Here is a 72,089-nt window from a genome sequence, read left to right on the forward strand (position 1 = left end):
TGGTACAAGTTATTTCATGCATAATACCGTATGGACAAATTCATAAACTTCGGGAAAGCATACTTAGAAATTGCCTAGTCTTCTGGCGATTAAAGCCCAAATTGCATTTTTTAGGCCACTTTCATGTCATTAAATATTTGTTGCAAGGGTTCATTAATACACTGAGAGTTATCAGTATCGATAAAAGCAAATTGAAGCTTTAACCACATGTTAAAGTTTCATAATACAAGATTGACTATCTCGACATCAAAATCAAAAGACAGCTTGATTTGTCAAAATTTAATGGTCCGTTACAATACCATAAGGACCAATTACTCTAGTTAAACATACATGAGTCATCGTGGGTCATCTGAAAAATTGTCTATAGTTTTTTCATTAAAATCTTATAACGACTTATGGAACGACTAGTTTACAAAATTGAAAAGTAGATAATTTGCATAGAATTTAACATTGTGTATACCGGCTACAAAGATCCTTCCATTTGATGCACTTACACTTATGTAAGTTCAAACAAAACTTTTTTCCCAGTTCTTTCTTTTGTTCTTGCACATGAACTCGTCTATGAAAGTTCTCAGAAACGAAAATTCAGATGTAAATAACCCCACATGCTTGTGAGTAAGTTAATGTCATTCATGAATGTTTTAAAGGTCCGAAACAGACGGCATCATGCACACGGTGTCGTCTGATACGATAGGTGTCCCCTCATCAAAAGACATGACATCTTGCAACACCTCTCCGTGGACAAAAAGAAGAATATTGGATTCGACAATTGGGAACTGCGATACCATATGGTTGCAATGACAAAATTGATGGTATAGGTATTCCATCTAGTCCTTCCTGTAGCTCGGTGAATGTAATGAACATTTTCAACTCTACTACTCGACGTTGACGCAGTCATGGTCATCGTCATTGTACATCACCTACTCTCCATGATGTCCTATTAATGACCTGCTGCTATTTATACAAAAACCGTTAGGTATTCATCACATTCGCACGAAGCTTTATTCGTGACCCCTTTCAAAACTTCATTCTCTGTACAACTTATGTTTGGAACACTGTTACAACCCCCCATTAAAAAACTGAATGGGTCTATGAACACTAATGCTACATCAAAAACCCAAAAGTTGCAAAACACCTGTCCTACCTCCATGACAAATATGTGTTTGTCCCCGCAGATAAAGCCCCAAGCAACATCGTTTTTGTGGGTAAATCACAGTACATAAACAAAGGTATGTTCTATGTTCCTTTGGAATTTCAACCAAAGATGAAGAACTGGATCTTCCTTCACTGTATGGATACCTAAACTACACAAGTGTCCTTACAAACAACGTTATATTGCTGGCTCTGCCAAGTGCTCCATGAAACCTCTTTCTAAATTATTATCATCAATCTATCAGCAATCAAAGCTTCAAAGTTATTATGAAACTACCTATTCTAGTGGTGGAGTGAACTAGATGTGGATACTACAAAATTCCAAAGATCTTTTAGAGTACATACAATCTAAAACTCTTTCATCTTACAATAGTATTAAAACTTTTGACTGTTCTACACTTTACACAAGTATTCCCCATTCCAAACTAAAAGACAAATTGAAAGATAAAACTGAGAATGGAAATGGGGAATGTGTCAAAGAGACAACAACCCAAACAAAGAGCAGAAAACAGCCGAAGGCCACCAAAGGGTCCTCAACACCGCGAGAAAATCCCGCACCCGGAGGATGTTTCATGAAAAAGAATGGCTTACGTATATACAAGTTTCTTGTCTTAGGGAGGGATAAATCGTACTTAGTAAAAAAAACACTCTAACTTATACAAAATATTCTCTGGAACTGACATAAACCCGCTGCATTTGTATGCACCTGTCCTAAGTCAGGAGCCTGTTGTTCAGTGGTTGTTGTTTGTTGGTGTGAATCAGAAGTGTCTTTTATATAGTTTAGGCCGTTTGTTTTCCTGTTTGAATTGTTTTACACTAGTCATTTTGGGGCCCTTTATAGCTTGCTGTTCGGTGTGAGCCAAGGCTCCGTGTTGAAGGCCGTACTTTGACCTATAATTGTTTACTTTTTACACATTGTGACTTGGATGGAGAGTTGTCTCATTAGCACTCATACCACACCTTCTTATTTATATTATCAAGATGCTTGATTTCTTGATTGACAACATATTTGTTACGTTTGGAGGACGTGTTTTTTTCAACAAACAATCGGCGTTCCCGTTGGAACCAACTGTGCTCCTCTTCTTGCCGACTTGGTTCCTTTATTCATTTGAGGCTGACTTCATACAAGAACTTCTTAGGAAGACAGAAAAGAAATTGGCAGTATACTGTAACTTCACTTCCCGCCATATAGATGATGTTCTCTCACTAAATAATTCAAAATTTGGTGACTATGTTGAACGCATCTATCCCATCGAACTTGAGATAAAGGATACAACAGATACAGTTAAATCTGCCTCATATCTTGACTTACATCTAGAAATTAACAATGTGGTTCGGTTGAAAACAAAACGACAAAAGAGATGATTTAAGCTTCCCAATTGTGAACTTTCTGAAGGACGCCTCCGGGTGCGGGAATTTCTCGCTGCATTGAAGACCTGTTGGTGACCTTCTGCTGTTGTCTGTTCTATGGTCGGGTTGTTGTCTCTTTGACACATTCCCCATTTCCATTCTCAATTTTATTTCCATTTCTATGTAGTAACATTCCAGCAGCGCCTGCATACGGAGTAAATATCTCCCAGTTGATACGATATTCCAGAGCTTGTGTTTCCTTTGATAGAGGGTTTCTGCTCACAAGGAAGCTATTAAACCAAGAGTTCCAAGTGGTGAAGTTGAAATCATCCCTTCGTAAATTTTACGGACGCCATCACGAGTTGGTTGGCCGTAATGGAATATCTGTTTCACAGATGACGAAGGTCATGTTCCAATTCACGTAACTACAATCTCGTCCCTTTCCTGCGGATGTGACCTACCGAATTAGACATATCACCGGGTTTGTACTTACATGAGCCACACGACGGGTGCCACATGGGAGCAGGATCTGCTTACCCTTCCGGAGCACCTGAGATTACCCCCAGTTTTTGGTGGGGTTCATGTGGCTCAGTCTTTGGTTTTCTATGTTGTTTTGTATACTGTTGTTTGTCTCTTAGTCTTTTTCTTTTTTAGCCATGGCGTTGTCAGTTTATTTTCGATTTATGAGTTTGAATGTCCCTTTGGTATCCTTCGCCTCTCTTTTAGAATGGAGCTCCAGAACGGAATGTATAGCAATGTATTGGATTAAAAAATATCAATTACAAATATCACTTTATAAGTTTGGTATGTCCTAAGCATAGTGCTCCTCTCTCTGGAAATATGACTTCTTTCATTTTCAGCGGTTCAATAAACTGGAGTCATAAATGTAAAAAAAACTTTCGTACGTCATTTATGAAATTGTATGGAAATATGAATATGTATCTCTATACCTTTGTAATTTGGTTTGTGAGAATAAAGATGTACTTAGTCTTTTGTACATAAATGAATTTGCTTGAGATCTCTTATAATCATGTCTTGCGCTCATTTGTTTTTTGCTTTGAAAATGTATGAAATATAATAGAAGTAGGCAACCAACAATCTACCAGAATGAGTCCGCAGAACTATACCATTTTTTTATATCATACATGCCAAAATGACATAAAAATAAAGTTAAATACCGTTTATGAGACCTAAAACACACTCAAGCTCTATATCATAATTAACAAACTTCAGAATTGCGTTTTCTAATGAGTATGCACTCTCAACAACATTTATTGTTTTATTGAAATTAAATCATTCGTATAATTTTTTTAAGCGTTTTGCAGTGAAAGTGCAACAGTAATTGAATGCAACATTTGAAATTATTACTTTTTACATAGCACATTAAAATTTATCATTTCTATATTTCAATCGAATTTGGCAACCTGTTTCTGTCTGGTCGTCAGAGTTGTTACCAAATAACAAATTGGTGTTTCATATATTTTATTATTTGTTGATTCTAAGAATAAATATGGGACATTAAAACTCCTCCGGTTGTGCAGGTAGACCCATGCTTAGGAACAATCGTTAATATGTCTTGTGGGGTCAATGGTAGACTCGCATCAATAGAAAATTACCTGTCCTACCTGACAAACATTTGTTTCCGCTTGCATTCCAAGTTCCATGCCCTATTTAACTTAATTGTTCTAAAATTGAATACGCATTACCTTAACGGTTGAATGGGGTATAGAAATGTGGTCATCAGGGCTTCGTCTGAAAACAAGAGGACGTTGCGATACTTATAAAAACGCATCCATGTTCAGTTGGCATGAGAATGTTATATCAGATGTCTCGTATAGTGATAGTAATACGCTTTTTATACATAAAAGAAAACTTGCAACAACTCTTTCAAGAGTCCGGAGGTGGCCTGTTCAGGCAAAATGACTGCACCTCTGTAACATACACTCCTTTTTCATTGGCAGTCGAAATTTCTCACTCATTGTCACAATCCACCATCTTTGCAGATTCTACATATAAAGTAAACCATAATCAATAATTCTCATATAATTTGAATATTTGAAAATATTCAAATGTGATTAGTCCACTAGAATTTTTTCCCTTGGTTTACATATTAAAACAATGCGTCGTAACCTATGTAAACACTATGTCGATTTCACTGTGATATATTCATACGCCATATACATACGAATGAAATCCTAGGGTCCCAAGGAATTTGAAAGTGAAAGAAAACAATATAAAGTGTTTTGATAGAGAATTATAAGGATAAAATTTCGTAAATTGTGATGAACATGGAAGAGAGAGGAAGTTATCTGCAATCCGTGATTATAGCATACATTTAGTTTTTGTTTAATACACAAATATTCCGTAACAACCACTCTTTGTGTCGAACTTGGGAATTGTTGGCAAAGGGGAGACAAATCTGAAGTAGGACCTAGGAATAGTATACAAAATTATGTCCCATGTAGAACTAACTAGTTTGGTGAAATGAAAATCTGTTAAAGGGTCAATAATTTAATAATGACTTTTATAGAAAACAAATGACAAAGAGAAGTTATTTTGAATGTAATGAGCACTGGAATTATTGAATAAATTAGTTTAACACAACAGCCATACCTAAAATAAAGTATAACTAAATGAAATGATCTTATTTCCATACCTGAAATATAATAAGGAATATATATATATATATATATATATATATATCATCTATATCAAACAGTACTTTGTTGTGACGTTTATGGCAAAAGAGACAAACTCCGATCATGAAAAGGCAAACATTTAATATACATTTAAATACACTAGATTATTCTTTTTAATTCTTATTTTTCAAATTCTGCTGGGCATGTTTTGGGTTCTGTTTTGGACTCTGATTTGCCTCTGTCTCACCCATTACAGTGTGCTTTGGCAATTTTGTGGTTTAAACTTTATGGTTTTAAATGTTTTCTGAAGTCAATTCTTTAGCATTTCAGTTTTCAAGAAATATCTATGGCATGAACCTGTCTGCCGTGGCATTCGACGACTTGATGAGCAGTTGACTGTGCGGCCTTAAACATGTCTCGCAAATGACGTTGCGTAGTCAAATTTTATTGACGTGGCGATGTAACTTCATATTGATCTGGTCATGGGTGGTCGACAACAAATCCCGTCTGGCTGTACCGTTGTTGTAAGGACAGAAAGAGGAGTTTCTGACGTTAAATTATCTAGCAACAGCACGTTCACGTATTCCTGCCTCTAATATTCTTATGGCCTGATTCAAATTTTCATTGCTCATTTATGGGTTTCAAATATCGCTTTAAGAAATTCATGCGACTTCAATAAACCGGTATGTTCAATAACTTATATAAGTCAGGTATTGATTTTTTCTAAACAGAAAGAAGTAACGGTTAGTATGAATAGTAGTTATATGAGGATCAATCATAATTTGGAAAAATAAAAATCACCAAAATGTGTGTTGCGTTTTTAAAGTCCGTCAGTATAAATTATTATGTTTGCTGTTCGTTAAACAAAACTCCAATGACATATTTGGAACGAAATAATATATAAAAGAAATATCACTTTATTCCTATTCATAACCTTAACTTTTGTTGAAATTCAAAGTTCTCGAAGATGATCAAATATTAAATAAAATACAGCAGAATAAAGAAAAATTCCCCAAAATAGACTTCATAATGTTTACAACAGCAAACAAACAAACAATAACTTTATCAAAGCAAAGAAAAGTTGGAAAAGAAATTAGCAAAGAAAACGTATACTTGCAAACTTTATTTTAAACCACTGCTATGCATAAAATGAAGGGACGAAAAACACCATAGCTGACAATAACAAGGAGAATACATCTATCAAAAAAATGATTATTTATTGGCGTCAAATACTTAGATCTTGTAGTTCGTTTTGACGTACTTTTGAATTGGCACGTTCAGATCACTATTTCGGATAATTGGTTTACATCTAAAGTCTAGTTTAGATTAGTTAATAAATATAATTTTAGGACTCTGAACCGCGATGGTACTCGATGGTTTGACGCTGAAGTGTGTTTTTGATCACGCTGAAGTGCGATGGTCTACACAAGCTACATTTTCAATGCTTTTCATATCGATGTAGAAATCAATTTGTATGTTAGAAGCAGTTTTCCAGGTTTAAAGTTGATAAGTGGCTTACAAACTTTAAATACTACAAGAAACGGGGAGGATTGGTGGATAGGGGATAAAAGAAGTTACCCTACAGTAGCGAGTTGTTTTCGAAATCTACAAATGTCCTTTTTACGCTCGATGGGGCATGACATTCTCTAAATACATTGGTATGACAGAACTTTCCGTATTATAATATTACGGTAAACGGGGAACTCATGAGAGGAACAAAGTAAAGATAAAATGTTAATGCATAATTATGTCCACATGTCGAAAATCAAAGGGGACGATCTCTCATTTGGTATGCAACTGTAATTAAGGATAGACATAGACAGTAATGAATGTAAATTTATATACAATGTACTATTAAAAAATCTACATGGACGTCTCAATATAATCTGTAGATTTTTAACTCTTTTTGTATAGACCATCGCACATCAGCGAACGGACCATCGCACTTCGGCGTGGACCATCGCACCTCAGCATGACAACCGCACTTCAGCGTCCCCATCGCACCTCCGAGTCCTACATATATAAAGAGAGAAGATAGTGTGGAATGTAAATGTGCAATATTTTGCTATATTTCTTTACTAAGAATAAATAAACTGATTGCATAACTATTTCTTGTATTTAGCAATGGATGGTTTGCTGGATTTATCAAGTCCAGGTATATCACGATGTTCGGCTTTTCAGGATGAAAAGTTAAATGCGAAGCATGCGTACGGTGGAGATTCTTTAAAAAAAATTTCAATTGATATGAAACTAAACGACCAAATACCAACGTGAAATTAAAGGATGTACATAAAATCCCAGTTTTCCCTAGTAGTAGTTCAATGTCCCTATTTCAGCGTTCTATGCCTTTATCTTGATTTTAGAACTCACAAGGTCCTCAGCCTCTGGAAGCGAGTTATATTGCTCAATATGCGTTATTTATCAATAAATCCAAAGATACGTACAAATGACATAATAAATGAACCTAAGAATGAATTTTATGTGAGAGATTTTATTTCCAAACAAATTTTACATTTAGTGATGATGAAAATAGATACATAGTCGTAAAACCACAGAAAATACAGACATTATACAGTATTAAATTGATATGTTTACGCAAGAGAAACAATCATTTTTTTAAACCTCTATTGATAATCTCTCTAGAAGATTGCTTTCTCATTTTTTTCCCTATTATGACGTAATGACTAGAATATATAATATACAAGATTCAAATCATGCAATCGAGCGTAACATACAATGCTTAGTCCTACACAAAAGTCAACTAGTATAAAGTTACATTGCACGTCAATAAATTCATAACAATTATTAAAAATTCATATGTTTTTTCATGATTTCTATCATCACATTCTAACATAAAACTATATTACTCATCACTATATGTTTCAATACACATTAGTGAATGCATATTTTTTCCAATATGGAATGACTTGTTTAGCTCTGTTTGGTTGATTAATTTTAGTTGGTCGACGTGCAATACAACTTATTGGGTTTGAGTTGAATCATTTAGAAATTGTTATAAGACTAAATAATGCGGGACATTCTAATAAAATACATATCAAAGTTTTCATTTTTCATCTACTGGCATAAGAAATTCCATTCCTGTACTGTATCTTATTTTTTAATGAAAGTGTTACATTATAACACGTAAACTCCTTTATTGTTTACATTCATGAAGTTCCATTGTATCCGGAGTGTAAAATAATTCGTCCACAATCAATTTTGATACAGAAGAAATTATTAACTTTACTCTCCTTTTAAATCACTTCGTATGAAGGTTTTTTAAAACATACTTTTAACTTCAAATGTGCTCAACACTAGGTCAGTACATCGAATTGAAGAAAATTTCTTTTATTTTTTTTCATTCTAGTGCTTCAGGGAAATCGAGTTTTTTTTATGTATTGGGGTTGTAATGCCAAAAAAACAAGTACTTATTATATCTAGAATCACATTTCTATGTCGCATTAAACGTGCGAAAACTTTTTTTTAAAATTATTTAACAAAGATTACACCTGGTAAAAGCTTATTTAGACAATGAATTTTGTAGTTTTAAATGTTATTTACTTTCTCTAGTGACATGGCTGTACAAAGTAATTTTTATAGTCTTGAAACAAACCATGGATACATCTTTAATTTTTTTTATTGTTTTTGGACGATAAAGAAAATTTGATAACAAACCAAAAATTATTTTTCAAACATATAGGCTATAAAAATAACAAAATTCTATTAAAACTTTAAGTTTAATGACAGTTACATTTTTTTCGTATACGTCATTTAGAATATTCATTGTGCTTTCACAAATATTTGAAGTGTTCATTCATGAACGATATAAAAATATTTCGGATACAAACAACCCTGATTGAATTCATTGCTGTGTCTTATGCTTTAGGTGATCATTTGTGTATTATACTATGTACATGTAGAAAAATTGTTAAAAATAATAGCAAAAAGAAAATAATTGTAAAACAACATTTTTTCCTTTAAAAATAAAAATCTATCATGTATATTCCTGATCCAATGTAATAAGAAACTATTTCTCCCTATTGTATATTACTCCGATATGTAGAACTTGAGTATCTGTAGTCCTAGTGAACTTTAACCTGTGAAAATAAAACAAATAAGACTAACTTATGATTTAGCAAATAATATAATGGTAAAAAAAAATGTTCCCAAGCAAAATACCAAATGCATGTTTACATAAAAATTAGCAGATGTAGTATGACTGTCAGTAAGACAACTGTCCATAGATCTAGACAAAAAAAAAAGACGTGAACAACCATTATTACGGTCTTCAACAAGGGGCGAAACCCATACCGTATTGTAAACTATAGTGACACAGGTATGACAAATTTAAAAGAGTTCAAAAGAGAAAACCAAGTGCCTGATTTATATTACAACAATGAACGAAACCAAATATGGCAACCAACGACAATCGCTGGACTACAGCTAAGCCATTTCAAAATTATAGTAGATTTTTTTATCTCGACGTCACACAACGCAGCTGTAAGCAAGTTGCGTTGTAATACATGTCATAGTGTCTTTCTTTAGACTAAGATAGTGTCAAAGAGATTACGAGTAGACGAAATTAGAAAAGAGCGAAGCGAGCTAGAAACTTCAAAAACACTAAAACAATACAAGGTCAAGACAATTCAAAACAGACAAATATGCACAAACATCACGAAAACATTCAAAAGGAATCCGTAATCATGAATTCTTATGTAATTCAAACACCCTCTCAATTATCGTCTGCGGAAGTTTTCTGCGTTTTGAAGCGTTAATCATTGCTGACTTTACAAACATTTTAATCGAAGGTTATTGCATACTTGAACATGTGTTATGGGCAGGGAAATCATATCAAACATTATTACTTTCACTACTGGTGGACTATCACCCGCCAGTTAGATATTGCTTCGTTATTGACAGGATTTAACTGTCAAAAGTGTAACATTGTGTGTGTACATTTCAAGTTCTTACAATTATGTAAGTCTGCTAAAACAGAGGTTAAAACTACTGACGACTAATTTGACAGACGGTTTGGTTGTAATGCTGTAGGCTCTTTAACGTTATATATTTTAAGCTTCCCAGACTTTCGGTCTCTAGAGTATCTGATTTATTAAGCACACGTAAATCATGTGAACACTTTTTCAATATTGCTTTACAAATGAATTAAATGCATTGACACTTGCTATAAAGATGTCAACACGACCCATTATAGCCAATTAAAATATCAAATGTACTATCACGATGAGACTAGAATAATCGAATATAATATGCCAATACAAAAAGTTAATATTTGCAAATATAGATCTAGGATTACCAATCACTATCCCCAAAAACGATAATGAATTGAATTTCATTTCACCGCTAAGTTCTCTGTTCTATTTAAATAAATTAAATGATGTGATATGATTGCCAATAAGACAACAATCATCCTTCAGAGATCAAATGACGTAGATGTTAGCAACTATAGGTACCCTGCCTTCAACAATGAGCAAAACCACATTCCTGTCCCGTACATACTCTTTTCAATTTAATCTTTTTAAAAATAATAGTATTATACATTCTTTTAGACAAAACTATAATGATATAAAGTTATTAGTGCATACAATGAGGGGTTTATCAAATGTGCAAAAAGGAGTTAAAAGACTACAGACTATATAAACAAATGTGACCATACTAAGTGCTATTAGCTGTTAATAAGGAACGATCATGGTATCATTCTGTCTACTTGTGCTGATGTGGAAGAGGGATAAAAAGTAGATTTTCATCTTATAACTACTTCAACATATGTCCTATTTTGAAAGTTAAATTTGTTTTTTTGATATTTATTTTAGTTAACTTTGTTGCTGGTATAAACAGTCTGAATAAAGAACAATATTTTCATCCATATATTTCCCCCATTAAAGCAGCTTTTAGCATTTAACACGTTCATTATGATGAAAATCTACTTCTTGAAAATATCTACCTTATAATCCGTAGAGGTCTTATTGACCTATATAGAAGAAAAGGAACCAGTAAAAAGTTTGTCGTACACACTTCTTATTCGATCTGACTTATGACCCATTCCTCTATAGTTAGTTATATTTTCAAGCCAAACAAAATAAGACTGATGCCGTGCATTATCAGCATTACCAATATTGAAATGTTGTCATTAATTTGTTTCATTTCTTATGGTTTAGAAGCCGACTTATTGATAAGAATTGTTTTAAGACGAGATTTGATGGAGTGCCAGAGGTATATTGTAATATCATATTTGACCATCTTAAAAAAAACATAATTTAAAGGCAAAGGCCCCTTGTCTATAATTCATGACTGTTTGTCGACCTTTACTAACTTTTAGGTTGCTGACTCATTGACGTATACCCCACATCTCCTTTCACTCGCAGAATTTCAAATAGTATGATGAAGCCGTCCAATAATGTGAATATATCAATTTAGCAGTATGATGAATTATAATCATTTATGATGAAAATTAAGCCGGTATGACGTCCATTGATTTTATATCATATTTAACAAAATACAATGAGTATTATTTACTTTAAATGCAATAAAAGTACCAGCTCCATATGATGAATGAATTATTTGGATATATGGCGACATAAGTAGATGGAGATGATGTTAAGATAAGAATCATTGTTATTGTAGCTATAAATGGTTTATATGTAGTTGCATTGATTGTATAAGGTCGGGATATGTACCGACAATTATCACTCGGTTGGACTTATTTCATGGATTAAGCTTTTAGTTGATTAAAAATCTAAGGTATAAAATGACGTCAAACATATATGACCGGAGAGAAAAATCTTAATGTAGTTATTTTTTCTATTATTTTGATTAAACTGTGGTAGTATGCGGTAATCAATATTATTTTATCATTTAATTTGATACACACATGAAAGATTTTTAGTCCTTTGCAATAACATAACTAATTAACTACATCTTCGTGCATCTGTACTTTACTGAGTAAGTTTCGTTTCTATCAGATTCGAAACTATGCAGTATTTCACTGTATAAAATGATTGGTTATAATGCGTCTTGCGAAAAATATAATTTACTTATTATTTTTTTCTTTATATTAACATGTTAATTGCGATAAAAAAAAAACTTGTGCTATCAAAAATATATAAAAAGTTATATGTCATATTCAAGTTAACCTTGCAAAGATAAAAATTAAAATGAAAAAGCATAATGAGTGTTGAGAACAGAGAGATCATTTTCCTATCACATATGTATAAAGAGAAAATTGATGAATATAGTTAAACTGCATTTAGATTAATGAACGACAATATTTATATACCTCGTCTCCAACATGGGTATGGAATGTAACTGCTTCCGTTTCGTCGGAGACACAATCGTAAATGTCTGTTTCTCTTGTCAACAGTTCCGGTGTTGTCTTCGTTGTCAGTTTCTTCTTCAATCGATTCCTTCTCTAGTACGTATTTGTTAATTTTGCCTTCCTTTTCCAACTGAAATTAAGAAACAATATGAATAAATTATTTTAAAAAAAAACACTATAATAAATTCATGCATTTTGTCTGCTTGAAGCTTATTTAAAAGAAATAATAAAAAGGAATAAAGGGAATGCCTATAATCCGGTACAGTACAAACCCACTACAATGGGCAAATTTTGATAAAAAGAACTGAAAATTAAGCTTGTGTGGCCTAATTGCGATTTTCTAAGTAGGCGGAATCGCATATGTTGAACGATTTCTAAAAAGTGCATTATTTCATTAGTATAATGACTTTGATTTGAATAAACAACAATCAGTCTAGCGGTATCACAAACAGTCATATATTGATAAAATCTTTGTTTAATTTAATGGCAATATCCTTTGCATAAGATACTACCAAAATTAATGTTCAGATACCATGCTCGTCGACTTTAATTGTCCCTTTTGGTACTTTCTGCCTCTTTTTCATACCTTCATCTTGCCAATTTACAACAGCGACACTATAGTTTTAAAAACATCAAGAAGGTTTGTTTACCGTAAGTATTTACAAGCTGTTAAACGTGTACAATGAAAGAGATAGGTTATTTGAGTATATTTTTGTACCAGTTTTTTTCTGCTAAATTTTCAGAAGTGGATCACTCTTACGTGGACTTAAACTGAAAATTAGTAGTAACATGTTTTGAAATAATCTTTTGAAATTCCTTATATTAAAAAAAACCCCATTATTTACAAAGAAATATTACGCAACCAATTTCATTCAATCTTAATACAATTTTATCAACAATATAACTTAAATTTCATTTAAAAGCGATAAAAACGGTAACTGAATACAGAAGGTTGAAAGGGAAACAATTTTGATGCAAAAGAACGCCGTTGTAACGAGTTTTTCAAGTTACACTAAGGGCCGTTTTACATAAATCAGAGTTAGCATATCTTTTTTTCCACTCGGTAAATGTTTTGCATATTCACAAGATCATATTAATGACTTTAATTCCAAAAAGTTCATCATTCAAGTACAAATCAATTTTTATAGTTATTTCTATTAATTCATTCAAAGTAAAATATTCAGTATTTAATTCACTTCATTTTGCAAATGATACACCTTTCTTTTCAACTTAACAGAATTAGTGAAAAAGTTGGTTGAACTTTATATTAACAGCACATTGATAGTGCATTTTAGCAGCGGAAAATTTACAGATTTTCCCCACAATAAGGGAAAAATTTTCAAAGAAATATCGTATCTAATTTATAAAAAAAAATCAAAATATAATATTAAGTGTTGTTTCCATTGCTGTCTTCGTGTTTATTTTTTATCATCGCAAAAACACAGATTTTTTTTTGACAATCTATATTATTTAACATTAACCAAACCCTTTTTGAATAGATAATTTTCAAATATGTACGTGTGTATATGTTGCGAAAAAACCGTCACGTATGATCTAGAAAAATTACAAATTTTCTGTTAAATGGTCCGGGTTACAGGGCCCTTTTGGTTTTTGCCTTTCTAAATTGACTTCTTTTACTTAAAAATAACTTCTATCTGACGACAAACCAAAATAACAAAATTTCAAATCCCCATAAAATAAAAACTAAACAAATTAAAGAACAGATAAATCATGTCTACTTTATGTAAAAATCATTGAACGTCGCCAACTCATGTTTTCTACACCTCTGGGGACAATGTCGTATCCGTTTTCATGAATCAAACAAATTTAATCATGTTTAGAATATCGTGACCAGAAAAGCTAAGATATTTTGCCAATCGATTTTGTCATAACTAATGTCTTAAAAATGTCAAATGTGTTTTTTCAAGACATGCGATAGATTTGCGAATTGACATCTTGAACGACATATTAATCATCTATCTAACATCTCTAATTCAATTCCACATCTATTGTTTAAGTAAAAGTTCAATATAAATACGTTTAAAGAGGAAGGCAATGACTAACATCTCAGTTTTACTAACATCTCTCAAGTGAGATGTATAATAATTCATGCCTCATATATATTTTGTTATACGAAAACGGGTTCTTTTATTGGTTCCAATCAAATATTTATTTACAGGATTGTTACCACACTTATACAACAGACACCAAAAAAACATTCATCAACATTTATATATTATATATACATAAATTGTTGATATATGAAAGATGCAAACAGTTCATGTGCAGCGAGTTAAAGTACATGCCAGTATATATCAGTTAATAAAAGTACATGTACATCGAGTTAATAAAAGTACATGTACATCGAGTTAATAAAAGTACATGTACATCGAGTTAAAATTTAAAAAAAACAGTTAGAGATAAGGTTCAATGACGAAAATTTACACATGGCATCAACCGCCATAAAACTGAGTTTTTAAAGTCAAAAATCAAATACCTTGTACTTGTAAAATCTCATTAAAGATAAAAGGCACATACTTGTTTAAATACGCCAGACAAGCGTTTAGTTACATGGGTTTCATCGGTTGCGCTCGAATCCAAAAAGTTGCAATATAAACCATTTAATTCCAAAACGGGTTAAAATACACAAACAGAATTTTTGGGTAAAATAGACAAAATAGAAATAAGGAGATAAAGTATGATTGCCAATGAGACAACTATCCACCAAAGTTCAAATGGAGAAGATGTAAGCAATTATAGGCAACCTTACGGCCCTTAACAATGAACAAAAAAAAACATACCATATACTGTTTTTTACTCTTTGGTCGGGTTGTTGTCTCTTTGACACATTCCCCGTTTCCATTCTCTATTCTTATGTGCGAAATATTTGCAAAAGTAACTTGTAAAAGTGTATATCACTAACACGGTGAGCTACACATTGATAGGAAAGCAACACTTGACTTTTTTTCATTTCTGAAGTCTTCGGAATGCAACGTTTGACTTTTTCATTTCTAATGTCTTAGGAATGCAACGTTTGACTATTTCATTTCTAATGTCTTAGGAATGTAACGTTTGACTTTTTCAGTTTTAATGTCTTAGGAATGCAGCATTTGACATTTGTCATATCTTATGTCTTTGGAGTAATATTTTTTTTTCATTTTTAATGTATTAGGAATGCAACATTTGCCTTTATCCATTTCTAATGTCTTAGGACTGCGACATTTGACTTTGTCATATCTTATGTCTTAGGAATGTAACACTTGGCCTGTGTAATAAATAATTAAGTAATGTCTTAGGAATGCAACACTTGAATTATGTCATAAATAAAGTCTTAGTAATGCAACACCTGACTTTTGTCATATCGAATGTCTTAGGAATGCAACACTTGACTTTTGTCATCAATAATGTATTAGACATGCACCCCAAGGGTGACTGGGGAATAGAAATATGGTCACTACAGGTATTCTTACGACCAACAGTAAAACCCTTGCCAAGTGGGGCGTCCGTTTGGCTGTGCGGGATGTACAAGTACGCAGCCACGTCCTGTCAGAATATAAACGTTAAATCCGACGACTCGCGTAGAGAGTGCCACGCTCTCTGCACGTTAAGAACCCTTGCAACAACTCTTTGATGGGTCCGTAGGTGGCCTGTTGCAAGGCAAAATTTCATTTCTGTTCCTTTTCAATTTTACCCTTGTTTTCCAGTGGCAGTCTAAATTTCCCCGACCTTCACCCCGGACGTCCTCTACTACAGGACCTACTTATTGTATGTATTGTTAATTTGTTCTCGACCTTAACATGCATGAAATATTTGCCACTGGACGTTAAGCAACCAACAATCAATCAATCAATTTTATGCATGCAACACTTGAACTTTGTCATTTCTCATGCCTTAGTAATACAACATTTGATTTTTTTTTCATTTCAAATGTCTAATGAATGCATCAAATGACTTTCTTCAAATCGAATGTCTTAGGAATGCAACATTGGCTTCTGTCGTATCTAACGTTTTAGGAATGCAACAATTGACACAAATGAATACAAGTAGAATCTAGATTTTGAGTAAATACGTCGATAGAATAGCAACCCAACAGCTCATCAAACCAAGACATGTAGAGATCAGCAACCTGTCTATTGCATTACATGACTCGTCCTGAGTATAAACATTTGCCACGTGACGTTAAACAAATAACAATAAATCAACATTTTACGAGTAACTATCTGGACTTTGTATATACTTTACCATAGTATATAACTATATGCCGATATTTATACAATTTAGAAAAGTATGTTTTTTTAATTTATCATGTTTAACTGGAAATAAGTAGTTGGTATCTGTAGTTCTTCATACTTGTATAGTATAATTATCATGCCTTATGTTTTCGAAACTTAAAAACTTAATGAATCAAAACAGGTACGAAAGTTATCTCGTTGATTTTATGTAATTTTACGTTCTTTTTATTTAAATGTATCATATTTGCCAGATATTTTAATTTGGTATGTCTCGAAAAGTGTAAACATAAAAAACTATTGTTTTTGTCGATCTTTATGGTCATGTCCATGTGTTCTAGTTGAATGCACAATTTCTGATGATAAAACTATATGAGCTCGTCCATTAGCGTACCTGTGACTTCAATTAAGTATAAAAACAAAGCATAGAAAATTTCTGCATCAAGCATCATAATATAAAATACCGTAATTAATTTTTATCAATTTTCTTCTTTTTAAAAACATGTTAAGAACAAACGAGTCATCCTTACTATCATACGGGATTATAGTAATGGAATTTATTCTTAGTCAATGATATTGCTCGGTAAAGTTCAATCTGTAACGTTATCAAGGGACAACGAAGAAAAATACGAAAGCATGTAATTAATTTCGCTATTTAATCAAACACAAACTAGAACAGAAAGACTTTTCCATACTGTCATCTCCTCCAATCAATATTGAATTAATTGTCATGTGACACTCACAGAGTTGGAGTAGGTGTTAGAACGGTATCAGAAGTGACAAATTTGTATGTTGAACATTGATAATGTCCTTTTAAAGAATTATCTGGACCTTGTATATACTTTACCATAGATGATCACAAAAGAGTTCATTCCCTTACATTGCGAATATTCACATGTAGCCATAATTTTGTAAAGTAAACGCAATTTAATTACCTGTATCAAACTCTTTTTCACGTTTGAACTTGTTTTATAAAGGTAAACATGTTGGGTTTCTTGAAATTTATTTTATTTTACATGATGGACCGAAACTACATTGCATTTCAAGACCGTTTGTGAGCCCTAGACACATCTTTTTTTTTATAATTTTTTAATTAATTTTCGGTCTCAGTGATATATTATATCGTCTCCTAATATTTTCATTTAAAGGTACACCACTGTGCCCACTTCACAACAATGACATTTTTTTATTCATATGAATATAAAAATAAGGAGATGTAGTATGATTGTCAAGGAGAAAACTATTCACCAAAGACAATTACAGGTCCCCGTACGGCTTTCAATAATTAGGTAAACCCACACCATATAATAAGCTATAAAAGGCTCTGTGATGAAAAATTGTAAAACAATCCAAAAAGGAAAACGAACATGCTATAGTATACAATATTTGTTTCATTACATCCTGTTTGCCATCGGAATATTCATCAAAAGACATTTAATTGACGAGAAAGTACCTGAACCAAGGTTTGCGTACTAAAACATATAGTTTGTATTTTGTAAAACAATACGCTTTTTGAAATTTAATGTTCAACATCAAAGGATAGACCATATACAGGACTGTAGGATGGTTGATCGTCAGATCGGTACCAACATCAACCGATAGACCATATACAGGACTGTAAGATGGTCGATCGTCAGATCGGTACCAACATCAACCGATAGACCATATACAGGACTGTAAGATGTTTGATCGTCAGATCGGTACAAACATCAATCGATAGACCATATACAAGAATGTAAGATGGTTTATCGTCAGATCGGTACCAACATCAACCGATAGACCATATACAAGAATGTAAGATGGTTTATCGTCAGATCGGTACCAACATCAACCGATAGACCATATACAGGAATGTAAGATGGTTTATCGTCAAATCGGTACCAACATCAACCGATAGACCATATACAGGACTTTAAGATGGTTGATCATCAGATCGGTACCAACATCAACCGATAGACCATACACAGGAATGTAAGATGGTTTATCGTCAAATCGGTACCAACATCAACCGATAGACCATACACAGGACTTTAAGATGGTTGATCGTCAGATCGGTACAAACATAAAAAGTAACAAATAACAAAATGACAAAAGACACAACTAGCCTTAGAGAATTAGCAGTTACTGAAAAGCGGTTCGAAGTCCAATTTCAACTAATTGATAGACCATGTTTTCCCTGTCTTTTTTCTTTCAAAGTTACCCGCATTGAAAGAACATTTTTTTCTAACTTGGGTTCTTCATTATTCTACCTAATGCTCTTCATTACTGGAGGAAATAAAGATATATATATATACCAATTTTGCAATCGTCTTGGAGCATGGTCTTTTTAGAATAAATAATACTTCAGTGTTTTTTCGAGGAAATTTAAAAGAATTGACTTCAGTCACTTTAATTTCAGCTTCCGATATAAGAGGACGTTTCTGAATTGATATTCAAAGTTTGTCTTACCAAAAAAAAACAACACATAGAGTACCAACCTAAGAGTACTTACAACTGGAAACAGTCAATATGTATGATCCTGCTTACAATTACTGTAAGATAGATTAAAGTCAAATTTCAAATTATAAATTTCCAAGACTTATTAACAGCTTTAATATTTATGAATATGATTTAAACTTTGGACAATAACATATATGTTAGTACGAACAAAGGCAATATTCAAGATCTAAATGCAATGTTTCGATAAATACTTGAAATCTTAAAGGCAATATTCGCGATCTAAACCCTATTTGAATGTTTAAGTGGTAATCTTTAAGAATAAGAGTATTTATGGGGTCAATCAGCTGATATGATCTTAATCTACGGGCTCTAAAAACTACACCACCGTAAGAAAAGTATTCGATGTCCTCTAAAAACTACACCACCGTAAGAAAAAGTATTTGATGTCCCGTTAGTAGTAATGTTTCAATCAATGTTTAGAGAAGGAAAATATCTGATAGTTTATGGACTATTCAATTACTAGAAGTTTCCTCTTCTTCACTTTTATCTGACTTCACGTGCTTGTAATCAAATAATCATGCAATGTCGTTTGTCTTCATTTTGGAATATTAAATCAAAATAATACGCACATGCATGTCCCAGCTGGTCTCGATACATAGCGTTGTATTTCTACATATCCAGTTTTAGCAAAATATGTGAAATCTTAAATGGTACTATGATGGTATTGTATAGATTTCAGTGATTTCAGCTGCTAGAGTGCGAGAAGTCTGAGGTAAGATCCCCGGTCGGTTCTAACCAAAGACTTAAAATTTTGTATTTGCTGCTTCTCCCCGAAGCACTCTTAACTTGTGGGTAAGAGCAGACAAAGACTAGACGACGCGGAGTCAGAATGATATGACCGGTGGGGTGATGGTCTCCCTGCGGACTGATTGTGAAATAGTGCGTTCATATGACCTATACGATAAATAGATTAACAATTATTTTAAAAAGCAACCAAAACTTAAGTGTGCAGTATCTGATGTGTCACCACATTTTGATATTAAGTCCACAATTTTTTTTGCATACACGTTAAATAAATATCTATTGCACAAGGGAAAACAATAGCGTCGAATTAATTGTATTTGTAGTGGTTCATCCACGGAACTTGAATCGCTCACCGTTCTGCTGATTGATTAGAATTTGTATTATACTATTGTCGTCATTTTAGCTAACTGTTAGTGATCAGAAACTTTTATGGCAGTGGAAGTTATTATGGATTTTATGACAAGAGAAAGAATACCAAAAATCGTATACTTCTGTATGCGGAATGTTACTGTATGCGGAATGTATAAATATGTAGTCTCGTATAACTAATTTGGAGTCAGTTCTTAAATGCGTGGGAAACCAGACGTGTGACCCAGTGGCGGATCCAGAACTTTTCATAAGGGGGGGGGGGGGGGGCTGACTGCCCTAAAGGGAGGGGCGCTCCAGTCATGCTTCAGTGATTCCCTATATAATCAACCAAATTTTTCCCACAAAAGGGGGGGCAGGCACCCCAGCCCCCCCCCCCCCCCCACCTCTGGATCCGCCTATTAGTGTCTGGATGCAAAAGCTCTTGCAGATACGTTTGCTAAATGGTGCGTGTTTGGTTGTTTAAGATGTATGAATACACAATTACGTTCGTTTGGCTGTGTAGAACCACGACCACTCCGCATTCGGATTGTTTGCTCCAAGATGAAAATAGTATTCTTCAAGAGGCAGTCATTCATATAAAGTGGAAAATCGAATTTTACTTTTAATCAAGAGTTCGATCATAACGCCTTTTTCGATTTAAAGTTTTGTTCAATTCTTGCCACCGGAATAAAATTATAATACTAATACATTAGTTTAATCCTTAAAAGTGTTTACACCTCAGACACTAGATGCATATATTTTTACTACTAGGCCCATGATAGACTGTTTCGCATGTAAGCGGTATTTTTCCTTTAAAATGTTTGGACCAATTTCCAACGAATCTATTTAACACTACCTAGGGCCATTCTCAATTTTCTTCAATCCTTACTAAACTTTACCGGACCGCAACTTCATATTTGTGTATTTCGAGGTTCTATGTATGTCGTATTTTTTTAACTACTAACCTAATTAATAAAGTGGCTCAACACTTTAAAAAATTCGGCCAATTTCTAATTGAAAAATGACACAGGAAAGATGTATTAAAACAAAACCAAAATTCTACCTGAAGGAATTTGAAAGCTATGTAGTGTCCTGCAAAATTAATTTATTCATTTTGGTAATGGGTGTCCTTTGATATAAAATTTTACTACAACATGCAAATTTCAATATCTTATTCAAAATTGTTTCGGTATCAGTTTGTAACACCGAGCAAGAATGTAATCATTTTGCGAAAGGGAAAGATATTGCAAAATCCTTTAACATTAATAAGATCCTTTTAATATTAAAATTCCTCCATGTTTCATCAACTCAAATAAGTAAACCTTTTTTTTAAATTGAGGGGACTTGGTGATACCTATTTATTTCTCGGAGATTTTAATGAACTTACCTTTTGTAAAGATACGTATACCAATTCTTTGAAAAAGTCAAGATCTCTTGTATCCATGTATTTCGGCCTTTTTTCTTCTAAATGCTGAGAAATAAAAGGAAAAACGCGTCATTTCAAATTTGATATTTTAATTATTTACAATTATATTAACTATGACTAAAGAAAACCAACCAATACCACTTAACAAAATTACACATCTTCAAATTACTGTACGGTATAAAAAGGTGAGCAGTTGACTTTATTATCTGGAGTACGATGATGTTAATATGTACAACAAAAAAGTGGACAAATGCCTGAAAAGTGACTTCGCAAATTATAATTTAAACGCCTCTTAATATTGCGCCTGATCGAGATACTCTATTACTTTACTAACCCTTGCTCTATCTATATGGGACGATGTTTTGTGAGTGAACACCTTGCAAGTACCATGGCAAATGTTTACTCTACGCGAACTCGGCAAACGGAAATTACGGCAAAACTAACCCTTTGAGCAAACAGTATTCTGGGCAAAAATATCTTTAAGATCACATGGCAGTGCATTTGCTTTGGAGATGGGAAAAATTAGTATACTTATTAATTTCTTTCATAAACTACAATGCAGTTTATTGCTGAGAACGATATTTACAATATTAAAGTATTTATTTGTTATTTACTGATAGTTCATACACAACTGGCTACCGACTTTGTATCGATTAAGTACCTAGAATGAGTATTTGAGCAGTCACAGATTTCTAGACCATTCTAATGTTGGGAGGATTCGCATTTAAAGTGAATACAAAATGTATTTGCAGATAAACGCGATAAGAGTTTTATATCTCTAAAGAAAAAACTTCCGAATGCAAGCACAAATTCATTCAAATTAAATTATATGTCTTTCGGTTTAAATCACACGTTTTCCTAAAAATAAAAATCGGCAAATTCGTTCTTTAAGGTTTATACATGTTAGAGCTTTTCTTTAATGAGATCACAAAAGGTTTGCACGCAATGTTAAAGACAGGAAGGCGAACTGTGACTTACCATATCAGTAGCTTCCTGTGTGTCAATGGGTATTGAAATCACTGTAGATATAAGTGTAACAAAGGCCAACAAACAGTATGTAACAGTCATCATGTTGATCTCCATCCTACAATAAATTGAATAAAATATTGTTTAAATGTCGTTTTTATATCTCCGTCCTTTAGTTTCTACGATACCAATTTCTATACAAACGCAGGCTGAAATTTTAGGATTTAGCAGGGAAATCACTGATTCATTTATTTTGTAAGTATTTATGTCAAAAATGATAAAAAATATAATACAAATGTATGAAACATTAAATTATTTTCAATTTCAGTATTCTAGGTATCATAAGCGTATATGACATGGACATTTACATGTACACAGCAATGTTTTATGGACACGTGTACATTTTGGATTCATTAAACCTTCAACTCAAGCTTTTTTAGTATTTAATATATCAAAAAATCATGCAGTTTTAAGAATTTTCATCACATATTTTAGTCTAATTAGGTCGTTATCAGCCCTTCATATTAAAGCATTCAATGCTTCCAAATTGTTCTATTTCATATTTTATCCGTTTCCGAAAGTACAAAATAGAAGAATCATCAAGTGGAAAATTTCTGTGAAGTTCCGAGTACAATTAAAATTTTACACGTGATTTAAACGCAAATCACAAAATTAGCATGCTGATGACAAACCTGGAGATCAACAATCATGTAATGTACGTTAATTAAAGTTCTCATTGAAGATTAAAGTGCTCTTAACGCCTTCAGGTTACAAAATCTAACTCTGCAAATGAACACTTCACAGTCTTTTTTTCCTTTTACAATTTATCCTTTGAAATTTTAGTATAGATTAGCCATATGGATCCCCAAGATATAGGAGTGTGCATTTTAATAAAACAAAATAAAAGAAGTTACTTAAGGGTGTTTGCGTTGGTTTGTATTTTGCAATTCATATGTTTTCATCTTCACATGATATGCAGACAGATTTTCTACTAATGAGATATATATGTAGCAGTAACAGAATCGAAATTCTACATTACTATCGGATTTGGCAATATGTCCGATGCCATAACAGCCTCTTCAGAAGTACCCAACTGTTACAAAAATATAACTTTTCTGGACATCTTTAGATATATATACGTTTTGTCCTCCTTCTTAGATAGTCGACATGGCGATCTGAAGTTCTTTTCTGATTATACACCCTGTGAAGCCTATCAGCTCTTCATGATGCGTCGGTAAAAGGTCTTATACAATTGTCAAAATGATCCTTCTATTTTATTTGTCCACATATTTGCAGATTGCGATTATTTGACGTTAATCAAACAAAATAACTGTTTAAAGGCAATTTTATCAGAAATACTTCTAAAAATGTAATTTAAGATACTTATTTGTCAGTAGTCGGATTAGAATTCATAATTATCAAAAGTAATTCTGATTGCCTCTATTCTGAGTGGCGATTATAAATAAGAAATGACCTCTTTTATTGCATGTCTAGTCGACTTTAGTTGTTATTGTTCTCGCTCACAGGTTCTGTTAACGAACAAATCAAATTATATCCCTTAAGTGTAAGACAATACTATTAAACCCTGATTAACTAGTACAGGATTGAAATATGCTTAGATTACTTTTTAGAAATAGAGAAAAAACATAAATAATTAAGGAATTATCGAAAAAGTTCGTTTGTTTGACTGTATGTTAGAGAAATTTTAGAATGAGACAAAACCTCAAAAATAAACTCAATATAACTATACGTATCTATAGGGATAAAAAATGGAGTGCAGAAATATATGAATATGTAGACTTTTCAAACCGTCTAAGTTATACTTAGTGGCTCTAAAGAGACACCCTTTATGCTGTATGGATGTACATATACCGTATTATGTATTTACAGATTGACACTCTAAGTATGTTCAAAATTCGGTCTTGTATGTCACATGTTTCCCCAATACAAGATGTACCAACATTCCTGCTTCACGTGGCAGTAATTTCTTCTAGTTGTGGTTACTCCTCTTTTTTATTTCTTAATAATGTTTCAATGCTTTCGCATTGAATATTTATTAAATATAAACAATTCGACATTAAATAAACACAGATCAATCAATTTTACTCACGAATGTTTTTGTCATGATTGTGTAATATTCTGAATAATTACGTATGAAGAATTTCTATTTTCAATGTATGCCATTTTACAAGTAAATGTTCATACCAGTTAAGTAGAATTGTCGCATTCTTAATTTTGTTTAAATTGGAGGGGAACGGGACCCTATTCAAATCTTAAGTAGATGATTCAAATTGATTTTTTATTTCACCTCCATCTGCGAGTGGATATTTTGTATGTTATTACTTATAATCGAATACGACTTATCTTTGGATTTTGTCAAGAAAATAAGACGAGTGCCACTTTTGAAATAAAAACCGTTTTTCTTTCCAGAGCGACCAAAATAACCCTAGATTTTAGTGGGGTTCATTTTGCTCAATTTCTATTCTAGTCTTCTATTTGTTTTTTGTTTTTTGTTTTTCCCCCATATGGTCAGATCTTCTTCATCTTATGATTTTTAAAACCCTCTAAGTATCTTCTAAATTTGAATGATACGTTAAGAATTTGAACAACTGCATTATATGCCAATGATATGTTAAGAATTTGAACAACTGCATTATATGCCAATGATATGGCAAGGAGAAACAATGTTTTCTAGTGAACGTTCATAAAAGACAAAACTTGATGTCGTCTGCAATCGAAGGAACAAAGCATGCGTATTCTTGCAATCACAAAGTTTTTCATCTACATTTTTCTATTTGATTTCATCGTTAAACATGCAGTGAACGTTCTTTCGTCCTTACGTTTGGAAGCGTTGGTAAATCTTAGTTGATAAAATCTGCAGATGTATGAATGCGAAAAGATCGATTCATTTAAAGTGTTATGTTTATATTGAAATTGCTTTTGCTGTGCTCAATTTTGCAAAGTAAATCAACTATTTTGTTTTCCCATAAGCGAAATAAAGTAATTTGATTAACAATTTATGAAGAAAATTACTCAAATTAACATTGCAGCTTCAGTTTTCAATGTGTGCCTTCCTCGTGGTAAAGTTTTTCATAACCAATTTTAATCCAATAACCACGTTGACACAACACATCTGAGAAGCAGAATTTAAAGCCTGGTTCTGGTTCTTGCTTTGGAAATTAAAGTTAATTATCACAGAGGGGATCATCAAAATACAAGCATGATAAATGATCCAAAAGGAAGATTTCATTTAAGTGTCAAACTATATTAAGGTTACGAGTTTTTTTTGAAGTTATTCAACCTGTAACTGTATTAAAAGGTTTGTTGGAATCAACTGCGCTGTAAGTAGTGAGGATTAAAATGCACTGATCTCGAGAACAAAATATTTTAATTACTAACGGTTAATATATATGCCAAATAATTTGAAAACTTCTCTTTTCAAGTACACGTACTATTCTAATGGAAACGACTGTGAACGGATTCCCTATGAGCACACTTCCGTCAATATATTTCTCCTTTTAACACACAAGTAACGGAGTTTTATTTTGTAGACCGACTGTATTTAAAATTAGAGGGAAAACGACGCAGTATAGACAACTTTATGCAGTATTCGAACATAAATAGAAATACAATTTTACACTCCCAATCAACTTTTACATTTACGAACACAATATACTTTAAAATTTGCTTATCCCAACTCGTTGATTTCGGCGGTGGCTGTAGTGACGTTTTAGATTGCAATGAACGCAATCTGTGTATAACTTGTTAATTATTAAGTCAGGGATTTCGAGACCACAAATAACTTCAAACTTTACTTTATTCTTTCATAGATACACAAATTTAGTTAATTAGTTTATCTGTACCTTTCGGAACCTTATTACGATCGGGATATCACATCCTATATTTCATACTGAAGTTGTTTATAGAATCCGTATATTAAGATACGATCCGTGTGATCTTATTGATTCTTTGAATAAACTTATTCATAAAGGAAATCAACTTAACACTTTAGTAAGATCTTTGAATATGGTCTTTATTGGTACTAAAATTGATTTTTTTATTAATGAATTAAAACATAACTAAATATGTATTGCTATACAGTTATGCAAACTTGTTGTCCTACATCTTGTCCATATTGATATTTTGACATTGCACAAGGTCCTGCTTTTCTCAGACTGTTTACGACGTCTTTATACTAAATCTGTTGGATGAGTGCAGATGGATATTTTATATGTGTGATCATGCATGGCTTATTTATTGGTTGAAATTGCGCTTTTAACTAACTTTCAGTAACTGCGAGTAATCTATATCGGTACGTTGTGCCTTTTGTCTTTTTGATAACTTTTTTTTATGCTTGTGCCCCTTTCAAATTTGTTTTTATGCTGTGTAAAACCAACGCACTGGGTTAATGGAAAATTGAGCGCTGGCATAATGATTTAACCTCACAACATTATGAATTGGCATGCCACAAGTCAGGAGCGTGTAATTCAGCTGTCGTTGGATGATCTCTGCATGTCTTATTTGTTTCTTTGTGTATCGTTTTATCGTTTACAAATTAAGCCATTGAGTTTTATTGTTTGTATTATTTTGCATCTTGTCATATATAAAAAAGAAGATGTGTTATGATTGCCAATGAGACAACTCTCCACATGAGACCAAATGAAACAGAAATTAACAACTATAGGTCACCGTACGCCCTTCAACAATGAGCAAAGCCCATACCGCATAGTCAGCTATAAAAGGCCCCGAAATGACATATGTAAAACAATTCAAATGAGAAAAATTAACGGTCTAATTTATGTACAAAATATAGCTTACTATACGGTTTGGTTTTTACTCATAGTTGAAGGCCGTACGGTGACCTATAGTTGCTTTCATCCACGCCATTCGGTGTCAATTTGATAGTTGTCTCATTGGCAATCATATCACATCATCTTTTTTTATATTGTACATGTATACGTACAAAAAATATGTAAACGAGACAAACTCGTATCATAATAAAACAAAAACATCGCTGAAAACCATGTAAAGAATGACATAAAGAACTCTAATAGTCATGCGTGTCATCTTTGTGGTTGGTCTTTTATGTAATTTTGACGCCTGCATTAAAAGAATTCAGGGCGACTGGCCTATTTAGATAACAAGTATCTATGTACAACAGACGTACAAATATAACTCACCAGGCCATAATATATTGGAATATAAAAAAAATGCACCAGAAATTCAAATCTCCCACCATTAGTCTTAGATTGAAACTTATTTATGGTCAATTAATACTGAAAAAATTCTCATATTGCAACTAGTTGACGAGTTCAAGACTAAATCTCATCGATTATATGCCTTGCTGATTGTTTGTATGTAATGAATTATCTGATTCCATTTGGAATGAAACTTTAATTATCCTGTATAAACGTGTAAAGCATTCTCTACGATGCTTTTGATACAGAGACTCATTCTACAGGATAAAACGTTCAAAGTATAACAAATGTTCACAATATCTACTAAGTATATAAAGCTTGATCATGGTTGTCAATATATAAAGTACTAGTACCTAATGGTGTTATTTACGACATTTTTGTGAGGTTTTTGTTCTAACTTCTTTTCATTTATTTCACGAAAATGAATTAAGGAGAGAACTTTTTTTTCTGAAAGTGATAAAATATATCTTAACTGTTACCCACTTGACTAAAAAAATAATTTTGAATTTGATTAAAATCCATAATCAGTCCGGGGTCTGTGGATCTATAGTTTCAAGACTATACGACTATTCAAAGCAGATAATATAATGAACTCACAATATTTCAAAGTATACAAGTGGTTTGTCCGTTTAAGTTAAAGCATGACTATAAAGGTCACACAGTTTTATCATTTGAAGTAAACGGAAGTTTCCTTATACCATTTTAATATTTCAAAGTCCATTTAATGCAACGTATATATGTATATTTGTAAGTTAAACATTGGAATGTTAGCAATTTGATATCTGGAAGGAATTAGGGAAAGCGATGGAGGCATGTGATATTAAAATTGTTTTAAAAAAGGAAAACAAACCATAAGTCCCAGTAAAGCGGATAACACTAAAACCAAAAGAAAAACGATGAACAGGAAAACAAATCATAAGTCTCAGTAAAGCAGATAACACTAAAACCAAAAGAAAAACGATGAACAGAAAAACAAATCATAAGTCTCAGTAAAGCAGATAACACTAAAACCAAAAGAAAAACGACGAACAGGAAAACAAATCATCAGTTTTATAGTAAAGCAGATAACACTAAAACCAAAATAAAAACGACGAACATGAAAACAAATCATAAACCAAAGGAAAAACATATCATAAGTCTCAGTAGGGCAGATAACACTAAAACAAAAACAAAACGAGGAACAAGAAAACAAATAAAGCAGATAACACTAAAACCAAAAGAAAATCGACGAACAGGAAAACAAGTAAAGCAGATAACACTAAAACCAAAAGAAAATCGACGAACAGGAAAACAAGTAAAGCAGATAACACTAAAACCAAAAGAAAAACGACGAACAGGAAAACAAATCATAAGTCTCAGTAAAGCGGATAACACTAAAACCAAAAGAAAAACGACGAACAGGAAAACTAATCATAAGTCTCAGTAAAGCAGATAACACTAAAACCAAAAGAAAAACGACGAACAGGAAAACAAACCATAAGTCTTATAGTAAAGCAGATAACACTAAAACCAAAGGAAAAACGACCAACAGGAAAACAAATCATAATTCTCAGTAGGGCAGATAACACTAAAACAAAAACAAAACGACGAACAAGGAAACAAGTAAAGCAGATAACACTAAAACCAAAAGAAAAACGACGAACAGGAAAACAAGTAAAGCAGATAACACTAAAACCAAAAGAAAAACGACGAACAGGAAAACAAGTAAAGCAGATAACACTAAAACCAAAAGAAAAACGACGAACAGGAAAACAAATCACAAGTCTCAGTAAAGCCGATAACACTAAAACCAAAAGAAAAACGACGAACAGGAAAACAAATTATAAGTCTCAGTAAAGCAGATAACACTTAAACCAAATGAAAAACGACGAACAGTAAAACAAGTAAAGCAGATAACACTTAAACCACAAGAAAAACGATGAACAGGAAAACAAATCATAAGTCTCAGTAAAGCAGGTAACACTAAAACAAAACAAAAAACGACGAACAGGAAAACAAGTAAAGCAGATAACACTAAAACGACGAACAGGAAAACAAATCATAAGTCTCAGTAAAGCAGATAACACTAAAACCAAAAGAAAAACGACGAACAGGAAAACAAATCATAAGTCTCAGTAAAGCAGATAACATTAAAACCAAAAGAAAAACGACGAACAGGAAAACAAATCATAAGTCTCAGTAAAGCAGATAACACTAAAACCAAAAGAAAAACGACGAACAGGAAAACAAATCATAAGTTTTATAGTAAAGCAGATAACACTAAAACCAAAAGAAAAACGACGAACAGGAAAACAAATCATAAGTCCCAGTAAAGCAGATAACACTAAAACCAAAAGAAAAACGACGAACATGAAAACAAATCATAAACCAAAGGAAAAACAAATCATAAGTCTCAGTAGGGCAGATAACACTAAAACAAAAACAAAACGACGAACAAGAAAACAAATAAAGCAGATAACACTAAAACCAAAAGAAAATCGACGAACAGGAAAACAAGGAAAGCAGATAACACTAAAACCAAAAGAAAAACGACGAACAGGAAAACAAGTAAAGCAAATAACACTAAAACCAAAAGAAAAACGACGAACAGGAAAACAAATCATAAGTCTCAGTAAAGCGGATAACACTAAAACCAAAAGAAAAACGACGAACAGGAAAACTAATCATAAGTCTCAGTAAAGCGGATAACACTAAAACCAAAAGAAAAATGACGAACAGGGGAACAAACCATAAGTCTTATAGTAAAGCAGATAACACTTAAACCAAAGGAAAAAAGACCAACAGGAAAACAAATCATAAGTCTCAGTAAAGCAGATAACACTCAAACCAAAGGAAAAACGACCAACAGGAAAACAAATCATAATTCTCAGTCGGGCAGATAACACTAAAACAAAAACAACACGACGAACAAGAAAACAAATAAAGCAGATAACACTAAAACCAAAAGAAAAACGACGAACAGGAAAACAAGTAAAGCAGATAACACTAAAACCAAAAGAAAAACGACGAACAGGAAAACAAGTAAAGCAGATAACACTAAAACCAAAAGAAAAACGACGAACAGGAAAACAAGTAAAGCAGATAACACTAAAACCAAAAGAAAAACGACGAACAGGAAAACAAATCACAAGTCTCAGTAAAGCCGATAACACTAAAACCAAAAGAAAAACGACGAACAGGAAAACAAATTATAAGTCTCAGTAAAGCAGATAACACTTAAACCAAATGAAAAACGACGAACAGTAAAACAAGTAAAGCAGATAACACTAAAACCATAAGAAAAACGATGAACAGGAAAACAAATCATAATTCTCAGTAAAGCAGGTAACACTAAAACAAAACAAAAAACGACGAACAGGGAAACAAGTAAAGCAGATAACACTAAAACGACGAACAGGAAAACAAATCATAAGTCTCAGTAAAGCAGATAACACTAAAGCCAAAAGAAAAACGACGAACAGGAAAACAAATCATAAGTCTCAGTAAAGCAGATAACATTAAAACCAAAAGAAAAACGACGAACAGGAAAACAAATCATAAGTCTCAGTAAAGCAGATAACACTTAAACCAAACGAAAAACGACGAACAGGAAAACAAATTATAAGTCTCAGTAAAGCAGATAACACTAAAACCAAAAGAAAAACGACGAACAGGAAAACAAATCATAAGTCTCAGTAAAGCAGATAACACTAAAACCAAAAGAAAAACGACGAACAGGAAAACAAATCATAAGTCTCAGTAAAGCAGATAACACTTAAACCAAATGAAAAACGACGAACAGGAAAACAAATCATAAGTCTTAGTAAAGCAGATAACACTAAAACCAAAAGAAAAACGACGAAAAGGAAAACAGATCATAAGTCTCAGTAAAGCAGATAACACTAAAATCAAAAGAAAAACGACGAACAGGAAAACAAATCATAAGTCTCAGTAGGACAGATAACACTAAAACAAACGACGAACAGGAAAACAAGTACAGTAGATAACACTAAAACCAAAAGAAAAACGACGAACAGGAAAACAAATCATAAGTCTCAGTAAGGCAGATAACACTAAAACCAAAAGAAAAACGACGAACAGGAAAACAAATCATAAGTCTCAGTAAAGCAGATAACACTAAAACCAAAAGAAAAACGACGAACAGGAAAACAAATCATAAGTCTCAGTAAAGCAGATAACACTTAAACCAATTGAAAAACGACGAACAGGAAAACAAATCATAAGTCTCAGTAAAGCAGATAACACTAAAACCAAAAGAAAAACGACGAACAGGAAAACTAACCATAAACCTTATAGTAAAGCAGATAACACTTAAACCAAAAGAAAAACGACGAACAGGAATACAAATCATAAGTCTCAGTAAAGCCGATAACACTAAAACAAAAACCAAGAAAACAAGTTAAGCAGATAACACTAAAACCAAAAGAAAAACGATGAACAGGAAAACAAATCATAAGTCTCAGTAAAGCAGATAACACTAAAACCAAAAGAAAAACGATGAACAGGAAAACAAATCATAAGTCTCAGTAAAGCAGATAACACTAAAACCAAAAGAAAAACGACCAACAGGAAAACAAATCATAAGTCTCAGTAAAGCAGATAACACTTAAACCAAATGAAAAACGACGAAATGAAAAACAGTTAACAAGACACAACACAGAAAGGTTAACAAGACACAATACAGAAAAGGTTCAAATTAGATAAAACAAACTCCAAAAAATGGTGTGAACTAAAGGGCGAAAAAGTCAACAGTTCCTCCTCCGATAGTGACACCTGCTAAATTTGATTTCGAAACATTTAGGTAATGATTTCTAAATTTTTGTCGAGCTGCTTCTGCAAATATTTATGACTTACTTTTTATTGGAAAACATTTAATTTTCTTAATCAAAATTTAAGAATAAATACAAATTTGAATATTCAATCATGATATAAAATTCCCGTGTTTATTATAAAGAGTATATATTTAACTAATAAAAGAAAAGTTTTTACATAAAGCATTGCGCAACCCAATATTTGATATCTTCATTCAGCTCATTGATTCTCTAACATATAAACACTTCGATATATTTGCAATAATATTATTCGCGACAAATATGTTTTAAAACCATGGTATCATTTCAAATATAGATTTTAAGGAATCAAACATATTATACCAGAGCATCTTATGAATATTTTAAATCGAATAAATGTTGGATAAATTAAACCGTCTAGCATATGATCCAAGCATATCTTTGCATCTCTTATGAATGTTATCATTTCCTTTTGACTTTTTACTTTTAGAATTAAATCGTTTACACGAGATTTTTTTCGTGTTTAGACATAACCCGAATAATACAGTCGTTATATTATGCTGCTCTACCGTGGCTACATTAGCACTAACCTCGCGATTTGGATAGTCGATGACGGGGAGGGACTGAATTATTCGGGTTAGTTTAGACATAGATCCAATTTACAAGAATGGCATAATACATGTAGTTTTAAGAAAAGGAAATAACAAATGTTCTTGGCAATTCAAAAATACAAATAAGCACCTGTACCGTGACTGCATGATATATCCAATCGCTATTATTTTCATATGCATGAGAAAAGATTTGTAGTGGATTGGACTATTTCAGTCGACGCTAGGGGTTTTCTACGAAAGACGAGTAGTGACATTCTGTTGTTACAATTTCTCACTCCGAAGTTGACATTTCTCAGTTCCATCTTGATATGTCTCAGTTTCAACTTGACACATCTCAATTCCAACTTGACACATCTCAATTCCAACTTGACACATCTCATTTCCAAGTTGACATTTATCACTTCTAATTTGACATTTTTCTCTCCCAACTTGACGTTTTTATGTTTCAAGTAGACATTTCTCATTCACGACTTTTATTTCTATGTTGCAAGTCGACATTTCTGACTTTCAAAGAAATGTCAAATTGAAAGTGACTGTGTCTTTGATAGAGGTTAATTACAAAAAGGTAGATACTGCATCAAGGGTTTCAAATGGTAAAATTGGAAGTCATCTCTTCAAAAGATTTGCAGACGCCATGACATGATTTGGTTGACCGTTATGGATGATATGTTCTCCTGTCGTATCCTTTCCCTTTGTCTAGATTGTGAAATAACCGAATACGAAGTTATCACCGTATTGTATCTCGAAAGGAGTAACATGACGGGTGACACTTGTAGTGCAGGAAATGCTTACCCTTCCAGAGTACCCGAGTTTCTCCCGGTATTTGGTGTGATTTGTGTTACTCAATTTTATTCTGTGTAATGTTTTGTTGTTATGTTTTTTTTCTTTTCGTCGTTCTTTGTGGTGTGGAGGCACTGTGTCTAAACTACCCCGGCAAAAAATGTTTGGACTCGATAGTATCTAATGTCCGGTACGGTGACGGACAATCAACAGACAGAGAAAAGGTAGAATTTCTGTTTATTTATTTGTTATTTAATGACATTGAAGAATAAACATACACATATAACTATTTTCGATTGTGTGATGTAATATTTTCTACAACCGTTCTAGATTAATGGAGAAATAAGTAAAAAGGCACACGAAAATGGTGATTTGAGTGAACATTGCTACGAATTTGTTTAATTTCTCTTTAAATTGTGCACATTGTACGGAAAGAAAAGTACGGAAAGAAAGATATTAACACAGAGATTGCATGGCTAGTCACTATGAGCACCTCAATATTTGCATTTCTGTGCATGGAACGAAATAAATGGGTCATGTCAAAATGGAAGGACCCTGTTTCGTCAATGTTGTTTATTACACAAGGACCCTGTTTTGTCTCAGTATAGGACCCGGTTTTGTTTTGTTTTGAAACCACAAATTTATGAAAAGCTACGTTAGCACGGATCTGGACATTGCCCATCGGAAGAAATTAAATATTTGAGTCAAAAAGATGTTATAAAGATGTTATTGCAATAAAAACATGTGTTAAAATATATTTCAAACGGGAACTTTTCGAAATAGGGAGTAGACATTTTTGAATGCTATACGTATACCTTATTGATCTTATCTTCGAACTAAGTTTAAATGGAAATAAATACTTTATATCATGTACTTACATTAATTCCTTATGATAGAAAAAAGAAGATGTGGTGTGATTGCCAATGAGACAGCTCGTCACAAGAGATCAAATGACACAGAAATTAACAACTATAGGTCGCCGTACGGCCTTCAACAATGAACAAAGCTCATACAACATAGTCAGCAATAAAGGCCCCCAAATGACAAGTGTAAAACAATTCAAACGAGGAAACTAACGGCCTAATTTATGTACAAAAAATGAACGAAAAACAAATATGTAACACAGCAACAAACGACAACCACTGAAATACAGGCTCCTGGCTTGGGACAGGTAAATATATACAGAATGGGGCGGGTTTAAACATCTTAGCGGGATCCCAACCCTCCCCCTGACCTAGGAAATTGGTGTAATAGTACAACATAAGAACGAACTTATAAAATCAGTTGAAAAAGGCTTAAGTCATCAGATGGATACAAATAGAAATACATCTCCAAAAATGTTTGTTTGTTTTCTATACTACTGTAATGATGTAAAAATAAGAAGATGTGGAATGATTGTGTTACCATATCAATTTATAAAAGGGTAAGGATAGTATGCTTTACTACACTATACGCTATGTTTACAAAATATTTACTCATTCGTTCATCTATTGACGGACAGTGAGAGAAAAAGCTCCGTTTTGAAGGCCGTACTTTGACCTATAATGGTTTACTTTTACAAATTGTGACTTGGATGGAGAGTTGTCTCATTGGCACTCATACCACATCTTCTTATATCTATTAGAACGTTTTGGATATCTCAATCAAAATGGTTGCCTTTCGAACGTGTATTTTATGTCCGCTTCGAAATACACAAGTTCTAAACTTCCCTATTAGAAACAAAATAATTCTATCATGCCATGCTCTACGCTCATTTTAACATAGGTAGGCATTATATTTGTCAATATTTTATACCTGGCTAACGCTTGGTTTAAAAATTTGTCTAACAAATATAATGCCTTCCTATGTTAAAATGAGCACTGAGCATGGCATGAAAAAATTATTTCTTTTTATAAATAAAAGTTGGTTTGCAACATTATAACGTCCAATATCTTCGTCTTCGTCTTCGTAGAACAACCTAATAGGCAATTGAGCCCGTGAAAAATGACAATGAGACAACTTTCCATCAGAGACCAAATGACGTATTAGTTAACAAATATAGAACACCGTATGGCATCCAACAATGAGAAACGTCCATACGGCATAGCAAGCTAAAAAAGGCCCCGAAATGAAAACTGTACAATAAAAACTAATGTGGAAACTAACGACCTAGATTTATGTACAAAATAAAAAACGAAAAACAAATACATGTATGATATATAGCAACAAAAGACAACAACCGATTTACAGGCTCCTTCGGTACTGGTACATACAGAATGGCGAGGTTTAACGTGTAAGCCCCCCACGCTCCCCCTCCAAAAAAAAAAGAAAAAAAGTGGTATACAGCACAACATATGAACAAACTATAAAATTCAGTGAGTTGAAAAAGGCTTAACTCACTTGATTACAGAGCCCCTATAGTAAATATGGGATTGGCGGCTGTCTCTGTTTTTTCGTCTTTTTTTAAAATTTTATGATGGTATACGATATAGTTACATTATATCAGTGGCGGATCCAGGGGAGTAGAGGGAGTACGCCGACCCCCCTTTTTGGTGGTTAGAAATAATTATTTTATCATGTTTTTTACGATTTATATATGATTTTTTATTTAGCATAAAATCGTTAAAAAAAGTTCCCCTTGCTACGCTCGGCGGTATAAAATCCTTTTATGAATACGTCCCTTTCAAAAATCATGGCCTCGGTCCGCCCTTGCATATTGACAATTTTAAACTTGACCAAATTGCTTAAATTGTAGAACATTTGTCAATGTACGATAATCATTATACAATGAAGAGATAAACCTATATATAATAGTTGTACTACATAGGGCAGTTGTTAACAACTTGATACTAGTGCATGAAAGAATTTGTTAATGTTAAAAAAAAAAAAAAAAAAAAAAAAGAGAGATGAAACATCGTTTATTTATATAAATTACTAATCAAATAATCATTATTACAATTTCCGGATGGCCTAAGACTTTTATACTAATTTATACTTAGTATTATTATAACAAGGAGGGGTAAACAGATTTTAAACGCACTATTATTGTGATCCTTTGCGCCGCATGGAAATTCCTTTTCTTGGGCGATTCTGCATGCACATACATTTGTCTTATTCTCTTGCATTATAATGAACGTTTAGTTTCAGAATATTTATTTTCAAACGATTATACTGTCTTCCCTTTAAGTAGAGCGGAATACTAAGATAACCATCTTGTTGTCCCAAAAAATCACATATCAAATGTGCGTCCTTAAATTTTCAAGGCCGTACACTAATTAAGTTTGAACACTTAAATTTACATAGATGATATAAAAAAATCTAATTCCGTTTCAAAACCTTCATTTCTTTTTAATTGTTCCTTTTTTTTTATACAAAACAAAATTGAAATTTGCTTTGTTCTAATATAGCAGGAGTTCAAGTGTTTACGGATTCAAAAAGGTTATAAGTTATCCTCTGAAAGAAAATGTTTTTCAACGATCCCTCAAACTGCTGTTGAACGCCATATTTTAATTTTCGTCATGCGATTATGCATTATTTTCTATGACAAAACCGGGTCTGCTTTGTGAAATATAAGGACAAAACCGGGTCGTACACATTGACAAAACCGGGTGCTTCAATTTTGACATGACCCACTTCTTTCATTCCATGCACAGACATGCAAATATTGAGGCGATCATAGTGAAAAGTCTTGAAATCTCCGTGTTAATATCTTTCTTTCCGTACCTTTCTTTCCGTACAATGTGCTCAATTTAAAGAGAAATTAAACAAATTCGAGGCAGGGTTCACTCAATTCACCATTTTGATGTTCATTTTTACTTATTTCTCCATAAATAAACAGAATTTCTACATTTCTCTGTCTGTTTATTGTCCGTCACCGTACCGGACATTAGATACTATTGAGTCCAAACATTTTTCGCCGGGGTAGTTTAGATACAGTGGGAGGGCACGTCCATGTTTTAGTTGATATCGTCTCTCTTTTTAAAAAGTAACAATGACATAAAATAAGTATAGAGCGCACGTTAGTTTTTCCTATCTTGGATTAATGATAATAGCAAATGATTGGTCTAGATTTTTAATGTAATAAGCAAATTATGATGCAAAAATACAATTTATTTATAGTTCTTTTTATTTAAAGAAAAACTCGGAATTATCTTATTTTATAACAGTACTTTTTTCACAAACACAGAACCATTTTAATGATTAAAAACTGGTTAAAAAACTTTGCGTTTTAAGGGTAGATAATCCTCACAAAACAAAAACATTTTGCACAACATGCAGCTTGAAAACAATCTCCATGATCCTTAATAGTGTACTGTATTTTTTTTTAAATAACACGTCATAACATATATTTCAATTGGCTTAGTATGTGAATTTTACAGTATCAAGTCCATTTAGTTAGACTCATTAATATTTACAGCTTTGAAATGTTCGAAACACTTTTCGCGGACTTGTTATGGAACAATAATCTCGTTACCTTCACATTACCTGATATCATTATAAACAACAGTCATGGGAACTATCAAATTATTTTTGCTATTCATTTAAATAATTAACTATGCTTCAGCTTTATAAGCTGTCGTTATTTAATATTGTTTACAATTATTGATAATGGTGTATCTATAGGACATTTTTCTAACCTATAAAAGTAGTTATTAATACACGCATCAACGAAATAACTGCATTATGATGTTTCACTTGAACTGAACGTTTCGCAATATTATGAAATATTTAACAATATCTGTATTTTTTACTTTTTTTATGAAGGGAATTCTGGCAATCTACGTACACAACGACATTCTTAAGAGGAGATTTATTATTAATGTTGACGTAAACCAAATGCGTCCACTCGTGAAGGAAAATAAAATGCATGAGGCATTAAAATAAAACATTTGCATATTCAGTACAACTAGCGATTTGATTTAGACAGAACCAAGAGTTGATGCTAAAATTAGATTCTAAAGGAAGTCATGCACTTGAGAGATTATATATAGTATTCTGAGATCAAGGAAATAATGATAAACAAGCAAACAACATCAAATGACGATGCCACAATGATAAATAAAGCAAACAACATCAAAAGACGGTGCCACAATGATAAATAAAGCAAATATTTCAGTGCTTTAAACATAAAGCCTTTAGGTTTAATTGTCAATCGGTTGATGAAATTGAATCATTTCAATTGCTCATAATTCATTTGTTTTCATTAAGTATTGGAAGTTTTAACAGGTTTTTTTAATACTTTTCATCTTTTTGTTCTCTTTTCAGTGCTGATGTATGTGGCGTCGCATCATAATCCTGAAGTGCGTCTTGGTAAACATCATTCTGTTCGATATTATCGACGAATACCCGTATAAAAAACGACAGATATGTATATACATAATAAAGATCGATATACCTATGTTGGGATGGATCTGCATACTTTAATGATTATGTATCCTGACGTTTACGATATAAGATGAAGATTAGATGATTACTTAATTATATTAAAAGCTTTTACCCGACACTCCATGATATGCTTTTACTTCCTTATGATGAAAGATTGAATCACTGACACCTAATGACAACCCCATCCCAGTTTTTCTTAGATTAATATTACACAATGGAATATTGCATCTTTGGCTGATTGCGATTCTTGGTAATCACTTTACGGGAATACCTAATTACTTTTTGGGTTAGTTTTAGAGTGGTGTGATTTATTGAAATAATTGATTGGCATTGTTTGAGAAGGATAAAGCGACTTTCTCTGCAAATGTTAGAATGATTTTAACCTTGCAGAGCAGGATATGTATAAGCTAGACAAAATGATATATTCGTAGATAAAAAAACCATCCGAACTTAAGAAAAGAAGAAGATACCATGAGACAATAAAAACAGAAGTCTAAGTAGAACTAGACAGTGGTCTATACAATATGCCAAGCTAAGTAACACTAGACAGGTGTCTATACAATATGCCAAGCTCGTTATCGTCCCGAGTCTATGAAATTAGTGAATACTTTTAACAGAAACAATCAAAGATCTATTTAAACCCAATCTTCTAAATAACGAAAAGCAATAAGAGATAACGAGGCACTTCAACTTGAAGCAGATTCTTACTTCTGCTTCCACCACTAGTTGATAACCGTCTTCAGGTTAACTATTGTGTTACTTTTGTGAATGCACATGAGACATGAGAGTAGTTTTGAAAAAGAGTGCTATACATGTTACAGGATAAAAATTAAAACAAATAACCAATAATTAATAACTTATTGGTAGTCAACAGTCTATTGAAGGTTCGTGTAGAGAAGTGTTCTACCTATGTTATTTGACAGGATCTAGAAATATTCTCTGTTTCATTCTTGAGATCCTGTTTAGTGGTATAAGTAAATGTATCGATGATAACATTCTTGTTATACATCATCGTTAAATGTACATTTTCTCCCCTTTTCCTCTAACGATGTACATATCTCTTGTAGTGGACGTATTGTGATATCGTTTTTTTTTTCATATTTCGCTGATCTTTGTTGTATCATTTCTAGTCTATATTCTTTTGAAATAGTTAATCTCAGACTGAGCTATCATACTTCATAGTTAGTTTACGATATAGCTGTAGACTTTATCCTCGTGATGTTAAGATTCCGTTTTAGAAATCTGTATGTCAACAAACGACATTGAATATATAAATAACTAAACAATATGCTCAGCTCTATATCGTTTAAATACAATTTTTTCATAAGATTATCACAGATCTACACTCAAAACCAATTCCACACAAATGAAACAAATAACATCTTCAAGCATGTGTTTGAATACAAAAAGTTGTCATTTCATGGTATCTTTTTCATAATTAAAGTGTTTTTTATTGACATTGTATGTTTTATTATGCTAGCTGTTATACGAGGAAATTTTAAAGTTTTAAATAGACATGTTCGATATGTCGCATTACAATACTCAATGGCTTATGTTTAATACAATGACATTACACTGGAATCCGCTTCAGTTTGATGATAATAACTACAAAGGGATCCAATCATGCATTGTACGAACTGCCATGATGTTTACATTAACTCAGTAGATACACAGAAAACGAATCAACTTAAATATTCTATACTATAATACTTCGCTTAACTGCATCGAATTTAAAGCAAACAACTACATCAAAATTGCTGGTCTTTAAAAAAAATCATTAGAATTCATGATGTTTACACTATGAATCATCTGCAAAAATGTTGGGTTTGATTAAAAACTATTTGCACATATTTGTCGTATACAACATTGAGAAGTTTCCCGCCAACACAATAAACCTGAAATAATCTATTTGTTATAGATACATAAGTGTCTATATGCATTGCAACCGTAATCGTAGTTTATATTTTAAATGCGACGTAAAGGTACATTATCCTATAATTCTTCATTTCTCATTTTTCTTACTCATTTTAAGTCTTTCAGCAGCGTTTCATACTTGCCAAAACATGATCAAGATGCACAAAAAAGCTTCACACTCCCACCCTTTTTTCGAAAGACAAACTACAGGATATAATTATACAGAATCTTTAGAAAAAAACTAATACTGCATCAATACAACAAGCATGCCAAAATTATCTTGATATCCATGACTTCCATGTGTAGCATAAAGAATTAGCATGTTTAATTGAGATTTAATCATCAATTTCCTAATGTGAAATTAACACAAATATGTTTTGTTGACTGTTCGATGCATTAGTGTGAATTGACCATAAAGTCAATGTTGATTATTAAAGACAATCAGGACAACAATCAAGTAGCATCAGGTGACGCGATCCAGAAAGGATGTAGAAATCGGATGTTTTACCATAGTTAATCTGCAAATAATTTACAAAGGAAATAAACAAAAGCGTTATGTAAGCAGGGTAAAGAAGTCTGAGTATTAAAAAGAGTTATTACCGAGCACTTTCCTTTTGTTTTGAAATGTAATTGAAGATTGTCTTTTTTTTTACGATTTAAAATCTAGCATGTATTTCGGTTCAATTTTTTGTTACTCACTGGTTTTTATTCTTATATAAAAAAGAAACACGTAGACAGTTTTTACAAATGCTCACCACACTTCTTATTGTTATGTGACCAAAACAAACACACGTGCGTGATCGTAATCTAACAACACCTTATGCTGCAAGAACAATGTGGCAGAAAATAAGTTAAAGTTTCTACACTTTCTGTTGCACTGTTGCACCAGTTGAATATCCTTTAAAGATTTCAAAAAAGATTCCATAAAATACTTTCACCGTAACAGGATATGTCTCTTTGGTTTCGATTCTCCGAGACGTTTTATGCTCATGGCTCCTCCAAATTACGATCGATTGGGGTCTACATATCAGTTCATCATCGCACATAAAATTGTAGGATGTGTTTAAATAATTTATGGAAGGTAGAACATAACAAAAACAATAAAGCTTTTTGCAGCAACAAGGTTCAAAAGTTTAATTAATCCAATATTTCGCTTTTATTCAATAGGATAACAAAAAGAAGAAGAAGGTATAACGAACCACTAGAAAAAACAAACTGAAGTAATACATGCAACGGGTCAGATGTGATTCAAAAGAAAAGATGAACACAAACCGTTAAGTCCATTTTTGATACCATCAGAGAGAAATTGTAAACCTGCATGGAATAACTATTACTATGGGTGCCATCGTTATTTATTTTGATACGTCAAATACAAATACAAAATCAGTTTACACAAGAAACAGATCTGTTACAACAAATGCATCTGTTAGCGATGTCCTTTTTTATTTTAGTTTTGTCCAAGTGTGTGTACGGATTTTGTATCCTGAATTAATATACCAGTTCCTTCCTTTTCAACCCCATAATAAAAAGTCAAAACTGGAAGGTTTTTTTTTTTTTTACATTGAAGTAGTTACATCAGTTTTGCATTCTTTGCACGTTAAAACCTTAGATGGGGTTTGATATGGCCTGTTTAAGGACAAATTCATTATTCTACTTAACATAACCAGTTACCTCATTTACTAATCCACAGACACTTTTCCAGATCTTCCCCCAAAAGATAAATAAGAGAGACAAAAGATTAATATATTTCTTTGCATTTACAGTCTTTCAGGGAAATGTTGACTACTTGACGTTAAAACACCAAACATCAGACATTTTTCTTTGACAAGAGATCGTTGCTTAAGGGTGTTCCGGTAGAATCTAATATGATGAACAGTCATACTACACGAGTGAAATTAAACTTGACACATAAGATTCGGTTATTACTGTTATTCGTTTTTAATGAAAATGTTACACGAAACTGATGAAAAACGTGATACTCTTGATATTAAGCTAGCTTTCCTTAAGAAGTTTCTCATTCATTTCAATAGTTGAAATGTGGATGATAATATTACAGGTTACCGGTATATCTGGGTTTTTTTCTAACATAGTCATAGCATTTGTGAAATGGCCTGCGTCGTTGTTAGTCGTCTAACCAAAATATATATTGTTTTACTCTAATTCTTTGAAAATTTCTACAATGATTTACACGGTGCGTTTTAAACATAGAAACGCGTTCAAAATGATTGTTTCTGATACGCTCTGTTAGATTTGTCCATATTTTTTAAATCTAGATTAGGGACATTTAGATATAGATATTGATACAAGGGTATATGTTTTGCAGATAGACCGTCCTTGGTGTTTTTTGACTGAAATATAGTTAGAAGCACCGTTAGAGTCTTTATGAAAGAAACGTAACATAATACACCTTCAGAGTCTATTTCAAAGTAAGATGGTAAGACTAACCTTGATAGTCTATTTAGCCTTAAGATAGTAAGACCCACCTACAGATTTTTTCTGACAGTAAGATAGTCAAATCCACCTTTAGAGTCTTTTTAGTAAGGTAGTATAACCATCTTTTAAGTCTTCATGTTAGTTAAGATCGTCATACCCACACTTATAAAAAAAAAGACCTTTATAGTTATTTTGTCATGAAGTTAGAAAGACCATTTGAAGAGTCTTTTTGGCAGTAAGATAGTGAGACTCGCCTTAGCGGGCTTTTTGGCAGCAAGACAGTAAGAGACACACACCTAAAAGTCTTTTTAGCAGTAAAAGGTAAAACAAAAATAGCGAACTCCAAGGTAAATTCAAAAAGGGAAAGTCCATAAAAACTGACAATATCAAACGTTATCAATCAACGGAACGAGTGAAAAACAACTGTCATATTCCTGACTTGGAACGTGCATTTTCCCACGAACATGGTGAGTTAACCTGGTTTTATAGCTAGCTAAACCTCCCACTTGTATGCCAGCTGTTTATAGTTCCGCTATATTGACAAAATTGGATGAGCAACCCAAACAGATATAAAAGGTAAACATGATCTTTAGTCTTTTTGACAGTTAGATAGTAAGACCCTCCTAAAGAGTCTTTTTACCAGTTGGATAGTAGGACCTATCTTTAGAGTGTTTATAACAGTAAAATACTAAGACCTATCTTTAGAGTGTATATACCAGTAAGATAGTTAATCCCACCTTTAGAGTCTTTTTACCAGTAGGATAGTAAATCCCACCTTTAGAGTCTTTTTACCAGTAGGATAGTAAGACCTTCTTTAGAGGGTTTTACCAGTAGGATAGTAAGACCTATCTTCAGAGTGTTTACATCAGTAAGATAGAAAACCCACCTTTAGATTCTTTTTACCGGATAGTAAGAACTACCTTTAGAACTTTTATTGTTAAGATATAAAAATCCTCCTTTAGAGACTTTTTTTGCAGTCAAGACAATAAGACTCACCGTTGAGAGTCTTTTTGCATTTTGATAATTATAATAACATATTATTTGGCCTCTTGTGAGGCGAACTTTATGCATTACTGGCATAATCTAATGATTCATCCATTGCTTAATTTACCATGACAATGTCCTGAATATAGTTTACCCTTATATTTAGATTTCATTTGCTCCAAAATTATCGAAGATACCAGGTTTATTAATTGATAAGCTAGACAGGTGTTTCGTCAACATAAGACTCATCAGTTGGATAGCCAAATCAAATGCAAAATTAAAAAGCATTGAAAACTAAAATTTTGAAATTCGGTGCCAACTAAGGCTACGATTTTCTATGCCTAGGGGAAGAAAAACTTTAGTTTTTTCAAATTATTCAGCATTTTATAAACAGACATTTGCAGAAAATGAAAACAATCTCGTTTCATTAATACAAAGATTAACAAGTACTAAAACATAATACATATAAAAATAAGGAGATGTGGTATGACTTCATGACCCAAAACTTGTTATCCGTCCAGTAGCTATCCGTCCAGTAGCTATCCGTCCAGTAGCTAGTTATTTAGTATTGGTATATAATACATTTTAATTCAAATATTTCGGTTTCAAAAACTTCAAATTTTTACTTAAACGTATGTTGTAAAGCCTATACTAGACCAAGTTTACTTAAAACTGTTTTTGTAATTTTGTTTAGGTCCTTTTTGTGGTTGCTCTCTCTTTGACGTTATATACATAACGTTTGTTTATAGCATGAAGGGTTTTTTTTCGGAATCGCATAACATGCGCTCGGAAAACTAATAACTGATAAAAGCAGCACTAAATAATACAATATGTCTAACAATAAATTACTGATTTTAAAACTAGATTTTGGTCTTGTGGATTCACTACTTTGAATCGTTTAAACTTTTGAATGGAGTACGTGATAGTGTTTTACACTTGTTTACGGCTTTTTTCTCTTCTGCACCCATTTATTATTATCATTATTATAAAACCCCGATTTCAGTATGAAAACTAAAAACAAATACATAAAAAAATCAAATTTTACGTACATAATGTATACAACAAAAAGCATAAGTAAATACGTGATCACATTCTAATATAATTATCTGCACACTTTTTTAATACATACTATACGAATTTAACAATCTGGTACGTAGTAAATCTCAAAATTCATAGCTTGTTTATACCACAATATCACTCTTTTGAATACTAGTATACGTTTCAAGCAAAGTAGTCAAAAACTGCATATCAAATAATTTAAAATCTTGAAATAGTCGTAAACTCAACTGACGGAACAAGAAGTGCATGATGCAACAATTTTGGTTTCGGAAAAAGAATGAAATTCTAATTCTCTATCGAAAAAATAGTTGTCACTATGGAACAAAACATGATTCTTGCTTTGTTCTTTTCCTGACAACCTTTATTTTATTGTTTTCAAACGATAGTCTTAACAATTGAATATGTCTCATAGGATATAAGAGCAGGTTGTAATAAGCCATTTAATGTAAGTTTAATTTAACTCCAATTAACATCAACATAACCTTAATGAAATACCAATAAACAACATCAATCTAATAGAACAAATTAAATTTATTATTTAAATGAAATAACTTACCTCAGTTTAACCGTTTGTCAAAAATGATTTTTCACAAAAAGAAGATTTAAACTTTCTTCGTCTCCGGTGCCCGTTTCTGTTGGGTTGTGATAAAATGGAAGATTACTGTTGTCTCTCGAGTTTTGTATAGACTTGTTGGGACATTAATTATTCAGGACTTCAAATGAAAATGTATTGTAACATTAGCGGTTGTTAATATTCATTAGGCTCGCTATTGGTAAGATAAAATCCATCATCACTGTTATGTAAATTTCACAGATGAAAAGGGTAAATTTCAATATGCAAAGCAATAGTTGATATTTTATAGAGGATTTTTTGTGTCTCATTTTTTTCTTAGTCATGGGTCTTATCAGATAAAAACGTATGTTTAACTTTGCCAAGGCTTAAGTAGTTAAAGAGGTTTAAATAAGAAAAGGTATACTGATCATAGCTACACGTGTTCATCTTACCCCTTCAGAACCTTGCAAAAGAAGATGAATCGATATGAAATAGTTGTTTGGTTAGCCAATGAAAAATTTGAAAAAATGAAAGTCATTCATGAAACAAACACTGAGAGTAAAAACATTAATGTATTGATGGTAAGTTTTGCAGGCATACAACTCCCTCGAGATGAACATGTCGGCAACAATAAGCTACTGTGTTTGACAACCCTCAAAACTATTATAAAAATCAAATAGCAAACTGTAACGGCTACATATTTTTTGTATTAATTATTTACCGCCACTAATGTGCTGAACTGCGAGCAACAATTGTCAAATCAATTTACTTGGCTGTGATAATTGCAGAAATTAATAGCTAATTGTTGGAAAATCGATGTCGTTTGCTACATTAAATTTCAAAGGCAAACTGTGGTTATTCTATTCATATTCGCCTGTAACAGTGGTATCACGACTTCATTGTAGTGCTGAAAAAAAGTAGGAGAATTTCAGTTTGTGCTTATTTGAAGCACGCCAAATCATCACAAAATCTAATATTTTTTCAATAGTATATCCTTTTTCTGATGTTTGAAATTTTAGATATTTTGAATGAGGCACGATTAACAGCATGCAGTAACAAATGTTGCTGACATGATCTAAATATATTGACTTTTTTACTTTTGAATTAACAAAACCAAACAACTCCAGAAAAAAAAACCTTCAAGTGAGTCTAGTCGAACTTAAGGATTATAATAGTTGATAAAAATATTCTTCGTAGCATTGTGTCAACTAATATTAAACATCAAACATAGATAAAATTTGTGACTTGTTCCACTCAATATTCATACGATTCAACTAAAAACCTTTTAATTTGTTATCTGTCGGTATCTTTATGGGACGTATTTTGAAATTAAAGATACATTTTGTCTTAAAAAAGAAATATCTTTTATGTTAATTACTATCTTGTATTTCTTACTCTCACTACTTTCTTTCACTGATGTGTGTCCGACTGTGGTATGTACATATTCTCGTATTGGCGTTTGAGTGTCATGCTTTCTGCGCACGAAAGATCACTTACAAAAACACTTGCTTTGGGAGACCATTCGGTTATGTTTGATATATAATAACTTTATATACAAACAGACTGGTCCCCTTTAGCAAGAGTTGTTGTCAAGGCGCTTGTTGACCAATAGAAACAGACGACAAATCATAACATCCAATCGCAATCCGTAGTATAAACAGTATACTAGTAGAGATTTACAATAACTGTCGGACTCGGAGTAAGAGATAAGATATAGGGGTGATCTCAGAATAATTTGTACGCTAATTGATTTTACCGTGCTCAATCTTTGTGTGGTGATAGGCTAATCGCATTTATTAAATTAACGACGTTTTTTTTAACTGAGGATAGAAAAGTGCTTTTTCTTAGACGCACTCTAACAGATATAGATATGTTCAGAACAACTATTTTTTTGTTCCTGTTACCTGGTAATTTGTACCGTTAACATTAAAAAAAACCACCACCCCCTTTCAAGTTAAATTGTCCTTTCCTAACTGACACATTTTATAAAAGGGAATTGTAAAATACTATTTTTCATTTTTTGGGGGAGGTGAGGTATTTGTTTCCACTGTGTATGGTCTTATCTTGGAGGATATGATACACATTTTCAATTGAATGCAATTTAACTGTTTTGTATTTTACAGGTGCACTCGACTCCATTCTTAATTGACTACGATAGTCAGTTTTCCTACCGAAGAAGGTCAGTGGATGTTTCCGAGCACTCCAGCTTCCTCCACTAATAAAAACAATCTAATTAAAATATAGAACTCGGATTTCGTTATACTACATACATGTAGTATAACGAAATCCGAGTTCTATACATGTAGTATAACGAAATCCGAGTTCTATATTTTAATAATATTGTAATCAAAACTGACCGCCATGAAATATCATAATAATGCTGAAATAGGCGTTAAACACAAATAAATCAATCAATCAATGTAATTTTTTAGCTGCGCGTGAATTGTAATTTGCATACTATCGATTTTGATGAGAAAAAAAAAGATTTCATATGCTATGTGAATCATCTGAATATCCAATCAGCATGCATCTAATTCATTAACCTCCTATATCATTCCAATCATCATCCCTATCAAGTTAGCCTGCATCTGTTTGTCTGATTTTAGAAGTGTACAAAAATAAGTCTGACAGAGAGCCATTTGAGGCTTCTTTTTTCAAATAGACAATTCTACAAGAAAACATTTCAGCTATTCAGTTCGCAGTAGCCTTTTAAATTTTGTTTTACTGACACCTAATAACCTAACAATTTTCATTTTACAAAAATCTTTTACCAAGTCAGAAATATGACAGTCAATTACCACCTATATAATTGATAATAGTTTGGAGGCATTTTTGGAGAAATTTGTGCCAGATAAGGAATGTATTGTTTTGATAAGACAATATCAATGATTTTCAAAAAGAAACACAAAGATAATTCGGTTAAAAGAATAAAATTGGAGGTGCACAATGGCATAAATCTAAAGGGTTAAGATTTAGAGAACATTTTGATATATTCTAATAAGTAGTTATGGGGAAGTATATAAATGGATACCCCAGATAAAGCAATGGTACAGCCCATAATTTGTAAAGGGAAACCCCAAAATAATTCGGATCAAATCATTTCACATCCTAAATTTTACGGTAATATTGTACTTAAAGCGCGGAAATCACTATGTGATACGTGTAAACTCATCGAACCTTTAAACAAACTTATTAGTAAAGGTTATCTTACCAATGTTGTAATTAGATCTTTGAATATAGTTTACATTGGCACTAATATCGATTTTGTCATCAGCAAATTAAAATATAACTAAATTTGTATTCTTTTCAAACGGGATTTATATAAACTCACCCACGTTCATTTTGATCTATAAAGAGGTTAAACTCATAACTATCCTACTGTCTGTCGATACATTTATTTTTGGCATTGCACAAGTCATGTCTTCTTTGACTGTCCATGACGTTAAATACTAAATTCCTGGGATGTGTTTTAGTTGATTTTAGTCTCTGATGCATGATTTTTTATTATTAATTGTTTTGGCTTTTAACTAGCTGTCAGCAACTGCGAGTACTCTCAAATCGTACTTTCTTGTTTATTTGACCTGTTGATACTAATTGTAATGCTTTTTTGTTATTTAATGTTATTCAGGGTTATATCTGGTCTATATACCAGCTTTGATAAGTGTTTGGTATTACTATAAATTTTCACTTCGTACTATGAACATCAAAATTATTTATTTTGTAAAAATATTTCATTTCTCTATTGGAACTGTACACGTATACCTAATAACAAAATTATTTTCATTTACCTGTGTTTAAAGTTATTGCAAATGGCTGATATTTTTGTTCGAGCATATTGTTTTTCTTAAATTGTTTAACATTTCATACCGATATAACATGTTACTTTTATTATTCTTCCCTTAGTTTATTTATTTTGTATTTGCATTGTATCATAGGTCAAATTTATTTGTTCAGTGTATGTCCACTGGTGTTAATATGTGCTTTGATTGAGTTAAGCTATTTCAGTTGATATTTTATAGTGTGTCTTTCTATGTTGTGATGTTACACTATTGTTTCAGGAAAAAGGGTGAAGGTTTGGTACCATTAAAATGTTTAAATCCGCTGCATTTGTTTGCACCTGTCCTAAGTCAGGAATCTGATGTTTAGTAGTTGTCGTTTGTTGATGTGGTTCATAAGTGTTTCTCGTTTCTCGATTTTTATATAGATTAGACCGTTGGTTTTCCCGTTTGAATGGTTTAACACTAGTAATTTTTGGGGCCCTTTATAGCTTACTGTTCTGTGTGAGCCAAGGCTCCGTGTTGAAGACCGTACTTTAATGGTTAAAATTTTGACTTTGATGGAGAGTTGTCTCATTGGCACTCATACCACATCTTCTTATATCTAATCATTGTCATTTTACTAAGTTTCTTCTGTTACCTATTCTAAAATCGGACTGTGACTTCTTTAAAACTAAGTTTTAATGTGCGTATTGATGTGCGTTTTTTTATTCTACATTGACTAGAGGTATATGGGGAGGGTTGAGATCTCACAAAACATGTTTAACCAGGTCGCATTTTTTTCGCCTGTCCAAAGTCAGGAACCTCTGGCCTTTGTTAGTCTTGTATGTTTTTTTTTAAATTTTAGTTCATTAATATGTTTCGGAGTTTAGTGTGACGTCCATTTTCGCTGAACCATGTTTAGGGACCAGCTGAAGCCCTCCTCCGGGTGTGGAATTTTCTCGCTGTGTTGAAGACAAATTGGTGGCCTTGGGCTGTTTTCTGCCCTTTGGTCGGGTTGTTGTCTCTATGACACATTCCCCGTTTCCATTCTCAATTTTATGATAAGGAGCTAGTTGACATACATGTAGATTATCGACTTTTCTTCACATTGATACCGTTAATAGATATAAGAAGATGTGGTATGAGTGCCAATGAGACAACTCTCCATCCAAGTCACTATATGATCATCTTGCAAAAGGGGCGAGTATGGATAAAATATGATAGATATTTCGCATACTTTTCCGGAATATAACTTAATCATCTCTCTCTCTCTCTCTCTCTCTCTCTCTCTCTCTCTGTGTGTGTGTATGTGTGATAGCTTTCAAAAATAAACTGAAGTTAATCATCTGAACTCGTTTGCAGTTCATATGCATCGTCTTAAGGATTCTTCATCGTAGTTCTCCGAGTTCTCCGAGTTTTAACTGGTGAGAAAAGTTGTCCAAGTGTACACCAAATAGTGTCATATTAGATGCATGTAATCAGTTGATTAATCAGTTGGTCACAATGTTTGATTTCAAATTGTAAAAATCGTCATTATAAAAGGTTTAAAATATTCATGGAATAAAATCGATTTCTAATGGTAAAAAAAAGAAATTAAAAAACGCCACAATTTATTAGGTTCTCTTTGAACATGTGAATATTGAATGTCAACTTAAATAATCGTAATGCATTAAATAAGGTAAAGCATAAAAAACCTGACATGTCAACAGAAAATACTTGTATAATAGAAAGTAAATTAAATTTGAAAGGAAATATTACGTGAATTCCGATTCATTGGTTTAACAAAGTGAATATACACTGAATTTAACTGGTATTTCACATGCAATAACAAGTGCATACACGAAATTGATGTTTTGTAATTAGAAGACTTATCATGTTAGGAAATGAATGAAACAGTTAATTATATATCCTATACCCACTTTTTCTAAATGGTGCAGTCGTTCGATAGGGTGATATCTCTTCTATTGATATTGTAGATCTGATCTATATACATACTAAAGAAGACTCCTAGTCTGCCTGTTTTTGCCCCGACTCTTAAAAACCACATGGTAAGCGGGGAAGCAGCAAATACCAATTTTCAAGTATTCAGTTTGACCCAGCAATGGATAAACCCACGAACTCCCGCATTTGAGGCGATCTTATTACCAAGAAACCATTGAGGTGGTTTAAAACTTGAAGTGGCATCATGTGCTCCGGTAAGGACATAAACCTGTCCATGTTTGCATGCGACGCCTATCATATTGTGTATTGGTTAAAGCCGACAATGAAACAAACGGTTTATCTGTTGGCTGAAGAGTTGTGATATGTAAACATCATATGCATGAGATGCAGATAAGGTACTACTCGCCAATGTTATTTCTAAGAAACTATTTATCAACATTAGTTTATAGTTTTGCACAACACTTTCTTTTTAATTATTTTATTTGCAACATGATTAACGACATCCAGTGGCATTTTCCGCCGGCATCATGACAACTGCAGTGACCGTTTTTATTGAGACTTAAATCAAAGACAAATATATTAGAACAACGAATTTTGTTTGTTTAAGAACATTAGGACCACGTTGCACGAATTAACAAAAGCTGCTTTACAAATTAGGAATAGGTTCTCATTTTACATGTCTGAATTTACATAGAATGTCTAAAAAGATTTTCATGCCACTACAAAGCAGATGAGATATACATCTGTGTTAACAGTTTTGTTCGTTGAAATGTGAAAATTAAAAAAAAAGACATAATAGACTGATATCTATATTTGTGGTGTACAGTTAATAAATGTTACATTATCATACTGTTATGAGAGCTATAGCTATTGTTTCTATCGTGAAATATACAAAAATACAATCCGATAAATCGATTACCAGGTTTACATCATATTGACATCGTTAAGTATCAGCTGCTTGACACAGAATGGACCTTTTGGATCGTACATTGCGCTCACTCACCAAAAAGGTTTACATTGTGACTTTACGGTGTCAATGTGAAAAAAAACTCGATAATCTATACATTTATATCACTTAATTAGAAAATCAAAGAGTATGTTGATTGCATGTACCTGCAAAATCGAGTTTCAAGAAGTCAATAAAAGTATCAGTAGTGGAGTAAATAAAACCAACGATACCCTCGGGAAATGCGACTTTTCTTGGTGAAACAAACCTTCTTTTTAGCTCACTGCGGGCCCCATGTGAGCTTATGCCATCACTTGGCGTCCGTCGTCTGTCGTCGTCGTCGTCTTCTGTCGTCGTCGCCGTCGTCGTAAACTATTTCAAGAATCTTCTCCTCTGAAACTATTGGGCCAAATACCTTCAAACTTTAACTGAATGTTCCTTAGTGTATCTAGTTTATGAATTGTATCCGAAGTTTTGATCCATCAAACATGGCCGCCATGGCTAAAAATTTAACATAGTGGTCAAATGCAGTTTTTGGCTTATATCTCAAAAACTAAATCACTTAGAGCAAATCTGATAAGAATAAAAATGTTCAATAGGTCAAGATCTATCAGCCCTGAAATTTTCAGACGAATCGAAGAACACATTTTTGGGTTGCTGCCACTAAATTGGTAATTTTAAGGAAATTTTGCAGGTTTTGGTTGTTATCTTGAATGTTATTGAAGATAAAGATTAACTGTAAACAGCAAAAATGTTCAGCAAAGTCAGATCTACAAAAAAGGTTAATGACTTAAACTGTCAATTGACCCCTTAATGAGTTTTTGCCCTTTAAGGTTAATTTTACACAATTTGTTCATCATGTTTGCTAACATTTAAAAATCTTCTCCTCTGAAACTACTGGGCCTAAACTTTAACTGAATGTTCCTTAGGGTAACTGGTTTATAAATTGTATCCGAAGTTTTGATCTATTAACAAACATGGCCGCCATGGCTAAAAATAGAACATAGGGGTCAAATGCAGTTTTTTGCTTTTATCTCAAAAACTATAGCAGTAAGAGCAAAAGTGACATGGAGTTGTTAAAGTGATGAATAAGTCAAGATCTATCTGCTATGAAATTTTCAGACCAATTGGACCACCCATTGTAGGGTTACTGTCCGAAATAGTTTATTTTTATGAAATTTTACTGTTTTTGGTTATTTTCTTTAATATTACAATAGATAGAGAGAAAGTGTAAATAGCAAAAATGTTCAGCTTAGTAAGAACTACAAATAAGTCAAATGATCAAAATAGTCAATTGACTCCTTAAGGAGTTATTGCCCTTGAAACGTTTATTTTTTACATTTTTTTGTGCAAGTCTATTACTTTTTAAAAAATCTTCTTCTCTTCAACTACTAGGCCAAATACTGCCAAACTTTAACTGAATGCTCCTTATAGTATTTAGTTTATATATTGTATCCGAAGTTTTGATCTATCAACAAACATGGCCGCCATGGCCGCCATGGCTAAAATGGAACATAGGGGACAAACGCATTTTTTGGCTTATGTCTCAAAAACTACAGCAGTTAGATCAAAAGTGAAAGAGAGTTAAAGTGATAAATGGGTCATGATCTATCTGTTATAAAATTTTGAGACGAGTTCGACAACCCATTGTTGGGTTACTGTTGGAAATAGTTTATTTTTATTAAATTTTACTGTTTTTGGTTATTTTCTTTAATGTTATAATAGATAGAGAGAAAGTATAAATGGCAATAAATGTTCAGCTAAGTAAGATCTACAAATAAGTCAACATGATCAAAATAGTCAATTGACCCCTTTAGGAGTTATAGCCCTTGAAACGTTTTTTTTTTTTTTTTACATTTTTTGTGAAAGTCCAATTACTTTTTCAAAAATATTCATCTATTGTATTCGGGGATTTGATCCATTTAACACCATGGCGGCAGTTTCTAAAAATAGAACATAGGGGTCAAATGAAGTTTTTGGCCTTCATCTCAAAAACTAAAGCAGTAAGAGCAAAACTGACATAGGTGAAAGTGTTAAACAAGTTTAGATCTACCTGTCAAGTAATCTTCAGACCAATAGGACAACTTATTGTTGGATTACTGTCCTGAAATAGCTAATTTTTAGGAAATTTTACAGTTTTGGATTATGTATTATCTTTAATATTATTATAGAAAGAGATAAAGTGTAAATGACAAAATTGTTCAGCAAAGTAAGATCTACAATTAAGTCAAATTCCTGAAACTAAAATTACAGCCAGGTGAGCGATATCAGGCTCTCATGAGCCTGTTGTTTTCTAAGACAATGGGAATAAATGTATGCATATCTGGGACTATTATACTATGTTAGTATAATAGTCCCAGTGCATATCTATAATCTCCAACTTCCAACTTGTAAAATAGCACACTTTTCTTGCTCTTTTTACTCCTGAGGACATTTCTATTTATGTGGGGAGTTTAAGACTCCAGTACCTGAATGTATTAACAACATCTGTATAATATAATATTTATTTGAAAAGTCTACAAAACTAATTCCAGTATTAAACGATCATGCATAAAATCAACAAGCAACCTGTTTGTATCTGAGACAACTAACGTTTTATCAAATAATTATTTACTTTATCTGACAATATATTACATCATTTCCTTTAATGAATTGTCCTCCCACTTTTCCTAATTCCCCATACGTCAAAATTTTTTAAGTACTAGTACTATTTCTCACTCCCAAGAGTTTTAGTGCAGAATTGCAAATGCAAAATGATGTTTGTCTAGAATCCACATACTTCACTAAAACTTGAGAAAAGTCCTAGATGAAACTGTTAACTTGGTGTACTAACATAAAATAAATGTGTAGAAGCGACCATAATAAAAACAGAAAGAAGTTATTTCGGTATTATTATTCGAGATATTTAGATGGTGTGTCATTGAATTTGATTACAAACTCGTACTATTGATGAATTAGTTTTTTCTCAGAGGTGTAACTAACGTCATTATTGGGAAATGCTCTAAAGAAAATCAAAATAGATTAACATTATAGCAGTATACTTTTTTCAGCCAGTCAATAAAAAAAAATACCAATGCCTATACTAACAAGTATACTCATATCCATAAACTAATCGTAGTGTTTTGTGTTTGTGTTTTCTTAAGTATACTTTTTAGATAATTATCCAATGAAATATGTATGGTGTAAACTACAGTGGAAAAGAAATTGGATCAAACAACAACAAAACATGGACATATATTACCATATGGTCTCACACAACAACAAAACATGGATATATATTACCATATGGTCTCACACAACAACAAAACATGGATATATATTACCATATGGTCTCACACAACAACAAAACATGGACATATATTACCATATGGTCTCACACAACAACAAAACATGGATATATATTACCATATGGTCTCACACAACAACAAAACATGGATATATATTACCATATGGTCTCACACAACAACAAAACATTGATATATATTACCATATGGTCTCACACAACATAGTTTCCCAAATACTCTAGATGCGTGTTTTCTAAATGGATAATAATACTTATACCATATATCAACAATAAAAATGAATAAATTTTCACCAGTGGGTATATAAAATACGGAAAGTTACCAAGGCGAACGTCCGTAAATCAAGAGCTGACTATAAGGAAACTAAACTGTGCAGAAGGTCAAAGGTATTATACATGCCCTAGCACATTGGTATCCACGGTCTTTTTTCGGCAATATTTATGGAAGAGTTTAGTATAATCAACTCCTCCTACAGTCTTAAACCCAGATCACTGAAAATAAGACTGCACAAATGTTGACGTTGTGCACCTGCCATTATGAAAGTATTTGAAGAATGTTTTCCTCATTTTTCCAGACTTGGGAACCTTTATAAAAATAAGGAGATGTGGTATGATTGCCAATGAGATAACTATCCACAAAAGTTAAAATGAAGTGGATGTAAGCAACTATAGGTAACCGTACGGCTTTCAACAATGAGAAAAACCCATACCGTATACCGTACTGAAAAATATGAAATAATTCTATTGAGAAACCAACGGCCTAATTTATAACAAAACAATTTACGAAAAATTAAAATGACAGACATGAACAAACGACAACCACTGAACTACATGTTCCTGACTTGAGACAAGCACTTAAAGAATGTGGCAGGGTCAAACATGTTTATGAGCGCTCAACCCTCCCCCTAACCTAGGACAGTGGTGTAACAGCATGAACAAACGACAACCACTGAACTACATGTTCCTGATTTGAGACAAGCACTTAAAGAATGTTGCAGGGTCAACATGTTTATGAGCGCTCAACCCTCCCCTAACCTAGGACAGTGGTGTAACAGCATAAGAACAAACCATAAAAAAATAGTTGTAAAGGGCTTAACTCATCAGATCGATACAAAGCAGAAAAATATCTCACAAACACAGACTTGACGTATCTATACATCCCTAACAACAAAAAAGACACAAAGTACAGATATGAGAGTACTCGCAGTTACTGACAGCTAGTTTAAAGAGAATAACAACTAATGTTTACCTTTACAATTTGTGACTTGTATGGAGAGTTGTCTCATTGACACTCATACCACATCGTCTTATATCTAATGAAAACAAGCATTAATCTTAGACTAAAATATCAATCATTATAAGTCTTTATTAGAAAAATTTATGAAAGAGTGTACAAGATTTGTGTTATCAACTCCTCCTACAGTTTTCAAATCAGATCCATGAAACTTAAGATTGCATGTTGAAGTTGTGCATTTGCTATTATGGAATTGTTTGAGGGATTTATTCTCTTGTTTCAGACTTGGGAATTTAGTTTTTATTTCATCAAAATTTATGAAAGAGGGTACACGTTTTGTGTAATCAGCTTTTCCTACAGTTTTCTACCCATATCATTGGAACTTCACAGGAAGATTGCACAGCTGCTAACATTGTGCACCTGTTATTTTGGAATTGTTTGAGATTTTTTTTTCTCATTTTTACAGACTTGCAAACTAAATATTTTTTCAGCAAAGTTTTGGAAAGAGGGTACAAGTTTTGTGTAATCAACTTTTCCTACAGTTTTCAATCCAGCTTCCTGAAATTTTTTCAGGAAGATAGCACTTATGTTGAAGTTGTGCACCTGCTTTTATAGAATTTTTTTAGGTATTTTTACATTTCATATTTTAAATATTTAAATGTTCAGTATAGAATATTTTCCATTGTGCAAGAAATATTCTGTGCAACCCGGCCATTTGAGCCTGATATCTTTTTTTTTTTAGATATACCTGCACCCTAGACAAATGGCGTTTAGAAGAGGTGTGGTTAGCATTTCAACTGATGCAGGATAGTTTGTATTGTACATGCAAGGAGATTTAGAGCCGTCACAAGGATTTCTCTGTAGAAACGATTCACAGGCACTTGTCTATGAAACCATTGGACTAAAATTATTTTGGTTTAGCTACACAACATACACAATCTGGTTTGAGCATTGACCATTCATTTGATTTCTGGGGTTAGAGATGGCTTTGGTCATAGACACAATGTTATACTGAGCAGCAAGGATCAACCATCGTACCAAATTATAAGCCTGATATATGTGATGAGTTTATTTCTAGTTGGATAACCAAATCAAAAATACGTGAAGATTGCTGAAAAAGTCAATTTTGACAGATTTTGTCAAATTTTGAGCATGAAAATGTGTAAGAAGAACATTGGTAACCAAAACTCGGTTCAGAAAGCTACATAGTGTCTTTTGGTTACATGTCATAGATGTGGTTTGATTGCCAATGAGATAACTATCAATCTGATTTCAAATGACGTGGATGTAACCAATTATAGGTCAACGTACGGCCTTCAACAATAAGAAAAACCCATACCATATAGTCCGTTATAAAAGGCCAGACTACAAAAATGTAATACAATTCAAACGAACAAACAAACGGCATAATTTATAACAATTCAATTTACGAAAAACAAATATGGTGTAACAGCACAACATCAGAACAAACTGAAAAGATCAGTTGGCAATGGCTTAACTCGATAGATCGGTACGGAACACGAACAAAAAATCCAACTAACATAAATACAAAACACACAAAGCAATTCATTTTAGCATGTTTACTAAGAGACGTCCTTTTGTTTTTAACAAAAACAGTAACATTTTGCGTTGTCAGAAAAATATTTTAATTTTATGAAAATATATGAAAAAATTAGAGAATGAGTTTTCATTCTAAGTGTATGGTGTAGATTCTTCAATATTCAAATTCAAGGCGGAAGAGAGAACAATTGCTATGACTTATGCCAACATTTAAGCCACTCAACCACATCAGCTATATAAGCATACGTCGTAACCGCAGGAACACTTTTTGTGGATTCAACAGCACAAGTTACGAGCTCAGATACTAAATGTAAACCATTTTACAACCCAACAACAACGAAAAACAAGGAACATCTAGGGGCAACGTACAGTCCAACAACAGACGGTCGTCTATACAATATGCCAAGCTATGAATTATCTGGATTCTTCAGTATTACTGTGAATGTAAACATTTTTGCGATGTTTTTATCTTTGCAAAAATTGCGACGAGATAGGTGTCGCAAAAATAAAAAAATTGCACATAAAATTATTTGTATGCAGCATTTCCTGAAATCGCAACAATAAGTCTTGCATTTAAGTTCATTGTTCAAATAACGCAATAATTAGTGCATGCACACATACACATCTGAATTTACAGTATATAAAAATTGTAAGTAAATTCAACAAAAGCAATCATGATTCTGCTGTCAGCCTAAAATTCTTCCAATATAAAAACACCAGTGAGACTGACTAGGGTGTTCAACCTGTTTATCTAAAAAGCGGAATTTTGTTCAATACGTTTTCAAGTGTCAAAAAGGGGAGTATTACAAATGTAAGCATTGACCATACATTTTTGTCAAATGATTTATGTATGTAGGTGCTGATGCTATTCGATTTAATTTGTGCTGAATAATTTCATGCCTTTTTATTGTTTATTTGTTTAAGTATGTAACTGGATTGAGCAACCAAAAAGGGATTTTAATTAAGGTTCTATGCACTAACTGAGACCAGCTCATTGTAATTCATTATCTTTAGTTTGTAAACAGACATCCCATATGTACATATGAACTTTAAGGTAAGGTGGCAGAAGCATTATGCAGGATATCCAAATAATTGTCCGTATAAGATTTTTATTTCAATTGGAACTAAACAAAAACATCTGCCAGATTCAGATATTAATTCACCATAAAATCAACAGTAACATACTCCTTCTTAGCTCACCTGGCCCAAAGAGCCAAGTGAGCTTTTCTCATCACTTGGCGTCCGTCGTCGTATTCGTCGTCCGTACATCAATTTTCTCCTCTGAAACTACTGGAACAAATTTAACCAAACTTGGCCATAATCATCATTAGGGTATCTAGTTATCAAAATATGTCCGATGACCCCGCCTGCAAACCAAGATGGCAGACATGGCTGAAAATAGAACATAAAGGTAAACTGCAAGTTTTGTCTATCATTTTGAAAATCGTTATAAATAGAGAAAATCTGACGAGGCAGAAATTTTCAGAATGTTGAGGTCTACCAATTGTCTATTTACGTCAAAACTGTCAGAGGACTTCTTATAGGAGTTATTGCACTTAAATAACAAATTTTACATTTTTTTTATGTTTGCCTATTATCTGGAAAACTAAAATGGATACAGAGAAACTTTTAAGTGCAAAAATGATCAGCAAGACAAGATCTACAAATAAGTATGATGATCTAAATCGTCAGTCGACTTCTTATTAGAGTTATAGCCCTTTGATGAACTTTTTGCCTTATATCTTAAAAAATATAATAGATAGATAGAAACTTACATACGCAAAAATAAGCATCAAGACAAGATCTACAATTAAAACAATATGGCGGAAATAGTCTGACGACTCCTTATTGGAGTTATTGCCTTTAAATGAATATTTTTACCATTTTTTTGCATTTTGCCTTATATGGTAAAAAATTCAAATAGATAACTGGAAACTTTGAATAGCAAAAATGGTCAGCAAGGCAAAATCTACAACAAGTCAGATTTTACTGATTGCTCTTAAATGAGTTTTTCTTTATCTCTTTTGTGTTTTGAGCAAAAACTAAAGAAGAAAGAGAGAAACTAAACAGACAAAACGATCAGCAATACAAGATCAATAAAATAGGGATTTTTGTCATGAATTCTATTCTCGTCTACAATGTTGGAGAGTGTCCTTTGTTGAATATGCACATAGACCTAGGTGAGCGACACGGGCTCTTTAGAGCCCCTAGTTTCCTTTTTTAACACTTTCATTCAACAAGTTTCACTTCAAACTCATTTCGGGGCCTTTTATAGCCGACTATGCGGTGTGGGTTTAATTCATTGTTGAAGGCCGTACGGTGACCTATAGTTCTTAATTTCTGTGTCATTTGGTCTCTTGTGGAGAGTTATCTCATTGGCAATCATATGACATCTTTTTATTTTTATATTGACAATACCATGGCAGAAAAACGAAAACGACGACAAGACAAACAACAATACACAAAACAAAGCATAGAAAACAAAAGACTGAGCAACACGAACCCCAAACAAAAACCGCGGGTGATCTCACATGCTCTGGAACGGTAAACAGATCCTGCTCCACATGTGGCACCCTTCGTGTTGCTCATGTAAGAACAAACCCGTAGGTCACATTCGAAGAAAAGTGAACGGGAGACACGAATAAATTAAAATCTTCTGGATTTAAAGTGTTAATGAAAAGAGGAGAGTTAGTGATGAGATATTATTTTCAGTGTTGGCATTCTTTTTAACTGCAACAAAAAAGTCTTCATTACCTTTTACGTTCCAAATTCAGTAAAAATTTCATATTCCTTTTACTAAACACAATTTATCACATTTGACTTTTAGAATTACAAAAATCATGAATATGTAAAATGGATTTACCGCTATACTGAATTCAAATTAAATTGGTAATATTTATTTTTACATATTGTCAACCAAGCCATTTAAAGCTAAACAGAAAACATGTTCAAAGATGATTCTAAAATGACATAATACGGTTGTGTGAGGTATTGTCATCAATTTGATTCCATCGTCATTCGTAAACTTCTAATAATTTGTGAAATCTTCTTCTGTAAAACCAAATTTGCCAAATCGGAGCCAAAATTCGATGATACTTTACAATGTTTAAAATTCTGAAGTTGATTAGAAATTCAAAATGGCTGTTAGGGCCAAAAATTTGTTCTGATTGCCAGAAATGCGATTTTCTGAGGAATCGCATGGCATGGTGAAATAGGATTTTGAGGTTTGTTGTGCGAAACAAGTGTAACATAGAACCCTTTGTAAAATACATACACATAGTTTTTTTCAGTAACCATCTCCAACATTTAAACAAAATCTTGCATTATAGATACTACGATGATTTCATACTAATAAGTATTATTATTAGTTTTAAGTTTCTTTCTGCCAAACCAAAATAAATAGTAATGACTACCACGTTGCAACATAGTTGAATCATATGGGAAAAAAATACAAACAATTTATGATAAACCATCTCAAACATTAAAACCAGATGATGAACAACTGCAAAGGGTGCTTCTAATTTTGATCTGTTGGTGTTTATCTAGTAAAAGCCGAAGATGGATTCCTTTGGGGAACATAATTCAACGTAGAACCCTATTGGAAATGCATACACATAGCTCCTTTTTTTAACCTGACCAAAACATTTAACCAAATCTTGAATAAATGAAACAAGGGTAATCATATAGTAATTTTAAGTATTTGGTGCAAATTTGAAACCCAAGATGTCTGTCACCGTGGAACATAGTTTAATATAGAACCCATTTAGAAAGACATTCAAACCAAAGCATGCACACATGTTACTAGCCTGGTGGGGAACACCAAAATAAATAATAATATACATTGTAGTTAAGCCAACAAATTCAGTCAGAAATGAATACCGTAAGTTCTGCTAAAAAGGGAACAAATACAGGGGTAATAACTCCATAATATTACTATTTGTATCATGCATGTCGTGCAAAATTCAGTTTGAATATCCAAAGTGCCATGACTTTTATTTTACTATCCACACTGATCTGTGTCCACACTTGTATAAAAGGAAGATACCTTTCCGTGAACCCCTGTTATATTTCTGCATATCTTGTTGAAATTAGAATTATTTATTACATCGCAATTAATTGATGAAAGCATAGAACAACAACCTGTTCAGTAGCTCGATAATTACTTTCAGGAATAAGTTAATGGAACTTTTGATTTAGTTGCCGTATTCTATCAATCTATCAAAATACATTTTCAACTGTTAGTTTAAGAATGATGTGGTGCTAAAATGTTTTACATTTTCAATTTTTGCACGTATTTTCGTGATATTTACAATTAGTTATAGTCAATAAAAATAATGAATCTCTTTGATCTGTGGGATACCTGATTGAAATTAATGGAAACACTAATTTATGGTCATTTATCTATTCGATCTTATTGAGACGGAAGACAAACTTGTACAAGAAACTAAAATGAGGCGAGAAATCTTAATATATTTGTTATTCGTTGTATTTCGTTTATTTCCACTACTATTACATCTTTTTTTTCTTTTTGTTTCTTTCAAATCATTTATTTGCTTGTGAATTTGAGAAAATTTTATCAATTTACCTATTCAACTGTCATATGCATACTCAATCAATTTTCCTATTCAATGTCATGTGCATACTCAATCAATTTTCCTATTCAATGCCATGTGCATACTCAATCAATTTTCCTATTCAACTGTCATATGCATACTCAATGATATATTCTAATATGACGTCCTATTATCGTCAACCAGTATAATCACAATATATCTACCTTTAGCGCAAACGCAGTAATACACAAAAACGGCTGTTCCGCGTAACGACCAACTTATTTATACTACCAGATATTCTCAATTTTCTACATCAAAACCCTAAGTTTACGTAGGCCAAGATTCAGATACAATATATTTATCTCTATTCTACAGCAAAATAAACAAATCAGTCCATTTCAATATATTTTTCATTGTAAAATTTCATAAAATGAAAATTCCGCGAAATGATGTTATTGTCTTGGCATGGCAACGAAACAAGGTGACGTCACAAGTATGTTTTTGTAAATAAAAAATCAAATGTAAATACCGGGCGTTTTAAAACTTCTTGTACGCCTCAGAACGAATAAAATTACATTGGAAGAAAATATATAAGTGAAAAATGCGATTAAAAAAATAATCATTGAATTATATAATATTACTAATATCATCAAAATTGGGTAAAACGGAACAGCCAAAACAATATCGTATGTATAGGGCTTTCACGGTTAACAAAATTACCGAATTTGTCCTATTAGAATCGAAATAATTCATGGCAGCCGTAGATTTGTTTTCATTTAACCATGGGTTGGGCATTAATATTCGTATTTTACCCCTCGCTAACGCTCAGGGTAAAATAATCGAATATAAATGCCCAACCCATGGTTGAATGAAAACAAATCTACGGCTGCCATGAATTATTTCTTAAATGTATGTAAGTCTTTGACTTACTCATATTGAAAAAGAAGTTACATATACATGGTTAATAGTCTTCTTAAACGGTATAATTTTACGTAGGGCATGAATATAAGGAGATGTGCATCAATGAGACAGCAGCCCAAGCTCAACGACACATACACCATGTAAGTATAACGATAATGGATTGCTGCTTAGCGACAAATTAAATACATATTCAGGACGATAACATGTTCATGTTAAATGCATATTAACCCAGCTTTTTAATAGACACAGAAGCTGAGCCGGATTTTCAACGTGCTAGTTTACAAGGTGACACATTATTCTGACTCCGAGGCGACCAATGTAAATGAAAAAGACGAAAAACAAGTTTTAATATTGACCAGTGGTCTTACCAAATTTATCTCATTACAATATGTATCACATTCAAAAATACACGGAGCTAACAAATTATTTTTTCCTTTGTTTATCTAAACCCCATCAGCTTCATTTGAATTGCACTACTTTACAGATAATTTGTTTCCCGAAATATTTGGTAAGACCACTGGTCAATATTAATATTCGTTTGTCATTACATTGTAATAGATTTACCAAATCGTTAAATATTGTAGCATATTTCGACCTCCTTCTTGTCTGATAATTCATGTCGACTTAAGTATTTGATAAATTGACTTAAATATTTGACAAATCACCATAATTATCTTATATGTCTACATTTCAAAATATCTGACAAGTTGACTCAAACATCTGACATGTCGACTAAAGACACAATCTTCGTCTAATTGGATTTTGATGAAATGTATACATTTAGAACTCGTTGAACTGCATCTAAACTTGGAAAAAATGATGTATGAAGCATTTATACTTTCAGAGATACAGTCAATTAAAAATTATTGAAAAAGATGTTAAAAAGCGACGAAAATATGCATAGAATTTCTCATTTCAGATTAACACAGTTAATTTAGCATGTTCTTTATTATTTTACCTAGAATGACATTTTGTTTGTATCATGATGAGTGATACATTTGTAACATACAATACAAACATCAATACTTAGATCTTATACTAATTACAACTGAACAAAGAGTACAAACAAATATGCAATGGTTTGATATTTTAACGAGTTGGAAGTCTGGAAAGGTAACACAATGTGCATCGAATAGATTAGGAAGAGTTTCGTTGGATAATGAAATATGTTCTTTCATCCCGTTATAAAAATTCGTGTAAACGAGAGAAATGGAATAAAAAAAACTTTATTCGTATTTCAATAAAGGTATGAATATTGTAGATATTCGCATATCACATTTCGAAAATAACTTAATATAAAGGTTAATAATACCTTCAATTCTTGGATTAAAAATAAATTCCACACAACACAACTATGACAGCCAACAATCTGAAAGTACACGGCAGTGTTTTTAGAATGAAATTATATAATTATAATTTTTTTGTTTTCCTTAAACAAAACATTCCCTTTTTTACGGAAAAAAACATACTATTTTTTTATTCTGTTTATATAAAAAGACATAAGTACTTTGTCACTATAAAATAAGCATTCAAATAAAAAAAAATCCACTTCTTAGTGCCAGTTCTTATCCGCTCTTCAACATTTGTATTAGATTTTGGATATTCAAATATTTTGGCCTCGAGCATCACTGAAGAGACTTTAATTGTCGAAATGCGCATCTGGTGCATTAAAATTAGTACTGTTTATTTTTCTTGTGATAAATATTATGTGCTGGTAATCTTATTTTCAAAATTGTATTTAGTAATTCATGACGTTTAAAATTAAAATATAGCTGATAATCGAGGATAAACAATGCAAAAATATCTAAAATTATTTAACGTAAAGCTGAACTGTATTGCATCAATGATTTATTAGGGTAATTCACTACTATCTACGGTAATAATTAAGATTTATTGTTTGTAAAACACGTTCAGTTATTAAAATTTCATACTTTTGGGCTGTTGGGGGTATATTAGATGTAATACGTGAAATTGAATTATGAATAATTAGTCGGATCATGTTTTGCAGTGGGAATGTAGTCACAATGATACCATTGTCTTAAATTGAATAACCATTATATTTTTGTAATGCTTCCTTTGGGTCAGCGGAAATTTAAGGGATTGATCATCAACGGATTTGGATTTCTAGGTACTATGATCGGACTTTAGGGTATGGTTACATTTTAGAAGATTCTGTATGAAATCATAACACAGATGTGTTGAAATGCAGGTTAATCAATTATTATAATACAACGTGTTTGTTATCCAATCATTGATTCCCATGAGTACGTTCTAGTGTTATAGCTACAGGAAGCCCATTCAAATTAGATCAATGAAACCATAGAATCTACAAAAAAACACGTAAAATGTAGGTTTATCTGGATAACTTGAACATTGAGTTTTTTAGTAGAAAGTTCTCCCTATCATTATGGTTGGTTTAAGACCGTGTGTAAGTACCAAATCTAATGTATGTTGTTCCTGCCATGAATTGTACATCAAGCGTCATGCATTTGCTAGAATTAGCGTCCTACCATGTATTCACCTGAAAATTTAAAAGGGGTTTTAATTCAATTTTACATTGTTTTATATTTGTGATTTTGAGATATCTTGGATGCAAATTGAGATATTTGAAAAATAACAAATTAAAAAGTATGTTACGTATTTGTTTTCAATAACAAATGAGGTTTATATATACTTTTCCCAACTCGTTCACTACAGACACAGACATAGCGAATGAATAGGAAATATAAACACAATGAAAAGGGCGCAAATGATCATCACAGTCCAAAAAGAATTAATAAAAGGGAAAGAAAAATCATCTCTTTTGATGTAAATTTTAGTAAAAAATTTACCAATGTAATGTTAGAATATTCAAATATAAATGAAATTCTTGATAGAATTCTTGATTATGTAAAACAAAAAAATCACCAAGGTGACAGCAAAGTTTATTTAATATTCACGGAGTTTCGACATAAACACTTATTCATAATAATTCAAGAACACTTTCACTCTATTATTTGGGCCTCATATTGATTAGCAGGATACGAATGTGGAAAAAGAGACAGAAGATAAAAAATGGACAGAAAAAATATCATAAGTAAACAAAGGCAAAAAACAGACAATACTCTGGCCACAAATAAAAACGACAAATAGACAAATAATCTACAAAACATTTCACAAAAAACTAAAGACTAAGCAACACGAACCCCACAAAAAAACCGGGATAAGCAGTCCACTAATGACACCCGTCCTATTGCTCATGGCAGGTATGCAAACGGTGATTGGAACAATGTAAATAAATGACACACTCCTTGTTCGTGGGCAATCGTTTTGTGAATACAACATGGACAGCTAATTCGATAAACATTTCAATAAAAATTTCAACTGTAATGTTGACTATCATGATGACCTTTATGAAGATCAAGCAAATACTCAGATTAAAGCAGTATTCAATTATATGACTTAGATGACTTGATGAACTATAATGTCATGGCTATTAGACAAAATGGGGATGGACAGACACATCGACGAGTGTACTGACGGACAATATACAACATGAGAATGACATTTGAACCATGATCTCACAAAACATGTTTAACCCCGCCGCATTTTGCGCCTGTCCCAAGTCAGGAGCCTCTGGCCTTTGTTAGTCTTGTATGTTTTTTTATATTAGTTCATTTATATGTTTTGGAGTTAAGTGTGACGTCCATTTTCACCGAACTAGTACACACTTTTATTTAGGGGCCAGCTGAGAACCACCTCCGGGTGCGGGATTTTCTCGCTGCATTGAAGACCCATTGGTGGCCTTCGGCTGTTGTCTGCTCTTTGGTCGGGTTGTTGTCTCTTTGACATATTCCCCATTTCCATTCTCAATTTTATTATATATTATTTAAAACTGATATTTATAATTGAAATTATGGAAATGTTGATATTTTCTTTTTGCTTTTGGAAAAAGGGATTGATTGATTCGTTGTTGTTCTTTTAACGTCATTCGGCAGTTATTTCATGCATATTCAGAACAAGAACAAATTAGAAGTAAATCCAATAGATAGGTTCCAATCTGCAAAGTTGATCGACCGGAATGAAGGACGGAAAACAAAATTACATGTAAGATAGTGACAGAAATGTTGCTTTACAAAAGACGGCTTACCAAACACTCAAAGAGTTAACGTGCAGATAAACTCATCATAGATACAAGATTGAAATTGTATACGCCAGACTCGCGTTTCGTCTACAAAATACTCATCAGTGACGCTCGAATCAAAAAAAGTTAAACAGGCCAAATGAAATACGAAGTTGAAGAGCAGTGGCATCGACCCCGAGATTGTAAATAAACTCATCATAGATACCAGGATTGAAAATTTGAACGCCAGACTACGAAAGACTCATCATAGACGATCGAATCAAAAAAAGTTGAAAATGCCAAATTGAAGAGCATCGAGGACTCAAAATTCCTCAAAGTTTTGACAAATACAGCTAAGGTAATGTATTCCTGGGGTAGAAAAGCCTTAGTATTTAAAGTTTTGTAAACCGTTAAGCAGAACAGAAAGCACGACTCTCTTCCTACACGAAGAATCGGATTAAACCTACCAACATCGTTTGACGTTGGTACGTATTTATACAACCCAACAAACCAACGGACGTTTTAAGCCTGGGTTTTACTGACGGTAAATATACGATTATGAGACAGCAATTCATCAATACAATAACAAGATGTCAATATCAAGTCTTCAACAATAGACAGATGTCTGTATAATATTTCACGCTCAATTTAATATTTTTTTATAAACTAGTACATGTATTTGTTTAAATATAATGTGAATACATTTTACACAGACCTTAAAACAATCTGCCATCAGCTCCAAGTCCTCCTTATAGCAAAATAAAAATAACAAAAAAGATATGACAAATGTCATCCAAAGACGTGATTCCTGTTTTTTTCCAGGATAATGTTAAAAGATATTTTGTTCAGAAAATATTTATTTTATGGAATAGTTTTTGAATTGAATATTGGTGATACCATTATATAAAAAATCGAATATAAAAAAATACTAATATATATTATATATCTTAACAATGAAGTATTTGACTGAGGAACCTTATTTTTTGCTGTTCACACTTCTGGTCTCCACCGCACCTTATGTAGGCTATTTCAACAACATGCGCAGTATGCAGATAATCAGAATCATACATTTTGTTAATTAAATCCTTGGTATTTTTAGAGCAAGTATCACTATGAAACAAAAACGTATTTCTTTGATTATTTTTCATGAACCAATGTCTCTCTAATTTCAATGTCGATAACAAATTAATCAGGAAAAGCACCATTGACAATGATGAAATCTCGCGAGACTTGGTGGTTATGGGGGCACTGCCCACATCTACATTGATATTTCATTTGAAGGAATTCAATCAATTTACAAATTTTTCTATCATTTTACTCCGTTACAGTCGCATCGTGGCAAATGTATAGATATTCAGACTTGGTATTTTCAAGAGAATTGCTTTTTTTGTGACATTCAAAGGCAAATTGTTTCCATCTCGCAAATTGCAAAGGAATATATCACTGTGGTGTTAATGTCAAAAATGCAAAACACTCTCATAAATGGGAAAATAACCATTTCAAAGCATTTGTAATTTAATGTTTCAGTAAATAAAATAAACTATTGATTTTGTTAACTAAGATGGTTTTTATTATAGCTTTAAAACTATTTAAATGTGATGAGAAAGTCATTTATTCATTTCTCGCGGGATGTGTATAAAACATCAAAATAATTAAGTAACCTTAAATAGATCTAATGGATTTTAATTTCAAGCATGAAGGTTTTCATATGTATACAAGGTGTTCATATGTATAAAATGACTAAAACACCGAGAACTAAAAAAATACTTGTTGGATACAAAAGCAAAATACAACATAAACACAAACTCACATAAATAAACATAATTATCAACATTTTTCGAAAAATACCTTTATGGTCAAAATACTCATATGGTCCGGCCCGTTAATAACCAAACGAGTATATACTTATATGTCAGACCGTGTATGGTCGGACCATATGAGTATACGTATATGGTAATGACCATACGCGTATGGTTCAAACACTCATATGGTCCGGAACATATATGTATGTGTTTGATGTTTACCTAGGTCCGTTCATTTTGGTCACTACAAAATTATGACAACAAATATTCGGCAGTACGTACGCTTCCGTAAATTCTTTTTTTCTTCAGATAATATTCTTAACATTCGATATCAATCTGAGGTCAGATCATAGGTCGCATGTATACATATAAATAAGGTCGAATCAGTATTGGGAGAACATAATGTATCATCGTGTGTAAGCTGATTCTGGCAAAATTAAACCAAACTGACAACTGATAACAAACTATTATTCAATATTTCGTTCTTGTAAATGTCTGAGGTAAAAAAAAAAACCTAAAAACATACTTAATTTTTTTTCAACGTATACTGTCAAAATTGTAGCTTATACCGCTCAAAGTATATATGTCCAAACAAACGTCCACTTTCTTTTCGTATAACCTCAAGTGATTTATTTTGTTAATTTGCTATTGGATTGTTTTTAAAAAACATCTTTTCTCAGTAAGATTGTCATTGTTGCAATACCAAATGTTGAGCTTTGGATTTTTTGTTTATAATGTCATACTATACATGGATATTAAGGATATCATTCCGTTTAATTTGCGTCTATCCATATCCTTTTCATATATATGAACATGTGCTTTTGTAGTTTTTTTTTTCTATTGAATATAAACATTGTTGCTTTCTGTCAAAGTATTACATAAATTGGTAGAATGATAAACAATCATAAAGCATTATGTAATGGTACATGTAGTTCTGTCGTATAAGGTAAAATAATTAATATATGACGTTCAGAAAATTCATTAATTATAATAGGGTTACCATCAATACTGTGTGCACTATAGGAGTTTCGTTTGAATCCAGTGCTACCTAATATTTGATGCAAATATGATTAGGGTTATATATTATTGTTTAGGGACACATCTGACAAGCAGTAACAATGTAATTTGGTTCTGGACATCAGCTGGCGAATTGCCAGTTAATCATTCACCTCATTTCTCTTTACAATCCCATTGATTTGAAGGGACGACTGGTGCATTGTTAATAATCTTCGCAAACAAAAAGTTTCAATTATCTATTTTAGGTGTATCTAAAAATATAGTGTTTTCACCAGGTTATGGAGGATAAACGCAATCATCTGAGCTATGTGAGTAGACTCGAAGAAACATTACACAACAACATACTAAACACTGATTGATTATTGTTGCTTCACGTCCAGTGGCAAGTATTTCAAGCGATTCAGTATGAAAGCAAATTAAACGATATATCAAATAAGTAATATACTATTATGCAAACTTAATATCTTGGTGCTGCAATATAGGGGAATACAAAGAGAGAAGCATTCGTCCAAATCAAAATGATGAATATTTAAAAAAAAAAGAATTGAAAGTTACCTTTTTACAAAAGCAATGTAAATGTTA

At 32.5% G+C, this 72,089-nt stretch overlaps 1 protein-coding gene across 1 annotated transcript; it reads right to left on the reverse strand.

Moving 5' to 3' along the window:
* Positions 1-7,616: 7,616 nt before the first annotated feature.
* On the reverse strand, positions 7,617-46,519 carry LOC127730388 (uncharacterized). Its single transcript, XM_052238768.1, has 5 exons — positions 46,376-46,519; positions 22,699-22,804; positions 21,682-21,765; positions 12,436-12,604; positions 7,617-9,238 (listed from the first exon to the last, which is right to left on the reverse strand). The coding sequence occupies exons 2-5, from the start codon at positions 22,801-22,803 to the stop codon at positions 9,234-9,236; spliced, it is 363 nt and encodes a 120-aa protein (XP_052094728.1). The 5' UTR covers position 22,804; positions 46,376-46,519; the 3' UTR covers positions 7,617-9,233.
* Between the last annotated feature and the right edge of the window lie 25,570 nt (positions 46,520-72,089).

This window comes from Mytilus californianus, unplaced genomic scaffold (genome assembly GCF_021869535.1).
Source record: "Mytilus californianus isolate M0D057914Y unplaced genomic scaffold, xbMytCali1.0.p SCAF_2, whole genome shotgun sequence".
NCBI lineage: Eukaryota > Metazoa > Mollusca > Bivalvia > Mytilida > Mytilidae > Mytilus > Mytilus californianus.

Coding starts and splice junctions, on each gene's coding strand:
- LOC127730388 (XM_052238768.1), bottom strand. CDS start 22,803: ATGGAGATCAACATGATGACTGTTACATACTGTTTGTTGGCCTTTGTT. Junction 21,766..22,698: donor CACAGGAAGCTACTGATATG/GTAAGTCACAGT, acceptor TTTATTTCTCAG/CATTTAGAAGAAAAAAGGCC. Junction 12,605..21,681: donor TATACGTATCTTTACAAAAG/GTAAGTTCATTA, acceptor TCTTAATTTCAG/TTGGAAAAGGAAGGCAAAAT.